Source organism: Phyllobates terribilis, unplaced genomic scaffold, assembly GCF_046119375.1.
Source record: "Phyllobates terribilis strain yellow unplaced genomic scaffold, ASM4611937v1 Scaffold_4__5_contigs__length_816908805, whole genome shotgun sequence".
Taxonomy (NCBI): domain Eukaryota; kingdom Metazoa; phylum Chordata; class Amphibia; order Anura; family Dendrobatidae; genus Phyllobates; species Phyllobates terribilis.
Genome location: NW_027362764.1, coordinates 492102961 through 492175049, shown reverse-complemented (window position 1 = coordinate 492175049; position 72089 = coordinate 492102961).

The following is a 72089-nucleotide window of genomic DNA, read 5'->3' as shown; positions in this document are numbered from 1 at the left end:
AGCCCAAATATTTTTTCAGAGGTAGATGCAGAAAAAAATTATATTCAGTTTGCAACCTGATGGAGGTCTGTATAGATGGATTAATAGAACAAGTCCCACACACAGCTAGAAGCCCAATATTTTTTCAGAGGTAGATGCAGAAAAAAAATATATTCAGTTTGCAACCTGATGGAGGTCAGTATAGATGGACTAATAGAGAAAGTCCCACACACTGCTAGAAGGCCAAATATTTTTTCAGAGCTAGATGCAGACAAAAAATTATTTTTAATTTGCAACCTGATGGAGGTCAGTATAGATGGACTAATAGAGAAAGTCCCACGCACTGCTAGAAGGCCAAATACTTTTTCAGAGCTGGATGCAGATAAAAATTATTTTTAATTTGCAACCTGATGGAGGTCAGTATAGATGGACTAATAGAGAAAGTCCCACACACTGCAAGAAGGCCAAATATTTTTTCAGAGCTGGATGCAGATAAAAATTATTTTTAATTTGCAACCTGATGGAGGTCAGTATAGATGGACTAATAGAGAAAGTCCCACACACTGCTAGAAGGCCAAATATTTTTTCAGAGGTAGATGCAGAAAAAAATTATATTCAGTTTGCAACCTGATGGAGGTCAGTATAGATGGACTAATAGAACAAGTCCCACACACAGCTAGAAGCCCAAATATTTTTTAAGAGGTAGATGCAGATAAAAATTATTTTCAGTTTGCAACCTGATGGAGGTCTGTATAGATGGACTAATAGAGAAAGTCCCACACACTGCTAGAAGGCCAAATATTTTTTCAGAGGTAGATGCAGAAAAAAATTATATTCAGTTTGCAACCTGATGGAGGTCAGTATAGATGGACTAATAGAACAAGTCCCACACACAGCTAGAAGCCCAAATATTTTTTCAGAGGTAGATGCAGATAAAAATTATTTTCAGTTTGCAACCTGATGGAGGTCAGTATAGATGGACTAATAGAGAAAGTCCCACACACTGCTAGAAGGCCAAATATTTTTTCAGAGCTGGATGCAGATAAAAATTATTTTTAATTTGCAACCTGATGGAGGTCAGTATAGATGGACTAATAGAGAAAGTCCCACACACTGCTAGAAGGCCAAATATTTTTTCAGAGGTAGATGCAGAAAAAAATTATATTCAGTTTGCAACCTGATGGAGGTCTGTATAGATGGATTAATAGAACAAGTCCCACACACAGCTAGAAGCCCAATATTTTTTCAGAGGTAGATGCAGAAAAAAAATATATTCAGTTTGCAACCTGATGGAGGTCAGTATAGATGGACAAATAGAACAAGTCCCACACACTGCTAGAAGCCCAAATATTTTTTCAGAGGTAGATGCAGAAAAAAATTATATTCAGTTTGCAACCTGATGGAGGTCTGTATAGATGGATTAATAGAACAAGTCCCACACACAGCTAGAAGCCCAATATTTTTTCAGAGGTAGATGCAGAAAAAAAATATATTCAGTTTGCAACCTGATGGAGGTCAGTATAGATGGACTAATAGAGAAAGTCCCACACACTGCTAGAAGGCCAAATATTTTTTCAGAGCTAGATGCAGAAAAAAATTATATTCAGTTTGCAACCTGATGGAGGTCAGTATAGATGGACTAATAGAACAAGTCCCACACACTGCTAGAAGCCCAAATATTTTTTCAGAGCTAGATGCAGAAAAAAATTATATTCAATTTGCAACCTGATGGAGGTCAGTATAGATGGACTAATAGAATGATGCTATGCCCAAAAGATTTTACTTCACTAGGTGCAGTAAAAAAATTGGTATTCTATACACAGGTGGTATATCTTGCAACACAGATAGGCTACTCCACTTACTAACACACTCTGCAATAGGCCAAAAAGGATTAGCTTTGCTAGATTCAGCCAAATGCTGTGAAAAAAACTTGCACAGCACTGGCACAGACCTGCCTGGCAAAAACTGATAGGAACTGATGTAACCTAGTCCTGAAAAGGACTGCAATTACAATTAGTCTTTACTCCCACAATCTATCTATTTAAGAGCACAGACCTGCCTGATAAAAGTCGTAGGAAATGCTGTAACCTAGTCCTTAAAAGGACTGCAATCACAACTATTCCCTACTCCCAAGCTATCTGTAGATTTGTGCGAAAATTGGCTTGAAATTAACAAGGTATAGCGCACACAGCAACAGCGGTGCCGTCTAACACGCAGCTGCAGCAGTGAGAAAATGGTGGCGACGGGGAAAATGGCTTGGTCTTATAGGGCAAGAACATGTGACATACACTGCCAATGACACATGCCCTTGCTTGTGTGAAAAAAGCACTTCGCTCCGTGTGTGCGCTGCTGATAGGCTGACAGATTGCACCTCCCCACTGTAAATGCGGGAAAGAGAAAAAAAATGGAGATCTTCATTATTTCTGCAGAGATCCATCCCCTGCCCCTCCCCCCACCCCGCTGTACACTCAAACTGCGTATTAACATTAATTTTCATCATTACTGAGAAAAAATCCAGTTATGATTTTGGTGCACGAACAGTTATCGAACATAACCTCGAACAGCCGAATTTTTCTCAAATCGTTCGTGTTCGCCGAACGGCTCGAACACCGCCCAAAACAGCTCGAATTTGAGATTGGCGAACAGTTCGAGTAGAACAACGCTCATCTCTATAGTAGACCCTCTCCTTTCTAATAGGAACATGTCATACTTGTTACTGTGGCCCTGCTCTATGTGTCTTTAAGTTGTTTGTGGGGTTTTTCCCAAATTTTGGCAGCCCTTGTATTCACCAAATGGGCATTACCACTGTAGGAGACCCGCTCCTTTATAATGGGTACATTTTTTTTACTGAGACCCTCCTCTATGTCTCTTCAAATGAGTATTGGGTTGCGTCCAAATTTTTGGCAGCCCTTGCAGTCACTGCATATGCAATAACAGTATAGGAGACCCAGGGCCGGCGTCAGCACCCGGCGTACCCGGGCAAGTGCCGGGGCCCTGGAAAATCAGAGGGGCCCAGCCGCCCACTCACTGTCGGGGCCCAGCCGCCCACTCACTGTCGGGGCCCGGCCCAAACACCCGCCCGCCTGCCCACTCACTGTCGGGGCCGGGCCCACACACCCACCCGCCCACTCACTGTCGGGGCCGGGCCCACACACCCACCCGCCCACTCACTGTCGGGGCCAGGCTCACACACCCGCCCGCCCACTCACTGTCGGGGCCGGGCCCACACACCCGCCCGCCCACTCACTGTCGGGGACGGGCTCACACACCCGCCCGCCCACTCACTGTCGGGGCTGGGCCCACACACCCGCCCACTCACTCACTGTCGGGGCTGGGCCCACACACCCACCCGCCCACTCACTGTCGGGGCCGGGCCCACACACCCACCCGCCCACTCACTGTCGGGGCCATGGCCGCATCTTCGGCACCTGTTCAGTGACGCAGGCGCTGCTTGATTGCCGGCACTCCCCCAGTCCCAGAAATGGCCGCGCGCTGTCAGGCTGTGTCTGCTAGTAATGACACGGCAGGGTCGGCACTGCAACTTTAATTTTGCTTGTGTGTCGCCCCTGCCGCGTCATTACTAGCAGACACAGTCGCACAGCGCGCAGCCATGTCTGGGGGAGTGCCATCAAACACCGTCGGAGCGGAGGTCCTGCACAGATGGGGGGGGGGAGCGGCCCGGACCCGACCGCAAGTGGGCCCCTCTGATGGTCCAGGGCCATGAAGTCTGTGACACGCCGGGGGCCCTGCACTGCCCCATACCTGAGGAGCTTCTGGACAGGACACTGGACCGGGGACAGGTGAGTGGGGCTTCCCCAATCCCCATATTAAAAATACTTGTAATGGGTCTGTGTGAGTGCATGTATGTGAATGTCAGTGTGTATGACTGTGTATATATATTTGTCTGTTTTATATATGTCTTTAAGAATTTGTGTAAAAATATGTGTTTGTCTGTATGTGTACATATCTGTGTACCGTGTGTGTCTGCGTACCGTGTGTGCATGTCTGCGTATCGTGTGTGCATGTCTGCGTACCGTGTGTGCATGTCTGCGTACCGTGTGTGCATGTCTGCGTACCGTGTGTGTGCATGTCTGCGTACCGTGTGTGCGTGCGCATGTCTGCATATGTGAAGGATGAGGTGGCAGGCTGGGCCCTGTGTACTATATATATATATTTCTCCGCCATATCTGTGCATCATGAATCGTGTATGTGTTAAAGGGGTCCACTGAGACTCTTTCGCCCGGGGCCCAGAAAAACCTGGAGCCGGCCCTGAGGAGACCCACTTGTTAATAATGGGAACAACAAAGCATAGCCGGCTGATGGCTCTCTAACAATAGAGAGGACCGACTGCTGGCCTTTTAAGAATAGTAAGGGCCACCTGATGGCCCTATAAAAATAGGCTTTGTAACTTTCAGAGTCCCTCCATCATAAATGAAACAGGATGTGTCTCATGATGTGTCACACACCACATTGCCAGATAAGGTTGTAAAATATTAAAATGATATTTCCCGGTGAATGCATTTGTCTTAAAAAATAACGTAAAAAAAAAACAGTAGGATCTTTCTTTACTATAAAAAACAGAGTTCTTTCTTTAGTATAAAAAACAGAGTCGCCAATGTAACCTCATTGTAATCACATTGTTCAGCTCCTGCACCCCCTCCTCCATCTCCGAAATGACCACATCAGTCACAAGCTGAAAGCACTGCAGCACTGCCTTGGCCAAGCGGCAACAAGCTGTGCTGAAGATAACATACTTAATGCTTAGGTGACAAACCACCCAGCGCTGCAGAGTTGTTGAAAGCTGTAACACAGCAGCCTGATCTGTGGCTCTCATCGCTGAACATACAGCCAGTCATGGTCATGTGTGACAGTGGGCGGAACCTGGTGACGGAGAAATGACAGCTGGAGTAGATACGGTTTCCCTCTATGCCAGTCCATTCACCGAGCTAAAGAATATGGCTGTGGTGAAATACAACTCCCACTGAGAAGCTGTTTCAGATTGAAAAACATTGTGCCCACCAGAGGATTTGATTCTGTGGGCTCACCTTTCTCCCCCGCTCAAGAGCCCCATAGCAGCTGCAAAGTTAGCACTATCATGAAATCTCCTGATGTAGAAGCCAGGGCACACCAGAGGATTCTCTGGTGGGATCGTTCAACCCTGCCGAGAAGCACTCTTGGCTAAGAAAAGTGTGTGGAAAGGTACCTGGACACTCTATGGCTGCTTTTTCACTGAGGTGGAAACACACGCAAACACGGGGAGAACATACAAAGTCATTGCAGATGTTGTCCTTGCTGGGATTTGAACCCAGCGCTGCAAGGCTTCAGTGCTAACCACTGATCCAATGTGCTGCCGTTTACCCTCTACTATCTAACAGGCTGGAGAAACTTGCACCTATTGCCACTCTATCTTCAGCTCCTTTGTGAGAAACTAATGTATTTGGGAAGCCACTCAGTCTACCAAAAAAAATTCCTGAGAAGGAAATTGGGGATGGCTTCGCTACTGGTACTGGGGACAGTGCTAATACCATGTCATCGTACCATACTTTGCTGGAAATATTCCAGGCTGGTAAAAGGCAAGCAAATTCCCACAGAAAAGTACCAGCAGTAATGTTCAGGGACCCGCGCTTGTAGAAGGCAGAAGCAACACAGGCTGGGGACCGAGTATGGGTGGGTGGCTGGCTGCATACTTGAGCTTGCATTCCAAGTAACAGAAAACTAAGCAGATGGTGGCCTCTATCATCATCATGGCCTCACCTCGGCACTATGAACTCTCCTGAAGGAGAAGTCAGGGCCCACCGGAGGAGTCTCCAGGTTTTCTGGTGGGTCCGTCCAACCCTGCCGAGAAGCAGCCCTGGCTAAGAAAAGTGTGGGGCAAGGTTCCCGGACACTCTATGGCTGTTTTTTTAATGTGGATTGGACATGCTTATGCATGTTATTTCTCAAACCGCATTGCAGATCAGCCAATTGTCCAACTCTGTAGTCATGAAATTAAATGCGCAAAGAAAGATGTTTGTGTGTCAAAGCACCGACAAGTGCGAGTTGATGTTGGACGGGTTGCCATTGCTTCTGTAACAAGCTGCATTAGAGGACTTCCTGGGAGAAATGACACCCAGAGTAGATATGGTTTCCCTCTATGCCAGTCCTTTCATCGAGCTAAAGAATATGGCTGTGGTGAAATACAACTCTCAGCAAAAAAAAGCTGTGGACTGGCTCCGTACCGTCCCTTGCCACATTCACTTGACCACGTGTTTGTGGTTAGACGGTCCTTCATAGTAAGTGCACTGGGAAGGGCACGGGTAGTGTTGTGGGACCCGTGCTTGGGGAAGGCAGAGACGATACCGGGAGAAATAGTGGCGGCTGGGGACGAGTATGGACACCCGGCTACCACCGGCGTGAGGTTATGAAAAGCTTCCCCCTCCACGAGCCTAAAAGGCCACATTTCAAATGAAAGCAGCTTTAGAGGACTTACTGGGAGAAATGACAGCTGGGTAGATATGGTTTCCCAAGTCCTTTCACCAAGCTAAAGAATATGGCCGTGGTGAAATACAACTCAACAAAAAAAGCTGTGGACTGGCTCCGTACTGTCCCTGGCCACATTCACCTGTACACGTGTTTGTGGTTAGGTGGTCCTTCCCAGTAAGTGCACTGGGGAGGGCACGGGTAATGTTGTGGGACCCGTGATTATGGAAGGCGGAGACGATACCGGGAGAAATAGTGGCGGCTGGGGACTGAGTATGGATACCCGGCTGCCGCCAGCATAAGGTTATGAACAGCTTCCACCTCCACGGGCCTAAAAGGCCACATTTCAAGCATGCATGCGCCAAGGATCACTTATGATGGGCACACTTTTAGGAAGTGACCTGGGAGTCAGAGATGCTTCCAGAGGTCTTCCCCATGCTGTTCCCATGTCTTTTCAGCACTGTATGCATGTGTCTGATGATGTATCACACACCACATGGCCAGATAAGGTTGTAAAATGTTAAAATGACATTTCCCAGTGAATGCATTTGTCTTGGTTGAAAGCAATGCAAAAGTGCAAAAACGCATCAAAAACGCTACGTGTGAACATAGCCCAAGGTGTGAAGGAGTATTTTTTACTTTGGTTATTTATTTTGCCTTATATACAAGTCATTACCCTGGAAAGGATGTTCCTTAACATATTTCCCAGGAAAATCCATTTTGGTTTAGTTTTTGCATGTTTTATTGTGAGTCCATAAAAGTGGCGTAATACCTCTGACAACGTTGTTGACAGCAGTGACCTGGAAGTCATAAATGCTTCCAGGGGTCTTCCCCATGCTGTTCCCATTTGAGCACTGTTCCCATCGATTTGAGCAATTTTTAGGCCCTCTGCAGACCGCCGGCGGGAGCCGCCTGAAAAATGCTCGAGTTTCCCATAGACTTACATTGGGTTGGTTCATTGCTCGGGTCGAGCACCCGAGTATTCCAATTTGCTCGACCCGAGCAAAGCGTACCCGAGCATTTTAGTGCTCGCTCATCACTAATAGTAAGTGCTAAAAAATCACGTCTCCAACACATCTGTTAAAATAAATATAATGTGGCCAACCCCATTACCAAGCGTATAACACGGCCAAGTGCTATCTGATGTTTTATCGGATAGCACTCGGTTCAATGTTAAACTATGGGTCAGTGTCGACTAGTGCTTTTTTACCCATGTCGATTCAGCATGAGAAAAAAAATTGCAGCATACTGTGAGTGCATCCAGTAATCGGATCACACACACTCATACAAGTCTATGGGTATGTATAAAACATCAAACTGCACTTGGATGTCATCCGACTTCAGTCCGATTTACGCAGGCACAGAGAATGGAGAAATTAGGAGAAATTAAGTTCTCTGTATTTTCCACACCTGTGCTCCGATCTCTCCGGTGAGAGAATCGGATCACAATAAGGTGACACTCGGCTCAAGCTCTGACACAGTTTGAGTCAAGTGTCATTAGTATTATTGGCCCGATTCTCTTGCGTGAGAGAATATACAGTGTCTGACTGCAGCCTAATACAGCGGCTATAGGAGGCAAACAGTCTAATATTTTTAATGAAACCCAATTGCAAAAATGATTTTTATCCCCAATTATATGCATTTAGGTAGTAAAAAAATGTATGTAGAGCATACATAAGTGCGAGTGTCTGGTTTGTGAGTGTTTAGTGTTAATGTTTATTCAATTCATGTCTTACCCACATGCTTTACATTGCTGGACGATTCGGTCATAAAACAACAAAAGCAAATATTTAATTATTTGTAATTTAATCACATTCGATGTGCGTTCATTCACTGCTATAAATACACATAGTGCAAGATACAGAGCTGAGCAAACATCAGTGACATCATTCTACTGGAGGTAAGAATACCTGAAACAGAATCCTTCATGTTGCTGCACGTCATGCCAAATGTTCACTAGAAGGTAGGGCAGCTGTTCACTAGCTAATACATCCTCCAACTAATCTAACACATCACCAGATAGGCCTAATGTCCTTATGGACTTTTCCTATCCAACTAACAACACAGTTGCTTAGAAGCCTCGGGCTGGGTTTACTTGCAGTGATTTTCCCTCCATCCGAATGACACCAAGATAATTAATTCCTCAAATTTGCAGTTACAAGCCAAGATATTTCATTAAGGCTCCTTTCACATGTCCGTACCACTGGTACCAGTGCTGATTGGGCACAGGGCTCATTTGACATAACGTCACGTAAGTCCTGGGAATGTGTGTGCCAATGTAGCACCCCGAGGACTCGGCTGCTACAGGGGTATTGCACCTCGAGAGGTGTGGTATTCCACTCCCGGGTAAGGATGGAGTGTGGGACCAAGCTCAGTTAGTTGCATGCACTACACTCATCCCATTTCCGGGGGACAGAACAACGGTACTCCCACCAGATAGATGTGCAGGTACGACAGCGTCTGTCCCTGGCTGGAGTGGGAGGGGGGGAGGAACATCCCAGTAGTGTAGGAGCAGTCAGGGGAGGGACTCTGGGCATAGGAAGGAGCCCATTGGGTGCTAGTCACCTGGGCTCGGGTGTCAGAGGGAGTATAAGAGGTGGGCACCATCTTTAGACAGGGTCCTGTTCAGAGGAGAGCCTGTGCAGAGAGGAGCTCAGCCAGAGAGGGCTGACAGGGAGCTGCGGCTCCGTCTGGGCCCAGCTCCAGAGCCAGGCCTGAAGCACAGAGAGGAGGAACAGAAACACCAAGAAAGGCCCAGAGACGTAAGAATAGAGGGAACCCTGAGATCCCACAAGAGAACAAGTTAACGGGTGAAGGGTTGGCAGAAGAGGGTACCGGATCCCAAACTGGTAGAGGCTAAACATCCTTAGCCAGGAACCGGAGGTCGTGGACAAGTTTTGGCGCGACCCCTCACCATATCCACCAGGAAGGCAAACCACGCATAGGGTCAGGGAAGCCGGGAAAGGTTTCGCCACCAAAAGACCCGAGGGAGCCGGACAAAGGTGGGTCCCTGGTGAGGACGGCCCGTAGGAAGGAATAGAGGGGAGCATGGGACCACGCTCTGGAACTGCCTGGGGGTTGGCCGAGTCCCGCACCTGGTGGACGCAGCACGGCTCGGGTGGTCACTGCTGGCCAAAGTGACCGGAGCAACACCTGTGAGTAAAAGCCTTGAAACTGCACCACACGTCTCTGAGCTTCCTTGCTGCACCATCACTACCACTATCATCCACATCTGCTGCCCTGAGGTCATACCCCTCCCGTTGGGGGTTCTACCAGCTACGCTGCACAACCTTACCACCGGCCTCAGCGGTCTGCCCTGCAGCGGCGGCTTCATAGCCGCATTCAACGGGTGGCGTAGTCGAACATTCTAACATCTACTGCTAAAGACTGCCGCTCAGTTTGACTCTCTGGGCACGGACCGGGTCACCGCCACGAGACTACTACCCCCATCTGATCCGGCTCCGGGTAAGCCCCCGTGCGCGCGATGCCGCACGACACAGCAGGCCCAGGGGCGCGTCAAACTTTGGCGTAGTCGGCAGGATTACGTGCCCGCAACCACCGGGTACTGCGTGCCTGAAGAAAAGTTCATATATACCTCAAAAAGAAGTCTCCCGCCAATTCAAGAGGGTTCCCGCCATCGGACGCCATCTCGGGTCGTTTCCCGCCGTTTGCCCGCCATCTGCAGCCTTTTCCCGCCATCCACGGAGTTTCCCGCCATAAGGAGACGATTCCCGCCATCTGAGACGATTTCCCGCCCTGGCAGAGCGGACTCCATTATGGGCGTGCCAGAGGGTGGCAAGAGGCCACCTCCCATCGTGGGCCAGGTCCAGGAATGGCGCCAAAAGCGGAAACCGCCCCCACCAGCAGAGACTGCAATGATAGAAATGTCCATCAGCGTGAGAGGTCTGCCCCTGGAACTGGCAATCACTAAGTTTCCACGGGACCACCCTCAATGGGGGCGGATACAGAACAAAACAGAGAAGATGGGTGCGGCCTGGAGGAGTCTGGACAGATCGCACCCGGAGATGGAGGAAGAGTCAATCAACACCGACCCTGTGGTCCAGAACCTGTTGCAGGCTGCCACCCCAGAAGGCCTGGTGGAGATCCTGGCACAGCTCCCCAGAAATCGGGAGCGTGCACAGACCGCGCTGGAGGCCTTGGCCCGGAAGATGGCCCGAGTACAGCAAGAAGCACTGGCCGAGTGGAGGAGAGAGATGGTCCAGCAGGCTGGAACCCGCCAGCAGAGGACGCCACCCGCATCGTGGAGCATGTCTGCCCCTGAGGATGGTGCAGGAGGGACGAAGGCCGGAGACGACGCCGCGGTGGGAGCCGCAGAGATGGAAGCAGGTAATGGGGACGTCATCACCCCGAGCCCAGTAGCCGTAAGCCTGCCCCAGCTCCCCGTCGCAGAGCCCGAAGTCACCCTCATTGAGCCCGTTGCCGCACCGCCACTGCTCCCGACTAGGCCTCAAGCGGCCGGAGCCGCGGTCGCGCCCTCTGTTACGCCACGCCCCTTGACCCTGAGCGCGGCAAAAGAGGAAGTGCCCCCGGCCTGGTCGCAGGGCCGAGTACCCCAGGGCACCGCCGTCTCCACAGTACCCTTCACCTTCAGAGTGCCACCGGGGTGGTCGCAAGGCCTGGTGAATCCGGGCGCCGCTGCCCCCACCGCGCCCTCAACTTCCACAGTGCTGCCCCTGGGCGAAGATCTGTTTGCGCAGCATACTAGCCCGGACGGGCTGCCTTTCGTTTGGCCACCGGAGTACGTCAACCCCCGACTCCGGAAGGAATGGCCTCTGTGTGAGCCTCTGATCCCGGCTCCGGCACCCGCCAAAATTGTTCCGGTCCCGCTGGAGGAGGCTCAATTTGCATGGGACCCCACCGGCGAAGACCTCATGGGGTTCACCCAAGAGACCCGGGCGGCCGCAGCCCAACGTGAGGAGTGTTGCCGACAACAACTGGAAGTCTTTCAGAGGGAACGGCGAGAGAGGCGGGTCCGCGAGGAACGGCTGCAGGTCCAAAGCGCGGAGCAGAAAAGCCGGACCCGACGAAGCCGCCGTGCGGCCCACGGTCCCCGCGCCACCGGGACTGTAATAAAGTTTCAAATGGAGCACGGCTGGGGCTTTATCCGGGATCACAGAACCCCCGGCGATGTCTTTGTCACCCGCAGGGATGTCGAGTCTCACCTGCCGGAGGGACACCGAGGACGTGACCTCTACCCGGGTGATGAGGTCACCTTCACCCGGCACCAGTGTGCCAAAGGACCATACGCCCTTCACGTGCACCGGTTGACGGAGGAGGAGTTGCAGTATGGGGAAGATCAAGAGGACGCGGACGGGTCTGAAGACTACCCTCAGGAGGAGCCAAGGAGAGGATACCGCTACTGAAGGGAAGTAGCATAAGCCAGGAACTGTATATAGTTACCCGTAGGGGTACCTAAGTTGTTGCTAATTAGAGTGTGGTCCCCGTTGGGACTAGTGTGGAACTGTTTAAAGGAACTGTTTCCTGTGTGCCCCTATCCCTTACCAGGCTGAGGACTGTGAGCAGCCATTCCCCTATCCCCACTGGCCGAGGACTGAGAGCGGCCATACCCTGTAAATAGTTGCGCTTCCTAGAGCGCCCCCTTCTGGTTTTATAAGGAACTGTTTTTCTACTAGTGACTGTTGCACTTTACCCGGTCACAAGTTGCACCGTGGCCGGAAGAACAAGAACGTTTTATATAAAAGAGTTTTATATTGAAAGTTTATACTGCTAAAATGTTAATATAAGAAATTACCTGTAACGTTATAATTTCTGATAATGTTTTTTTATAATGTTTTATATGTTAGTGTGTACTTTAAAACATTTTTGTATGTTTTGTTTTATTCTTTTACAGCCCGAGGACGTGCTGTGATTTATCAGGGGGGAATGTAGCACCCCGAGGACTCGGCTGCTACAGGGGTATTGCACCTCGAACCAGAGGTGTGGTATTCCACTCCCGGGTAAGGATGGAGTGTGGGACCAAGCTCAGTTAGTTGCATGCACTACACTCATCCCATTTCCGGGGGACAGAACAACGGTACTCCCACCAGATAGATGTGCAGGTACGACAGCGTCTGTCCCTGGCTGGAGTGGGAGGGGGGGAGGAACATCCCAGTAGTGTAGGAGCAGTCAGGGGAGGGACTCTGGGCATAGGAAGGAGCCCATTGGGTGCTAGTCACCTGGGCTCGGGTGTCAGAGGGAGTATAAGAGGTGGGCACCATCTTTAGACAGGGTCCTGTTCAGAAGAGAGCCTGTGCAGAGAGGAGCTCAGCCAGAGAGGGCTGACAGGGAGCTGCGGCTCCGTCTGGGCCCAGCTCCAGAGCCAGGCCTGAAGCACAGAGAGGAGGAACAGAAACACCAAGAAAGGCCCAGAGACGTAAGAATAGAGGGAACCCTGAGATCCCACAAGAGAACAAGTTAACGGGTGAAGGGTTGGCAGAAGAGGGTACCGGATCCCAAACTGGTAGAGGCTAAACATCCTTAGCCAGGAACCGGAGGTCGTGGACAAGTTTTGGCGCGACCCCTCACCATATCCACCAGGAAGGCAAACCACGCATAGGGTCAGGGAAGCCGGGAAAGGTTTCGCCACCAAAAGACCCGAGGGAGCCGGACAAAGGTGGGTCCCTGGTGAGGACGGCCCGTAGGAAGGAATAGAGGGGAGCTTGGGACCACGCTCTGGAACTGCCTGGGGGTTGGCCGAGTCCCGCACCTGGTGGACGCAGCACGGCTCGGGTGGTCACTGCTGGCCAAAGTGACCGGAGCAACACCTGTGAGTAAAAGCCTTGAAACTGCACCACACGTCTCTGAGCTTCCTTGCTGCACCATCACTACCACTATCATCCACATCTGCTGCCCTGAGGTCATACCCCTCCCGTTGGGGGTTCTACCAGCTACGCTGCACAACCTTACCACCGGCCTCAGCGGTCTGCCCTGCAGCGGCGGCTTCATAGCCGCATTCAACGGGTGGCGTAGTCGAACATTCTAACATCTACTGCTAAAGACTGCCGCTCAGTTTGACTCCCTGGGCACGGACCGGGTCACCGCCATGAGACTACTACCCCCATCTGATCCGGCTCCGGGTAAGCCCCCGTGCGCGCGATGCCGCACGACACAGCAGGCCCAGGGGCGCGTCACCAACACCACTGGAACGGCGCCGGCACTGGAGTTGAGTATAGGTGTTTTTATTTTAATGGGGGTAAACATTCAGAGTGAGAAGGGGTTGTCTGAGTATTGGACTACACCTTAACTTCTATAAGGATCCATGAAGTGGAACATAGAAATGGCTAACGATCCTAATCTAAAGTAGATAATTTACAGCTTGAAAAAAAGCTACATATATAAAATATTCTTCCAAATAGGATACAAGGTGACATTTCTAAAAATCTGCTCTGTTTAGATTGTATAGACTCTAATAACTGTACAGCTTTAGAATGTTAATGGGAACTATTGTTAGCCATGATCATTTTCTATAAGGTTAGCACTTGTGCCCTTATTAATAGGGCAGTTTTCACTGGTTTTCTGTCATACAACTGCTTGAAATGTCATAAATAAAATTCCACAGGTGGAGCTTCATCATAGGAGGTGTGGTGGAGCATGTTTGGCAAATTCATCATAATATATGCCACAAAAGTGACAAACTGTATATGACAACAGAAATGTACTCCAGTCTCTGATTATATCTCATTCTTTGGGGTGGCACATGGCAACTGAAGATGCGCCAAATTCATTAAGATAAGCACACCTCTCAAAACTGACATACAAAACACCATCTTAGTTTTTACATTTAATCTTGAGAAAACTGGAACATCTTTACATTAATCTTTAAATTAACATTTTATTGCTTTATAGTCACAATGGTCCAGACAACTGAATGAGATGTTGCAAATAAAGTGACCATAGTGCACTACCTATGGAAAGATCAATGAGAATTGTTATGAATAAACTTCCGTTTTGTTCACCATTACGTGCCATAAAACAAAATTGCCTCTATGTACTGTGTATAGTTCATGAAACCTGATCGTTGTGGGGGAGTCAAATATGTTTTAACAGAGTAGGACTTCTCAGAGAGATGCCATTCAAAATGCACTGGAGTAAATATCACTCTACATTTTTGATTAGTACTTGCTTGGCTATGCTTTGGTCTCAAAAGATAGAACTTTTTCAGGCACGGATGATCATGCTTTAAAAAGCCATTTTTAAGGTCAAAGGATTGATATTACTACAATCTTTACAACTCGTCCCCATGAGGCAAGGTGTGTTTTTGTTGATCAGAAAAAGCCTATAGATGTATGTGTATGCATGTACATTGAAAGATAATTGTGAACAAGTGTTGTTATAAATGTTTCATGATTATCTTGCAGTGTAAACAGGCTTTCGATCATCCTTTTAATGAGCAAAACGCTAGTTCATCGGGTGATATGATCTTCTGTAAACAGCTGTTCCAGGGTTCTTGTCTCTCATCAGTACAAAACAAGGTATTTGGTTGCCCAGGTGAGCACCTTCTCATGTAATTATCCAAAGAAAGATATTGTTACTTCTTGGGGAGGCCACCAGCTCACTAATTTACACCTCTTACCGAGCCAACCAGTAATGCAGTACTGACACGTGGCAAGAGCCCTGAAACAGCTGTGTACAGCAGAGTGTATCTTCGTTTTGAAGGTGACTCTGGCTCAAATTTTTAGGTAGAAAAGGAAACACAGCACTCTAGTCCCAATGCCAAAGGTGCTCAAGTAGGGTCCACCTTATACTGTAGGAAAAATAAATTGTCACTCAGTTGTTCTGTATATTGTTAGTTAATCCATGTGACATTTTGCTTACTTTCTCAAACATCAGATTGCAGGAGCTAATCTGACGGCAAAGGAGTAGTGCATTGATTAGTATTATGACTGCACTGGTGAGAGGCACTTGACGGTATTGGATTGCATAACAATACACTAAAGAACTATACTTTACAATCTGAAAAAGAATGCTGAGTTCTGTTTATTATGGCTAAAATTCTTGGTCGTTTCAAGGCCATGTAATTGAGTATTGACTTACAGGGTAGCTTGCTTTAAGGCCGCTTTAGAGAGACAGTTTTCTTCCTTCTGCTTCTGGGGAACAGCTAATTTATATTTAATTCGTGGAACAAAAATGAACATTTCCAGAAAAGAACAACAGACTAGATGCTTAAATGTATTTACCGAAGAGACCAAATTTCAAAATTAACAATGATAATTTGGATACTGTAGATGAAATTGTATTCATTTTTAAAATTAATTGAAAGAGGGTTGTCTCATGTGGACAGTCACTGTTCAGAGGCCCTATTAAACATGAAAGTCTTAAAGGGAACCTGACACATAAAAAAACTCTATTAATCTGCAGGTTAAAAAGATTCTGTACCAGTCTGGCGCCTGCAATGAGAGCACCGCTGTTGGCAGGAAATGAACTTTATTCTTCCTGCAGCCTTGGGTATTTCAGCAATAGGGGTGGGCCGGTGCCTCTTTACTTACCACTCAGTGCATAGTGACCAGCGGTTTAAATGCTGAGCCGCATGTCAGTCAGTGCTGCTGCTCACAATGTAATGAGCGGTGACTGAAGCCGCACCACCATCCCCATGTCTGAAAGCCAGATGCTGCCGAGAGGAATACAGTTCATTTCCTCCTGACAGTGGAGCTCTGAGTGTGGGTGCTGGGCAGCTTCAGAACGCTATTAACCTGCAAATTAACCCCATATCTGCAGGTTAATAGCATTTTTTTACATGACAGGTTCCCTTTAAAGAGGTTTTCGTGGGCCCTTGGCGAAAGAGTCTCATTGGGCCCCTTTAACACATACCACCATTCATGATGCACAGATACCGCAGAGAAATATAGATATATAGTACAACGCCAAAGATTTCACTTCTTACATTACATGAGCGATATCTATTGTAAATTCTACAATAGCTCAGAAACCGGCGAATCCTCGCAGCGCACAGTGCAGACCGGACAGTATAGTCCTCCATACAAAATTATGGGCCCCATATAATGCTCCATACAGAATAAAGGACCCAATTTAATGCTTCATACAGGATACTGGCCCCCATATAATGCTCCATACAGAATACTGGCCCCCATATAATGCTCCATACAGAATAAAGGACCCAATATAATGCTCCATACAGGATACTGGCCCCCGTATAATGCTCCATACAGAATACTGGCCCCCATATAATGCTCTATGCTGGATGGGCCTTATATAATGCTCCATGCAGACGGGGGCCCATATAATGTTCCATGCTCTATGGGCCCCATATAATGCTCCATGCTGTATTGGCCCCATATAATGTTCCATGCAGGCTGGGCCCCATATAATGCTCCATGCTGTATGGGCCCCATATAATGCTGCATTCTGTATGGGCCCCATATAATGCTCCATGCTGGCTGGGCCCCATATAATGTTACATGCTGTATGGGCCCCATATAATGCTCCATGCAGGCTGGGCCCCATATAGCATTCCATGCTGTATGGGCCCCATATAATGCTGCATGCTATATGGGCCCCATATAATGTTCCATGCTGTATGGGCCCCATATACAGTAATGCCCCATGCTGTATCAGCCCCATATAATGCTCCATGCAGTATGGGCCCCATATAATGCCCCATGCTGTATCGGCCCCATATAATGATCCATGCAGTATGGGCCTCATATAATGCTCCATGCCTTCATACATAAAAAAAAATAAAATAATCAAATACTCACCTCTCTTAGCTGGCCGCTGCTCTGCTCCGGACTCCTCAGCATCACCATCTTCCCGCTCTCTGCACGGTGACTGCTCAGCAGAGAGCGCACTGTAAAGACGTCATCGTGCCCACTGACCTGAGATATCACAGTCAGAAGACGCGGAAGAGACAGGACCTGCGGAGCAACGGGGAGAGGTAAGTATTGTGCCAGGGCCCTGAGCAAGTGGGGGGGCCCACTCGCAGACGCTGGCACCGGACTTCTCCGCTCACGGGTCCCATAGTATGCTGGGGTGCCAGACGGCACAATGCAATTCTACATGTTCCCTTTAGTGCCTGCTGCAGGAAAAATGTATGCCTACCCCTGGCAAAATCAGCTGTTTGTCTCCTAAGCTGGACCCGTGGCAATAAATTGATTAATTATCTAGGAAAAAAACAACCTCTTAAACAATAACTGTAACTGATACTCATTTGTTGAAGAAACCTTTGCAAATTACTTTGGGGTAAGACTTAGGGTTTAGAAATGAAAATTTAGACATGAGTAGAGATTAAGTTAATCTATATGTCTGTCTATCTATATAGCTATTCAATCTCTATGTCTATCCATTCTTTCATATTTATCTATCTTGTTTCACAATCCTTCTATATTGTATTACTGAATATTCAAGTTTCCGGATTTATCTTTTACTTCACAATGGCCACATTCCCATACACAAACAATTATAAAACCTAACATTTCAGAACTGTGTGTGTGGATGACTGGAATTTCCTAGGTCAAGCTCTGGAATCTGTAAAACATGTGGCAGTCTCCAGCCAGGAGAGACAGCAAGATGTGCACAGCTGTTTTCTTTTTCCTGTGACAAGGTTGACTAAAATGACATTCTCAAAACTAAAAATACAACTTTGATAAAGAACAGTTAGGAATTCCCAGGGAAAACATTTCAGTTTTCAGTTTAACTCACGAATCTCCAGCTAAGTACCCGATTCCTGCAGCAATTAATATCTGTTATAGATGATCAAATCAACTTTGAGCATAATTTTATGTAACACACCTTTAAGCTGCCTCCATTGGCAGGGTGTCTGGTAGTTCTCACCTCAATATGGCATGTAACCTCAATCCGAATCTTGCTGGGAGCTGTAGTGGGATGCCAGAGGGTCTTCCTCTTCTGACACTGGTCGATTCAAGAAACCCTTGTCCATACTCCGTATACACTCACAAGAGATGAGGTTGGAACAATTATCAGATTTATTTATAAATCTGATAAATGGTGAATATGGTAAGAGGAATGGCAAGTAACAATAAAACAAATAGCATTACACAATCTACAAGTACAAATACAATATAGGGCTTTGCAGTTAACCTGAATGTTAGGGATGACTCTTCCCCTTTAAATCACAACAAGCACACTCCTAACTAATACTGCTTAAACGGTAAATGGCAGTAGCAATGGAAAAAACAAAGTTCAATTCTAGGGCCCCATTGCTGAGGGTGATGGCGCACTTGCAGAGTCCGTTGGTGCACGTAACACCATAGGAATAAAATCCCCTCCATTGCTTGTACTTTTATAAGTCCTATGTTGAACCACAAGTCACAGAAATTCTCCCTCATAGATAACTCCTATATACTTGTCCCAGTGGAACCATAAGTCCCAACAAACTACTCACTCTTTGATGTGGCAGTTCAGCAATCACACAGGGCTCCAGCCTGGGATGTTAGGATTCAGTTACTTAGGGATGGAAGGCAGAGTTTCTCTTGATGGGAAGCCAGGAAGAGGTGGGCAACCCAAGGCAACCTGGCTGGTCTGTAATTGTGGTGGAGCTCCAAGACTCACTGTCCTTTTACATGGAGCTGCAGAACTATCAGTCTGCACTCTGTGCTCTCCTGTTTCACAGCTGTCTAATTCTGGTTCACTGCTGTCTCCCCTCAGTAATGGCTGACAACACTCATGTCAACTAGTACTGTCTCATCCTCCCCTTTTCCAGCTTGCTCACAAATCAGTCCTGTCCTCTGCTGCTGCTCCTCCTCTTTCCAGTTGCCAAGGCAATGCAGCTAAGCAAGGACTAGTGTCTCTTACTGAGAAACACTGTCTGCTCCTATCAGACTCACTTCCTTTGCAACCGTTTTTCCCAACACGGGTTACACTTATAAAATTTGCAGGCCTCTTCAAAGTCTAACTATTTACTATTTGATTTGTGCAAATAGTAAAAAAAAGCCTGCCAACTTTTTTCACATTGTTGAAGACTGCATCAGTAACAGCAGTGTTGACATGACCTCAACGTATCCTTCCCCATAATGCCTTGCAGCTATCTCATTACATGTTAAAGAACAGCTAATCTGGAGAGACTATCATAGCTTGTATGAAAGCCTAGGCAGGGAATGGAGCAGCCATTTAGGGTGATTTAGAATAGCGAGAGTACATCAGTGCTTACAGCTAAGTAAGCAAAAGCAATAAGAAAACAACATCCTAAAACATTGGACAAATACTTCAGAAATTAACATACAGTACAACTTCAGCAGTGAAGAAAATGAGTCTTGAACCTTGTGAATAATACAGAAATGTAATTGCAAAGAAGTAGAGAGAGATAGGGGAGGTGGCAGCAGCAGCTCCAGGCTCAGTGTGATTAATCAATTCACAAGACCCAGTCTATTGGCCACATCAGTAGTCTGTGGCTGCTGGACTGGAGCTCTGCGAATCACCTCCTACCACTCTTCTTTTGACTCACCAGCATTCATAATTAGTGATGAGCGAGCACTAAAATGCTCGGGTACTCGTTGCTCGGGTCAAGCAAATTGGAATACTCGGGTGCTCGACCCGAGCAACGAGCCCAATGTAAGTCTATGGGAAACTCGAGCATTTTTCAGGCGGCTCCCCCCGGCGGTCTGCAGAGGGCCTAAAAATTGCCCAAATCGATGGGAACAGTGCTCAAATTGCATGGGAAAAGCATGGGGAAGACCCCTGGAAGCATCTCTGACTCCCAGATCACTGCTGTCAGCAACGTGGTCAGAGTATTACGTTACTTTTATGGACTCACAATAAAACATACAAAAACTAAATCAAAGTGGATTTTCCTGGGAAATATGTTAAGGAATATCCTTTCCAGGGTAATGACTTGTATATAAGGCAAAATAAATAACCAAAAACAAAAATACTCCTCCACACCTTGGATTATGTTTACACATAGCGTTTTTGATGCGTTTTTGCACTTTTGAATTGCTTTCAACCAAATGCATTCACCGGGAAATGTCATTGTAACATTTTACAACCTTATCTGGCCATGTGGTGTGTGACACATCATCAGACACATGCATACAGTGCTGAAAAGACATGGGAACAGCATGGGGAAGACCTCTGGAAGCATCTCTGACTTCCAGGTCACTGCCTAATAGTGTGCCCATCATAAGTGATCCTTGGCGCATGCGAAGATGCCTCCCGCCATGTACCTGTCGTTGCAGACTTGCAACAATCACCGTCCACGTCCTTGTCCCAGTCCAGCGTTCAGTTGTCCCTACCCCATTCCTTGGAATGCTAGCGCAAGTATGCAAGCAGCCACCCACCCACCCACAGGCTGCAATACTATACTGCCAAATTTTTGACAGCTGCTTGCACTTGAAATGTGGCCTTTTAAGCTCATGGAGGCGGAAACTTTTCACAACCTCATGCCGGTGGCCGGGTGTCCCCAGCCGCCACTATATTTCCCGGTATCGCCTCCGCCTTCCAAAGGGACGGGTCCCACAACATTACCCGTGCCCTCCCCAGTGCACTTACTGGGAAGGACCGCCTAACCACAAACACGTGGACAGGGACGGTACGGAGCCAGTCCACAACTTTTTTTGCTGAGACTTGCAACAATCACCGTCCACGTCCTTGTCCCAGTCCAGCGTTCAGTTGTCCCTACCCCATTCCTTGGAATGCTAGCGCAAGTATGCAAGCAGCCACCCACCCACCCACAGGCTGCAATACTATACTGCCAAATTTTTGACAGCTGCTTGCACTTGAAATGTGGCCTTTTAAGCTCATGGAGGCGGAAACTTTTCACAACCTCATGCCGGTGGCCGGGTGTCCCCAGCCGCCACTATATTTCCCGGTATCGCCTCCGCCTTCCACAAGCACGGGTCCCACAACATTACCCGTGCCCTCCCCAGTGCACTTACTGGGAAGGACCGCCTAACCACAAACACGTGGACAGGGATGGTACGGAGCCAGTCCACAACTTTTTTTGCTGAGAGTTGTATTTAGCTCGGTGAAAGGACTGGCATAGAGGGAAACCGTATCTACCCTGCGTGTCATTTCTCCCAGGAAGTCCTGTAATTGAGCTTGTTGCAGAAGCAATGGCAGCCCATCCAATATCAACTCGCACTTGTCGGTGGTGCTTTGACACACACACATCTTTCTTTGCGCATTTAATTTCTTGAATACAGAGTTGGACAATGGCCTGATCTGCAATGCGGTTTGAGAAATAACATGCATAAGCATGGCTGATCCACATTAAAAAAGCAGCCATAGAGTGTCCGGGAACCTTCCCCCACACTTTTCTTAGCCAGGGCTGCTTTTCGGCAGGGCTGGACGGGCCCACCAGAGAACCGGAGACTCCTCTGGCGGGCCCTGGCTTCTCCTTCAGGAGAGTTCAAAGTGCCGAGGTGAGACCATGATGATGATAGAGGACATCATCTGCTTAGTTTTCTGTTACTTGGAATGCAAGTGCAAGTATACAGCTAGCCACCCACCCACAGGTCGCAGCACTAAACTGCCAGATTTCTGGGCAGCTCTTTGCACTTGAAATATGGCCTTTTAAGCTCGTGGAGGCAGAAGCTTTTCACAACCTCATGTCGGCGGCAGCCGGGTGTCCATACTCGGTCCCCAGCCGCCACTATATTTCCCGGTATCGCCTCCTCCTTCCACAAGCACGGGTCCCACAGTATTACACGTGCCCTCTCCAGAGCACTTACTGGGAAGGACTGCCTAACCACAAACATGTGGACAGGTGAATGTGGCCAGGGACGGTATGGAGCCTGTCCACAACTTTTTTTTGCTGAGAGTTGTATTTAGCTTGGTGAAAGGACTGGCATAGAGGGAAACCGTATCAACCCTGCGTGTCATTTCTCCCAGGAAGTCCTCTAAAGCTGCTTGCACTTGAAATGTGGCCTGAACATTACTGCTTGTACTTTTCTGTGGGAATTTGCTTGCCTCCTACCAGCCTGGAATATTTCCAGCAAACTATGGTACGACGCCATGGTGTTAGCACTGCTCCCAGTACCAGTAGTAAATGTGGCGCCCCTGAGGGTTCGACCGCCACAGGAATGCTGCACTTCTTTAATGGAGTGTGGACTTCCTCCTCTGAGGTAAGGCCAGTGTGATGGTAGTGACCTAGCCTTTTGCATCCAACACCACATTTCCACCAGAGGGAGCTAGTATGCACTAGTGCTGCTCCCCTGGTTACAGGGAGACTGGGGAACACAAAGTAGTAGGAACCAGTTAGTGGGTGTGGGTGGAGGAACAGTTAGTTTGGTACACTTCTAATTTCATATTTTTAATAGAATGCCATCTTTGATCTTGGTTCTTGTCGGTTCTTCTTCGGCTGTTCTAGTGGTCGTACTGTGCTGTCAAACTACTGTGTGTTAATGTGACTTCCCTCCGGGAGCGCAGATCCTGTGTGGGCCTGCACCGGCAAGGGACACAGCCCTCGTACCCTGGTCTTGGGACGAGAGGTAGGTTGTAGACAAGGAATGTCTCAACCCGGCCAAGGACCAGGATCAAGAAGGCCCCGGGAGCTTTAGAGCGTGGCTCCCTAGCAAATGGGTCCCGGGGAGGATGCAGACGGAGCGGAGCACGCCACCTGTCCTCGCCTACCTGATCTATTCAGAGGGATTCCGGCTGCAAGAGAGGTACCGGCCCCCGACACCCGACCTTGTACTCTACGTCCAGGACGGGAAAGCCCGGTTAGGCCCTGAGGATCCCGCCGGGCTTCGGATGGAGAGGAATTGCCACCCGAGCCCTACACCTGAGAGGAGCTCAGATTGAGACCCGGCCTATTTACACACGCACAGACGGGAAAGGGTAAAGTCTGTAGTGCAGGAACACTCTGGTGTAGGGATGCTACCTCACACTGGACTTCCTCGGAGGTAGTCGGACCCCCGTCCCTGGTGGCCGCAGGACTCCGCGAGGAGCAGGGAGAAGCCTTGCGCTGCTTAAGAGAACTGTGAGTAAAGCCTTGGAAATTCATCCCTATGGCCTCCGGACTGTTCATTACGCGCCATACCACGCCACGCGGTTTCCGTACTCCCACACTACTACTCCCACTCCATCCTGCTTTGCCTGCCCTGAGGCCACGCTCCGCCTGTGGGGAGCAGCGAGAACTTTAGCCGCCATGACACCGGGCCTCAGCGGACTGTAGCGGCACTGGTGGCCCTTCACCAGACACCACAGGTGGCGTAGTCGACAATTACCACTCAACCCGGAAAGCCCTAACATCATTTTTAATGTGACGGCCCTGGGCACGGAACGGGTCCAGGCCACGGCTGCATCCCCCTCAACATCTGACTCAGCTCCGAGTATCCCCCATCTTTTCCCAGGACAAAGCCATCCCCAATTTCCTTCTCAGGAATTTTATTTGGTAGACTGAGTGGCTTCCCAAATACATTTTCTCTCAAAGGAGCTGAAGATAGAGTGGCAGTAGGTGCAAGTTTCTCCAGCCTGTTAGATATTAGAGGGTGAACGGCAGCACATTGGATCAGTGGTTAGCACTGAAGCCTTGCAGTGCTGGGATCCTGGGTTCAAATCCCAGCAAGGACAACATCTGCAAGGACTTTGTATGTTCTCCCCGTGTTTGCGTGTGTTTCCTCCTCAGTAAGAAAGCAGCCATAGAGTGTCTGGGAACCTTCCCACGCACTTTTCTTAGCCAGGACTGCTTCTCGGCAGGGTTGGACAGTCCCACCAGAGAATCCTCTGGTGTGCCTTGGCTTCTACCTCAGGAGAATTCATGATAGCGCTAACTTTGCAGCTGCTATGGGGCTCTTCAGCGGGGGAGAAAGGTTAGCCCTCAGAATCAAATCCTCTGGTGGGCACAATGTTTTTCAATCTGAAACAGCTTCTCAGTGGGAGTTGTATTTCACCACAGCCATATTCTTTAGTTCAGTGAAAGGACTGGCATAGAGGGAAACCGTATCTACCCCGGCTGTCATTTCTCCGTCACCAGGTTCCGCCCATTGTCACACACGACCATGCCTGGCTGTATGTTCAGCAATGAGAGCCACAGATCAGGCTGCTGAGTTACAGCTTTCAACAACTCTGCAGCGCTGGGTGGTTTGTCAATTAAGCATTAAGCATGTTATCTTCAGCACAGCCTGTCACCGCTTGGCCAAGGCAGTGCTACAGTGCTGTCAGCTTGTGACTGATGTGGTCATTTCGGAGATGGAGGAGGAGGTGCATGAGCTGAACAATGTGATTACATTGAGATTAAATTGGTGATGCTGTTTTTTATGCTAAAGAAAGATCCTATTGTTTTGGGGTTTTTTTACGTTATTTTTTAAGACAAATGCATTCACCGGGAAATGTAATTTTAACATTTTACAACCTTATCTGGCAATGTGGTATGTGACACATCATCAGACACATCCTTTTTTATTTATGATGGAGGGACTCTGAAAGTCATAAAGCCTATTTTTATAGGGACATCAGACGGCACTTATTATTCTTAAAAGGCCAGCAGTCGGCCGTAGCTATTGTTAGAGAGCCATCAGCCAGCTATGCTTTGTTGTTCCCATTATTAACAAGTGGGTCTCCTATACTGTTATTGTGTATCCAGTGACTGCAAGGGCTGCCAACAATTTGGACGCAACCCAATACCCCTTTGAAGAGACATAGAGGAGGGTCTCAGTAAAAAAAATGTTCCCATTATAATGGAGCGGGTCTCCTATAGTGGTAATGCCCATGCTGTGACTGCAAGGGCTGCCAAAATTTGGGAAAAATCCCACTAAGAATTTAAAGACACATAGAGCAGGGCCACAGTAACAAGGTAAGACATGTTCCCATTAGAAAGGAGAGGGTCTGCTATAGAGTTATAGGGTATGCAGTGAGCCCAACGGCTGACCAATTTTAGGAAAAACCCCACTAAGAATTTAAAGACACACAGAGCAGGGCCACAGTAACAAGTACGACATGTTCCCATTAGAAAGGAGAGGGTCTGCTATAGAGTTATAGGGTATGCAGTGAGTCCAACGGCTGACCAATTTTAGGAAAAACCCCATTAAGAATTTAAAGACACACAGAGCAGGGCCACAATAACGACAAATTCCCATTAGAAAGGAGAGAGTCTCCCATAGTGTTGGCCTATGCAGCGAATGCAAGGGCTGCCAAAAATTTGGAGGCACTTCAATGCCCCTTGGAAGAGACGTGGAGGAGGGCCTCATAAAAAAATGTTCCCATTAGAAAGGAGCGGGTCTCCTATACTTGTAATGCCCATGCACTAAGTATATAGGCTGACAAACATTTACCCCTGGGGGGTATACATGAACATACTGTATAAAAATTTTTTTACGGGCATCATAAACACCCTTTAAAAAAATTACGTGGGTGTTGCATCACAGCCACGGTCACCCTGGTGATATGGTGGTGGAGGATGAGGAGAAGGAGGAGGACAAGAGCAAATAGACAAAATCAGGAAGCGTATACCCATGTGTGGGTGTGAAAAGGTGCATGGGAATACACTTCCCAAGAAAAGACACTGGATTTGAGTTTATGTTACGCTGCTATCATTCGGCGGTGTTGAGAAGTCGGGCTCAATCCAGCCCTTGTTCATTTTTATAAGAGTCAGCCTGTGAGCATTTTCAGTTGACAGGCGGATGCGCTTATCAGTTATAATTCCACCAGCGGCAATAAAAACCCGCTCTGATAAAACGCTGGCGGCAGGGCAGGCCAGGACCTCCAAGGCATAGAGAGTCAGTTCATTCCACATATCCAGCTTAGATACCCAATAATTATAAGGCACAGAGGAATCACGGAGGACATTGGTACGGTCGGCAAGGTACTCCCTCAGCATCTTTCCAAACTTTGCACTCCTTGAGAGAGTACCCCACGCCTCAGGGCCTGTGCGATGGGAGGGTCTGAGAAAACTCTCTCAGAACTTTGACAGTGTTCCCCTGCCTCTGCTGTATTGAAGTTGTGTCTCTCTCGCCTGTACTCCTTTGTTGTCCAATGAAGTGTGCCCTCTGCCGCCAGCGTTTTCAGATGGGAATTTTGTTTAATAGTTCCGCAACAAGGGCCTTCTGGTACTGCCCCATTTTTGTAGACCTGTCCGCCTCAGGACTAAGAGATATAAAGTTCTCCTTGTAGCGTGGGTCTAGAAGTGTCACCAACCAGTAATGACTGTCACCCAAAATTTTGGGAACGCGAGGGTCAATGGAAAGGAAGTGTAACATAAACTCAGCCATGCGTGCCAGACTACTAACAGGCAAGACTTCCGTGTCCTCACCAAGAGGATGACTGACTATGCTTTCCTCCTCCTCCTCCTCCTCTCGGTCCTCTGGCCATCCACGCAGAACAGACGGTATGACAGCTGTGCAGGTAGTACCGTCTATAGTGCATGAAACTCGCTCCTGTCCTTCCTCCTCCTCCTCTTCCTCATTGTCACCCAATCCACGTTGGGATGAGATGAGGCTTGGCTGTGTGTAATCACCATGTGTGGTTCCTTGCTCCATCTCATCGTGCTCCGCCTGCAATGCATCCTCTTTGATTGTGAGCAGAGAGCATTTCAGAAGACAGAGAAGTGGGATGGTGACGCTAATTATGGCGTCATCGCCACTCACCATCTTGGTGGAGTCCTCAAAGTTTTGGAGGATGGATTTGGGGCTAATGGGATCGAGTTCAGCAATACATTGCAAAAAGGATCCTGTATCCAATAAGAAACATTGGGTGTTCTTGTTGAGAATGTTAATGATTTTTTCAAGAAAAATAGATAGTGGAGAGAGTAGTGAGTTTGTGAAGGCAACTATCAGGCGACCAGGTGGATTTTGTAATTGCTTATGAATTTTAGGCAGAATGTATAGTACCGGTATTATAGGACTTTTGCTATATAAATACTTATAGGTCTTTTGATCAATAGCCCCTGTAGATAGGTGTCGCATGAGGGTATAATGAATTTTCTGGGCTAGTGTAAATGTGGGATTTCGTGTGAGTTTCTTATATACAGTGGTGTCACCTAACTGTCTGTATACCTCCGCCAGATAGTTTTGTCTATCACCACGATGGCACCCCCCTTATTGGATGGTTTTATTATAATATCCTTTTCTTCAAGCCAAGATCTTAACGCCTGCCTGTCCAATGATGAAAGATTATTTTGAAAGCGTAAATGACCCTGTTCATAGTCTGCCCTTAAGGATTGATAATCTTTGTTCACAAAATCAATGAAGGCTTCCAGAGCAGCATCGCCCCGAGTAGGGTGAAAGCTACTTGCAGACCTCAGACCCAACTTCCTGGCAGTTATACATGGTGACACTGTTACAGTAGTAGGTAAAGTTGGGGGGGACCCTGCAAAGAAAGTTTTAAGATGAAGAGACCTAAAAAAACGCTGTAGGTTCATTTCAAGTCCAAAAAGACTATATGGGATAGAGGGGCAGAAAGATAGTGTTCTTTCCTATCTGAATGATTGACAAATAATTGACATTGGATTGATGCTAGTCTTGAAACTTCCTCCCTTAAATTTTTCTTTGTGCAGCTAGTACTATGTAAATTTATCCGTAATATTTTTTTGATCTTGTATTCAATGACATATTTGATTAATGGTGTTCTTTCTTGATTTTCTTTTATTGTACATTTGTTTGTATTCCTTTTTAACAGACTGATAAAGGTCTTGTATTGACCGAAACGTCTCTGATTTTTTGTTTCTGGATTTACTACGATTAATACATTTTCTTGTTGAACACACCAAATCGAGTGTCAAGTGTTTTTACATTTCTGATAAAAAGGAGTCATGCTGAAAACTCATTGTGTAAGGACAAAAAAAATGTAACCAGTGTGAAAATTGCAAGATTTCTAATTTTGTTTTCTTAAAACAGATCATGATATGGAAAAAAAAATTGGCACATAAAAAAAAACAGAAGACAAAAACCTGATTTAAATGGTAGGTCATTTTCTGATAATAGCTTCCATGGGCATAAACTGCAATACCAAATACAACCTACATCCAATAGCTGGGTTTTATTCTGGAAAAGAAAAACAGGTATATCAGCCTTACTGTATTATACTTTGGCTTGGCCACTTTTTATATGGGAATATTTGCTAGGTTACTTGTATTTATTAATAGCACCAAAATTCAGCTACGTCTAGCAAACAGGAATAAATAAACATTTACATTCATATATGAGTAATATAATGTTTACTTGTAGGGGCAAATGACTAAAGTGGTCATGTTTTCAAATATATTTTCGAAAAATGTATTTATTAGTAGTAGTTCCTATATAAGTGTATACAGGAAAGCCATAGAAATTGCATAATTTACATTCTTCATCTTAGAGCTGTAGCAAAAATAAACCACAGACCATTTTGTTAAATAATTTGTCAGCTAAGGAATGAAATTCTCTGAATGTTACCAAAATTAGAACTGTGTGTTCTTTTTCTGGAACATTGCTTGGTTTTGGTTGTGTCTGCAGTGGTTTTAGCCTAGGAACATTTTCACAGCAGTCAGGAAGTAAACTCATAATTGGCAGTAATGTAATACATCTATGTGCATGCAACCCAGGCCAAGCAACAAGTTAAAGGACAATACAGAACATTTAAGAACTCATTTTTTTTCTATTTTTTATAACTCTTACTGGCAGAAGAGACCAGAAAAGAAAATTGAATGCGAACTGTCTTACCTTTTTTCAATTATGAGAGACCTGTCTGCCCTGAAAATGTTTTTATGGTTTACTTTCATCTCCCTCCAAAGGAAATACTACCATGATACAAAGTACTGTTATTCCATGTCTGGACTTTTTCACAACAATTTAATGTACAGTCAAAGTCTCATGCCCAAATAGTACACTTTCCTGGTATTATATTTTCAAGGCCACGTTAAACTGTAAGATTCCATCGTTGGCCAGTTCCTACAATGTATGTTTTGTTGGAGCATAGGAAAAAATATATATATATTTTTGGATGGCTGGACAGACTTCATTTCGTATTCTACTAACTGTCATGTCATTCACATGATGCAGTTCGGCCAAGAGCCCGCAATCGATGAGCTGGATAATGATGTTTCTCTTTTCTTGGGAAATCTTCTTCATGGATGCTCCTCAATTTGAACCAGTGACCTTTCGCTTGGGAATCATCCTAATAACACAATGAGCTATTAGGGAATGTGAGAACAGGTTTTATTTTGTAGTATACAGGAACAAAAAGATTTTTCCACTACCAGGAGCAAAACAGTAACAATGCAGTGATATGACAAGAATCTGCATAACTAATCATATGCTAAATAGTTACAAGTCAAATTTATGAATGAGATGCAACACCAGTGTCGTACTGAGGTGCCAAGGGCCCACCAGTATCATTGATTATGGGACCCACTATTCATGTAAATATTACATTACCCTGGTTTACAATTCTACCTAGATTTTTATATATTATTAAACTGGATAGTTTGTTAAATAATGAAATACTGTCTTTGTACATACTGAAATAAGTGTATTGTGCCAACTCCTACTCATGTCGGGGGCCAACTCCTGCACAGGGGTCATTTGGGGGATTTATCTGTTCTTCTGTTGGCTAGTCAGAATCTGTGTACCACTTACATGTATTTAGGCAGTACTTTCGCTGTCCTGCACTTAATCTGCCTATTTGTACACTTTTGCTTGAAGGTATTATTTGAGCCTTCTCAACTCTTCGGACTGGCTGCCACAAAGTGACATTGTGTATTTACATGTAGGATATGGGTGACAATGTACCTAGCATAGTATCCTGAGGATGTTTCTGTTAAATTAATCTTTATTATAAGATTTCAACAGAATTAGTAACATGAAAATTGCAAAAGAGCATTAACAAAACTGCCAATTTCGCTTCCTTCCTTCTCTTAGGTGTTAAAAGAAACCATTGCACATCATTGAAAAAAAATTACCGTCCCTTGTCCCTCTACCTGAACTGAACGCCATGATACACACATGAGTTTCACCTGACTGTATCTGTTAGCTATCAGCTGTGGCTTGGTGTACGCGGTGGCATTGGTCGTGTGCAACCAAGATCGTAAGGCAACATTATAAGAAATGTTAGTAACAGGGGCCATATTACTACATGTTACCGTGAAATAATAGAAAATTCAAACCTGTAAAAGTTTTGGTCGCAAATGACAAGTGATTTTTTTCAGCATAGAGAATTAGTTTGTAATAAGTGTTGTAAATCAATGGAGTGGAATTAAATCATACAATTGTCAGTGGCCAGAACATGTCTATGTAACCTATAATTCTCATGATTATTCACTAAATGCAATATCAATCTATTTTCTACTTAATACATGAATTTCAGACCCATTGCTTGCTTTTGGCGTTTCTATCAGCCAGTCCCTCTACCTTTTTTGGAACTGAAACTTACAATAGTGTTAGAAACAATACAAGTAACTATCTATTATACTACCTATATATAACATGCAATGCAGCAAACATCTGTTCAGGGCTATTAACCATCGGAAATGAGAAGAACCAAAGATCCTTCCGACTCTTCGTAAGTTAATTGGGACAAAGTTAATAGATTCCATCATCTATTTACCATTGATTACTGCAATATGATAGTAATGATGAAACATCCCCCGGAGTGTAGTGCTTAGGATTACAGATCAGGATGCTCATTTGGCGCGTTACCTTTCTTCATCGTAACTGCAAATACTTGATTTTTTATTTCATTTCGCTTTTTGTAACTGAAATAGAAACATGTAAAAAGAATAGTGAAATAACGATGAGAGAAATCTGTGGCAGGAAATTCTTGGTTTTTCCTTGCGAAAGAGAAAAGTGCCCAGATTTTGTTCTTTATTTTATCCATGCTGCTCCCCTGAATATTCCTCTTTTTATTTTTTTTAAATCCCCCTTATGGTTCCATAGACATGGACCTTTTTATTTAGTGTTAAGTTTTACAGTGTTTTCCAAGGGGGCGTTGCTCACAGATTTTGTGGGGGCAAGTTTTTGGCAACTCTGCATTATTACCATGTGACCCTCTTTACCCTTGGTAAAGACTTTAAAAATTAGCACTAAATAAAAAGGTCCATAACTGTAGAATCTTATGATGTATTTAACCCTTTAATGACCAGCTATTTTCCTTCCTTTTTTTTCCCCTCCCCTTGTTGATTGCAGGACAAGTTGCACTTTTGAATGACACCATTTAATTTATCATGTGATGCACTGGAAAGTTGGAAAAAAATTCCAAGTGAGTTGAAATTGCAAAAAAGTGCTATTTCACAATTGTTTTTTGGACTTTTTATTTACCATGTTCACTATATGGTAAAACTGACCTGGCAGTATGATTTTACAGGTCAATACGATTATGCAGATATCAAACATGTATAGCTTTTTATTTAAGTGGTGAAAAAAATTCAGAAATTTGTAAAAAAAAAAAATTTTTGCACCCTAAGGTGATGTTTTTGCCGATGATATTTTGGGGTAGATACAATGTTTTGATCTTCTCTTTTTTTCCTTGTTACACCATTTACTGATCGGATTAATTTATTTTATATTTTGTTAAATCGTACTTTTACAAACACAGTGATACCAAATATGTTTATTTTTTTATTTGTTTTAATTGTTTGTTTTTTAATGGGGTAAAAGGGGGATAATTTGAACTTGTGTATTTTTTTCATGTTTTTGAAAAAAACAAAAATCTCATTTTTTACTGAACTTGTTAGTTCCCTTAGGGGACTTGAAGCTGCGATCATCTGATTGCTTGTGCTATACATAATAGTGCATGTGCATCAGCTGTTAGAGGCACATGATGGCTGATGAAGTCAGCCATCACCTGCCGAGAAATATGCGGCCTCTCTTGCAAGCCCTCATCCAAGGCAGGGACACGACATATGACGTAACTGTATGTCATATGTCGTGAAAGTGTTTAAATAAAAGAAAAATCAACCGAATAATTTGGGGATCAGTGGGAATAGCATAAGAGCAAAATCTGGCCACTTTTGACCTGGTGACTGGTCCTCTTTAAGACTACATTATCATTAAAAACACATTCATACTGGGCAGATACACTGAATTTTCTGTCTGGATTTGCTGCTGGAAAATCTGCAATGTATTTCACTTGCAGCAAAGTGGTTCAGATATTAACGAATCTCATCCACACACTGCAGAAAAAAATGTGCAGTAATTGTTATGCAGAACAGATTTTTTTTTATCCATTATTTCTTTATTACATTTTAAAGGTATACATTTAAATCAGTAGCGCATAAATTTACTGCAGATCCATTCATTGTGAACATGCCTAATAGTTTGCTTCACAATATTTATATCAGAAAGGAGAAAGAAAGAGAAATACAGTGGCGACCAAAAGTTTTGCATTTTGTTTAAAAGTGTGATTACCTCAGTCTGGTTGTTGTGATGCCATTTTCCTGAATGATGAATTGAAAGTGCATGAAGTTGTCATCATGCATGACCTTAATTTTAACCACAATGCTTTTGAATATAGGTATGGTCATTTAATTAAAGAAAACTGACTGCCAAAAGTTTTGCATATACTATTTATTGATCACAACATAGAGAGTAATTCATTGTTTACAATGCCATAACTTAGTATTTTGTAGCATAACCTCTTGCTTTAATTACTGGGCATTGAAGCCATTAGGGTACTCAAGACATCTTGAGGAATCTTGCTCCATTCCATTTACAAATCTGTAAACAATTAATCTTTATTGCTATGGGTACGGGCCCCAACTCGTCACCCTAACTCATCCCAAAGGTGCTCTACAGGGTATAAATCAGGTGATTGGCTTGGCCATTGCAACAGGTGAACATTTTTCTTTGATAACCAATTTTTGACTAAATTGGACGTGTGCTTAGGATCATTGTCCTGCTGGAATTTCCATCCCCTGCCTACTTTGATTTTACCACGTGGCAGCATTACATTCTCCAGTATATCCTTGTACATGGTAGCCTTCATATTTCCATCAATTCTATGCAGAAGGCCAATGGCAGATGCAGAAAAGCAGCCCTAAACCATGACATTGCCACCACCATGTTTCACTGTAGGTGTTTGATACCTTACATTATTACGTTTTCAAATTGGACGGTATATATAGTGCTTGCCATCACTACCAAACAGATTGAACTTGGATTCATCCGACCACAACACCTTAGACCAGTCTGTCTCTTTCCATTGGCTGTGTTCTTTGGCAAACTCAAGTCGGACCTTCCGGTTCTTTGCAGAGCTGAAAGGCTTCTTTACTGGAAATCGTGAATTCAACCCTACTGCTCTTAGCCATCACACCACAGTTTGGCGACTCACTTTGACCCCATATTCTTCATTCATTTCATGCGAAATCTGTACAGCACTTTTATGGACATCAGATACTGACTTTTTCTTAATAATGTGATCAACTCTGGAGGAACTTTTCTGTGGTCGTCCACTTCTAGATTTGTCAGCTGTTCCATAACCTTCTTTCTCTTTCTTTAATATAAGTGCCACGACTCTGAGAACAGTGAATTCCATAGCTACCTCTTTTTGGCTTTTGCTTGACTTCACTCTCAGAATAATAAGCTTCCTGACATCTGGTGACAAAATTTGGCTTTATCTTTGCCATGTTTTACCCTCAAAACACACATTAAAAAATTTTTAGGCAAAATTCAACTACCCATGACAAAATATGAAAAATATTTGGCCCAGCAAATGCTGAAAGCTAACACATAAAGGGATAAAACAATGTCGAACACTATTTCCTTTGGTATAGCTGACAGCCATTTGCTTCTGGTTTACTAAAATCACCAGGAAAATGGCATCACAACAACCAGACAGAAGTAATCACACTTTTAAAAAAAAAAAATGCAAAAATTTGGGTAGTCACTGTACAGTAGGAACTAAGCTGAGGGAGAGCCTTGTCCTGTTCTGAATTACTACCACTTTCATTAACACACAGATGTTTTTTGTCTTCCCAAACTTCATCTGGAGCCAGAAAAAGTGTGTATGCTTATTAGTGTTGAGTGAGTATGTTCTGCCCGAGTATGCTCGGGCCGAGCTCCGAGTATTTATAGCTGCTCGGTGACAAGGTTAAATCGCTCCCATGTGCATGATTTACAACTGTTTGACAGCTTTATTACATGGGAGAAATGTCTATTTCTTGCACATTCCTCACATGTAATAAAGCTGTCAAACAGTCGCAAATCATGCACACGGGAGCGATTCAAACATATCACCGAGCAGCTATAAATACTCGGAGCTCGGCCCGAGCATACTCGGACAGAACATACTTGCTCAACCCTAATGCTTATCCTTCCCTGCATTTGCATCATTTAATCGATTGGCAGGTGCCATGGTTGATTTGTATACTCCTGCATGTTTGGACTTTTGATTATATTGTTATACTGGTTGATTATGTGGTTATATAGTTGATTATCACTGTGCACCAACATGAGCTTCGAAAGCAACATATCCTAGTGAGTACTTTGCTGCAGTAGTGTGAGACTTGTAGTGCTAATACAAAAAGGTATAAGTGCAAGTACTTTTCTTCTGAGTTGAAGTGGTGTTAATAAAGTGACACAAAGATAAATGTAGGCATTTTTACTATGCTGCATCTATGTAGTACTAGTATACGCACACAAAAAGTACAGCTATACTATACACATAACTCCTGTGTCATGTTTAGTGGTGGTCGGGTTTCAGCCTCCCTTACCTTGGCCAGGTCTCTGAGCACTGAACACCTTGTATTTCTGGGCCTCCAGGGAGGTTGCTGTTCTGGAATATGACAGCACTGGAGGATAATGAGTTCCTGGCCTCTTTATGTTTGATTCTTCTCAAATCTTTGGCAGTAAATGTGCTTCTTTTTTTCTCAACACATTTTTCTTGACCCTGCTACCAATTTGAAAAACAAAGCCATTGATGGTTCTGTGATCACGCCCCAATATCTTGGCAATTTTAAGAGTGCTAAATCCCTCTGTAAGAATTTTAACAATTTTGACTGTTCAGAGCCAGTTAAATCTCTTTCATTGGGCTGGCTAATATTTCTGTACACCTTGCTAAAGGGTGTTATAGTCTGTTGTGCTTTTTAAATGGTTTTAATTATCTATGTTTTGGCTTGTCTATTTTCTAAATAAAAATTTATTATTGGTTGGTGATCCCTGCATTCGCAAACTCTTTTCTCTCTTTTTGTATTACAGTGTATATAATATTGCTATATGATATGCATACATTGTTTACCTGTGCATATGTAAGAAGATGGATGTTTTGTCCTGTAATGTATTTAAATGTGTAATGTGTATTGTGACATGTGCCCGACAGTAGGGAGTGTTAGGGTTAATGATTGGAACTAGCCCAGAGTGAGAGAAGCTAAAGTGGAGGGACAGAGACAGTTTTCTGTCAGGAGTCAGATAGGGCTCAGCCTGAAGTAGAAGCAGACCTACAGTCTAATCAGTGAGCAGAGTCACATGACATGGGTGTCCCTGATTTGAGAGGAGACCGCGGCAGTAGATAGCATGATCTTGAACATAGAAAGGACAAGCAATAGAAGGACAGAGTGATGAACTGCAGACGGGTCCTGGGACAGGACGCCTAGCAGTACTGCACAGAGTTCATAAGATAGAGAGATAATGGATGTTACAGGCAATGTGAGATGAAGAGAATGCCCCGGGCGGTAGTGTTAAGGCGTCAGCAAGCTGAGAAGCTAAGTAACGGCCATAGTGGCAAAAGTAAATCTACTAAGGGGAAAAGAACACGAAACTGTGCGTTGAAGTTCAGGACTCTCACTTACTGGACTGTAGTACTGTTATTGGGGACCAGGGAAGCTTCCAAATTACTGTACTGGGTTGTGGTGAAGACAGAGGAACTATCTGAGGCAGAAACCGACGTGCCTAGAGAATGGAAGAGAAAATGTGTGTGAAGATGCTCCATATTCTAAAGGAAACGTACTTGAAGTTATGCACCCGATATCTATTGTAGATAATACCCACCTGGTTGATGTTTAGTTGAAGACTGTTTATGTTTGATCGGTGGTCTCCCTCACTGAACCTTCCAACATCTGGTCCTGATCAACCAAATTCATTGGCATCATGTGGCCTGCAAGGGCATAGCATCCATAGACTAAGCCCACACACCCAGCCAGGACCCCAATCTTGATGTAGCTTGCCGGAGCACAGGAGTTGAGTACCTCGCCCACAGCTACCGAACCGCACCACGTTACACATATACACTGATGTACTGTAGAGCTGGCTATCAGTTAGTGCTGGGGCATGTTTACAGCTCTCAGGGCTGTGAGAAGTGACTGTAATTGCTCCTGGCACGCCCACATGACTGAAAGTCGGTGGCTCTTGGGAGAAATAAAGTTAATTTTCTCCCTCATGCTGCACTTTCAGAATTGTGACCGGGCACCTGACGCGCCCAAGGGACTCGGCGCCCGGGTCTTTCTGTTTGGTTTTGGGGGATGCCGCAGTGGCCGGCTCCCGGGGCCGTACCCTGGGGTCACTCTTAAAAGCAAGAAATAATGGGGGAAAAAGTGTATGAGAAAGGGGAAAGTTCGTGACGCCACCCGTGGTGTCTGGTGAGGATCACCAGCACTGCTACAGTCCTCTGAGGCTGGTGGTCAGGCAGCTTAGTTGGTGCAGCTCCCCACAGGTGGAGCAGGGCCTCAGGGCAGCGTAGGAGAGGGGATGCCGGACAAAGGGGACCCAGCCAGGTCAGGAGAAGAATAGGCACACTCACAAAAGTTCACTTCAGTACCTTTACTCGTGGTGTTTCGGGCAAGATCCAGGGCACTGTAGGGTGAAGGGTGCATATCGGGACTCTCCCCAGTGAGCGGGTGTGGGGCCTCCTGTTTCTTGCCTTTTCCTGATAAGTTTATGACCTGCCTGGAGCTAGGCCTAACTTAGTTTCTGTCTTGCACCGGCTGACCTGGTGGTAGGGCCTTCTGTTGGAGATCACACTCCCTGGTCTCTTGGGCCTCAGTGACTCCTGACCCTGGTATATCAGTCAGCTTTTGGTGTTCCTGGGACATGTAGTTCACCAGGGGTTCCGGTTGTTTCTGCTGGTCCTAGAGATCCTTGCAGACACGGACCCGGTGTCTGGTAAATGGTTGTGGGGTGAGCTGGTTAAGCTCCTCTGCCCCCTGTGTGGCTCGCTTACTCCACTTGCCTTCGGCCACGCTCGGGGCCCTCACTAGGCTTCACACTCGCAGTAGGCCTCGCTACTCTTCACCGCTCTTATGGCGTCGGCACGCCTTAGGCTCACTAACCTGAGCTCCCTGAGTCTGGGCTGGACTGACAACCTCTCTGGCTGCAGCAGACTGACCTCCTCACAGACTAGACTGAACTGCCTAGCTCCACCTTTCCTTTTTATATCCCTATTCGGGCTCCCTCTGCTGGTCTGAGGTGGAAGGTGGAGGTGTGTGTATGCCATGAGGGCCTCTTGTGGAGGAATCCATCCATGCACCCCTCTAGGATCTGTGGCACCAATGCGCAGCAGGGCGCCACACACCTTCATAGCACTATTAACCTACAGATTGACCCAATATCTGCGGAGTAATAGTGTTATTAGACCTGACAGGTTTCCTTTAAAGGGAGGCAGCCCAAACTGACAGTATAAACATAGAAATGTTGGGTAAATAGCCTCTATAAAATTAGCACCTCTAAGTGTTCTAATCGCTTCCTCTTTCCTTCAGAAACTGTTAAAGGGGTTGTCCAGTCCAAATCGATAAGTCTGCAGTCACTCTGTGTGACTTCAGACTTATGAATCCCCTTAGTGCATGCACTGTGCTCACTATTCAGGCTCAGGCCTGTCTTGTCCTGGCTCAGAAATCAGCAAATCCTTGCAGCGCACAATGCGTGCGCTGGGGGGATTCATAGGTCTGCAGTCACACAGAGTGACTGCAGACTTATCATTTTGAATCGGACAACCCCTTTAATTATGGCGCTTGGTGCACAACTGATGTGACAAAGATGCTCAGTGCATTGTTCTGCCCACTGATTTTCCATGCCCTCCACTGGTGATTGACATTGTTGGCTTGCTTGACCTTTCTCTGCAGTCAGTGCTAACTCCAAGGAAGCTAGCACTGTCAATCACCAGTGAGAGAGGAGGGTGCAAACAAAAGGGCGAATGCACTGGCCACACCAAGAGTGCACCAAGCACAATAATAATACATGTGATGTTTATTCAGTTTCTGAAGTGCAGAGGCAGCAATTAAAACAAAAAAAGTGCAACTTTTCTAGGTGCCATATTTCCTACAAGGCTATGTGCTTAGTTAGTACTGTCAACTTGGGCTGACAGACTCCCTTTAGCCATGACAGATTGGAAGCGTTACTTATTTTTATTAAATGAAGCATTGTATAGACAGCCAGGAATATCAACATGATGAATCACCTTCACTTTTTCACTGGAAAAATACATGTAGAATGAGCTAATGTTTTACTGGCAGGAATGAAACGTAAAGAAATGAATTAATTGCTGGAGGTTATTAAAAAAACAACTTGTTAAAAACAGCAGAAAAGTTTATTTTTATTAGCAACTTTTGTCACAGAGCCTGTACAGCCACGGGCTTTTTACATTTCTCTAAAGATAAATGCTTCTTTACGACAGCATAAAGATGGGGTGCTCCATGCCGTCTCACCATTGCCGTCAGACATCTTTCCCCTGAAATTATAGTTAAAAGTACCATACATAGTCAACTACATATTACACAACGACAACATTTTCTTACATACATTTTGATTACAACTGATTATATTTCTGTGGCAGAACCTTGGAAGATATAAAATTTAGGACATTCTCGAAGAGTAATAACTGTGTGTATGTATAATTATAAAGAAATTGGGTATTAAACCCCTCACCTCATGTGGTTTATCAATGGTGGGCACAACACAAGGAAGAGCTTTAGTGTCCGAACATCCGGACAAGGTATCACATTGAGATGGGCCTCAGGCTTGCTCTGCTGGTCAATGGTCACCTGGTAGTCCGCCTCCTGGATCTTTGGAAAGTATATTACAGGTATTCATCAGGTATACAAAAGCTCAAAACCTGAGCTGAAATGCGCTCTATTTCTTGCAAAACTGTATGCACAGCATGTTTTTATGCTACAAGTTTTAGATTGATTTAACATCTGATGGCATCAATATATTTTGACACTACCCCGAGGGTATTGCTTGGTGATCTGTTGTTTTATCTTCTAGAATATACATTATGTCATGGAGATGTCAAACATGTAATACCTGTTTATTTCTCCTTCTTTGAATTTTCATATAAGCAGGACTTAGTCTTTAAACATGGTGCAGTCAAGTTTAACAAGTATTAGAGTATCAGAGTAAGCAGAATTCAAAAAAGCTTTCTTCTAGAGAAATGCCAAGTTCTTAAAGGAAATCTGTTAGTAGGATCAATCCACCTAAGCTGTCTATATGGGCTCGCAGGTCATAAAGAGTTGAATGAAATGATGCCTTGATTGTTGTGATTCAATGTTTTGTTCCAGAGAAATCATGGTTTTTCTTTTTTGCAAATGAGCTGTTAAGATATGTGGGCCGGACACTGATCTGCATGAAAATCTGCCTCAAGAGCTTATTTTAAATGAAAGCGGGTGTTAGCAGTGTGAACCAAGTATTGAATGACACTTTACTTTTATAATCACACACAGCAGTGAGATCAGAACTAACACAGTACAGCAGAGCTAACACAGTACAGCAGAAGTGAAGTTTGTGTCATTACAAAAATATTTGCAGTTTTCCTCTCACAGTGATTCAGCTTCCATCTCACAGGAAGCCAGTGTTGGGGAAGAGCAGTATAGCAGAGCCGACAGCTCTATGAGAATACAACTATAAATATGCTTTTTAAGCTTGTAATAAGACAAGACTAAACTCTGTTGTACTGTGTTAGTTATACTTAGGCACAGCTCTGCAGCAAAACTGGGAAAATAATCTTTCACTCCAATGTACTACAGTGGAAAAAATGGATACATCATATAATTATGGAAAAATTCCCCTAATGTGGTGTACTGAATGTTGTTACATATCAAAATATGACCCAAAAGGCTCCTATCTAATGATGGAATATGCTAGATTTATTAAATTAAATTTATAAATTTCATCCAGTGAACAATTTGTGAATGGCAACCTCCTCAGTGGCAGGGGCGTGCTGGGCTGTCAGTATTGTGAGTGATATTCCAGTCATCCAATCAGTGGTAGAGGCGTGCTGTGTTGTCAGTATTGTGAATGACAGCCCAGTTGCCCATTCGTCCAGGGGTCTCAGGTTCTGAATGATTGCCTGGCTATTTACTTAGCTGACAATGGATAGATCATTGCGAGTTATAGCTTTAGCTCGGTGGTATGTGTGCCATGCTCTCTAGTGCTCTGTTATTTTGATCTTTTTCTGCCCAACCTTGGACCTTGCCTTTTTACCATTCGTTTGCCTAGCCCCTATGTCTCAATCCTCTACCTCCCCGGAATTCTGACTTCGGACTGTGACCTATTTACTTCTTTGTATTTCCCCACTGTTTATGACAAATTCTCTTGGTATTTGACCACAGACCTCTTGACTCCCCTGCCTCACTGCTTGTCCGCAAGGAGTGACTTTTACAATCATCACAGAAGGCACCTTCTGCTAAATACCTAACGTTAGCATAGTGGGCCAGGTAACTATGTATTGTTTCTTTATAGACGGTTGTTTAAATCTACTTCATGCAGCCACTGAACTTTAGTATCTGTGTTGGGGTACCCATGCAGGTTTATTTGAATGCACAAGTCACCCATTCTGTATGGCCAAAGCTTTATGCTGCACAAGCCATACTCTAACCCCTTCACGACCTATGACATATAGGTACATCATAGGTCATGTCCCGGGATTTGATGCAGGCTCCAGGACAGAGCCCGCATGTTTTCAGGCACATGACAGCTGATTTGATCAGCTGTCATTTGCACATAACAGCCGCAGGTGGAATCACTATCCACCCACGGCTGTTGACATGTTAAATGCTGCTGTCAATCTCTGACAGCAGCATTTACCATGAGCACACTGGAAGCGCATCACAAACCCCGCTCATCAGTGCCCTTTTCACATGATCACGGTTGACATGCTTGTTATTGCAGATCTGCCATGCAGATCATACCAGATGATCATTCTGCTACACGTAGATGGACTGAAACCCTGCTATGTGTAGGACAAGCGATTAGATGATCGTAACTTTAAGTCTCCTAAGAAGACTATTGAAGCTAGTAAAAAAAAATATTTTTAAAAATGTTGAAAAAATTAAAAAAATATATAGTTCAAATCACCCCCCTTTTGCCCCATTCAAAATAAAACAATAAAAAAAATACACATATTTGGTATCGCTGCATTCAGAATCGCCCGATCTATCAAAATATAAAAATAATTAATCCGATCGGTAAATGGTGTAACGAAAAAAAATCAAAATGCCAGAATTAAATTTTTTTTCTCGCTGCAACATTGCAATAAAATGCAATAACAGGCGATCAAAACATTATATCTACCCCAAAATGGTATCAATAAAAATGTCAGCTCGGCACACAAAAAAATAAGCCCTCACCTGGCCCCAGATCCTGGAAAATGGAGACGCTACAGGTGTCGGAAAATGGCGTAATTTTTTTCTTTTTACAAGCTTTGGATTCTTTTTTCGTCACTTAAATAAAAAAGAACCTAAACATGTTTGGTATCTGTGAACTTGTAATAACATGGAGAATCATAATGGCAGGTGAATTTTAGCATTTAGTTAACAAAGTAAAAAAACAAACAATTGTGGAATTGCTTTTTTTTGCAATTTCACTGCACTTGGAGTTTTTTCCCTTTTTTCAGTACACTATATGGTAAAATCAATGGTGTCGTTCAGAGGTACAACTCGTCCCTCACACGGTAATATTGACAGAAAAATAAAAAAGTTATGGCTTTGGGAAGAAGGGGAGCAAAAAACGAAAATGCAAAAATGGAAAAAACCAAGGTCGTGAAAGGATTAAAGCCAAATTCAAATATCAGTGTAACACTAAATACAAATCATGATGCACGTACTGGAGGCAAGTCTTCTTGTCACGCATTGTGTGGGAAAGACTGAGTGCAACATGAAGGGAAGAGGGGAAGAGAGCCCAGACACTAGGGAAAGGGGTAGTGGAGACCTCATAGGCTGATCTGATATCACCCTGACTCCGCTGTCATCCCTATATTGGTTCCTCACCAATCGTCGCACAGGAACCTGTATTTCCCTAGAGCTTGGACCTGGATAGGGAAGGGGGGGTGAGCACTAGTCAGTCCCCACTAATAGCTAAAGACAACAAGGGAGACAAACACGGGGGAAAGTAACTTAGCTTGAGCTGACTTCAGAGAGATTACACCACACATCCTCCTAGCACCTGAGATGAAGTAAGCAGACTGCAATAGCTCTAAGCCTTCACAAGGGAAAATGTGAATATCACCGGCACCTCCCTGTAGCAAACAGAAAGTATTTAAAAACCCAGGCCTGGGTGTCAATTATCAGGAGGGAGGTAGCCGCTAGGTCCTAGAGTGAGACAGAGCTAAGAAGGTGTCTGTAATGCCAAACGAAGATATCTTCTGCAGCCAACTGCAGGGCGACTGTCTGTCACATCTGACACACCCGTGACACTTCTGTAAAGAACTTTACAGTGCTAATTTTTATGGTCTTTACTTTACTCACAGCTCATCTGGAGAATGTCTTTAGGCTGCTTTGCAATATTAAACTGTAAGTCGCTGAAACCATAATAGATTTAAAAAAATGGAATACTCACATGAGGAGTAGGAATGATATAAGAACTGAAAACGGGGACACTTTTGACCTGGTCACAGGTCCTCTTTAAGGTTGATAAGGAGTATCAAATGTTCACTGCTGATGGTAGTTAGGTAAAGTGTTCATCTTAGCACAGTTAGCCAAAAAGCTAGAACAAAAAGAGACCAAGACACATTCTTTGGACTGCAAACAAACTGAGACTGCCTGGAGTGAGAGAGTTGGAGTGTGAAGGAAGTTGTGAAAATAGAGAGTGGTTGCTAACTGCTTCCTGATAATTACTTGTGGATGACCTCAGTCAATTAGAGCAACGACTTGATCCTCGGTTAACACAAGTAAAAATGACATCAGGTAGTTGACTATATCAACCTACCTGTCCTGGGGCCTCCTGTGGTTAGAGTGTGGCTTGAGATTATTAACGCTATAGACTATGTGTGAAATGACGATGTTACCTGAGGTAGAGAGGGACTTTGGCCTCAACGTTGAATGATGCTGTGGCCTGAGACAATTTTGACAAGCTCTGCTTTGCCCTAAGATCATGAGTTCTGGTCTGATTTGTGAACCTCCCCTGGCCTGAGAGGATTAGGAGAGACGATGCCCCACATCATGAGAACAAAGTTGTAAGTTGTAACTAAGTTGTAAGAGAGTTTCAGAACATATTGTCCTCTGCAATGGTGAAACAGTGCTAGGGGTGCCGTAACAGTGGCCAGAAGTCCAGAGTAACTGGACTTTGCTTTTGTTGAATACTGCCTTTTGTACCATGCGGTTATGGCTAGTCTTCAACCATCAAGCCTTGTGCTTTTAGTAGAGTAATCGCCATGCCCTAAAGCTCCATGTAGCATAAGTGCTTCAATTGTAACATGAAACCAATACAAATTGGGCCTACATACTAATGTGTAAGTATTAAGCTTCTGCCCTCATAGGGTAACACTACTCATGCTTGCTTGAGACTGTAAAAATGTTCAAGTTATCCCTGCCATGTCATGCTTGTCACAACACCATTCTCTAACTGAGAGCCATGTTTAGAGTCAAATGCCACACCCAACTTCTGACCATATTACAAACTATTGTCGTTGCAGTCATAATAATGAGTAAATTGGAGGTAGACATTGTATTGATGCCAAAATGGTTGTCTCATGAGCTACTGACCTGTCATAAATAAACTATAAAACAGCCTCAATTTCCTATTAGGCTGCTAAAAGTTCAGTTCTTACTAAGGTTATCTGGAGCAGGATTTAACTGTCTATTATTTTGCACAAGCAGTGTGGTAGTCCTCTGGAGTGCAAATGATTCTCTTTGAAACCATCTTTTAGACTATGTGCCCACGATGCAGAAATGCTCAGGATTTTTTCCTGGCAGAAAAAACGCATGCGGATTGTACATGCGGATTGTACATGCGTTTTTCCTGCCAGGGACAAGCAGATGTGAAGCGTTCTTCACATGCATTTCCGCATGCGGGTTGACAAGCGCTTTCCAAGCGATTTTAGCATCACTTGGAAAGTGCTTGTCAACTTGGTCATGTGACGCTTACAGCCCTACCCTGGGAGATGGGGAACTCGGAGCCGGGTCAGATGTTGGGGGAAGCAGTCGTGGCCTGGACCCGTTCCGTGCCCAGGGCCGTCACATTAAAAATAAAAGGATGTAATGGGCTATCAGGGTTGAGTGGTTGCTATCGACTACACCACCTGAAGTACCTGGTGAAGGCCACCAGCGCTGCTGCAGTCCTCTGAGGCGTGATGTTGTGGCAGCCATAGTTGACACTACTCCCCACAGGCGGAGCAGGGCCTCAGGGCAGAGACGAGGAATGGCGGAGGGTCGTAATGTAGGAGGTCTGGTGCTGCGTAGTGCGGTGCGGTGCAGAAATAAAGAGTCCGGAGGCCATAGGGGTTGACTTCCAGGGTTTTTACTCACGGTGGAGAGTACAGCTGCAAGACTTCTCCCTGCTCCTCACGGAGTTCTGCGGTCACCAGGGACGGGGGTCCGACAACCTCCAAGTAATTCAAGTGTTCAATCAGGACCCCGCACCAGAGTGTTCCTAAACTTCAGACCGAGTCCTTTCCTGTCTGTGTGTGTGTAGATAGGCCGGGTCTCCCTCTGGACTACGCTCAGAAAAAGGGTACGGGTGGCGGCTCCGCTCCTTCCGTTACCCAATGGGATCCTCTGGACCTTCCAGGCTTTCCTGACTAGGACGTGGAGTAGCAAAGTCAGGTGTCGGGGGCAGGTACCCCTCTTGCAGCCGGAATCCCTCTGACAAGGCCAGAATAGCGAGGAGAGGTGGCGCATACTGCTCCGTCTGCATCCCCCTGGGATCCTTTTGCGTTGGAGCTACACTCCTAAGCTCCAGGCCTTCTTGGTCATGGTCCTTGACCGGGTTGAGACATACGTTAACTCCAACCTGCCCCTCGACCCAAGGCCAGGGTACAAGGGCCGTGTCTCCATCCTCTGCAGGTTCACCCAGAAGCCACGTTCAGGGATGGAGATCACAATCAAAGAAGACATGAGCCCAAGATGGCTGTTTATTAAATAAGAAACATTAAGTGCAACTAGATGTGCGTCCTCCACCCTCACCCACTACATGGTTCCCCCTATCTCTTGGTTCCCCAGTCTCCCAATTTCCAGTAGGGGCAGCACACTAGTGCCTATTAGCCCCCTCTGGTGGGAGAAGTGTGGTGTTGGATGTGGAGGTGGAGTCCTGACCATTGCACCGTTCTTATCTCGAAGGAGGAACATCACACTCCATTGAAGAGATGCAGCATCCCTGTGGCGGTCGAACCCTCAGGGGCGCCACATTCACACTATATAAATCCATGCAACCGGCATGGATTTATATAGTGTGACCAAAAGAATGGTAAAAAATAAATCTATACTTACCTTCCGATAGCCCCCAGAGTCTTGCTTCGCTCCGTCCTCGCTTGCTGGCAGTTCGCGGTACACTGAAGGACGTGCCGTCACATGACTATGATGTCATCGCAGGTCCTTCAGTCCACCGCGAGCTGCCGGCAAGTGAAGACAAGGAGACTGGGGGTCATCAGAAGGTAAATATGATATTTATTTTTTATTTTATTCTTTTTTTTTGCGGGTTCTATGGTACCCGCGTCCGGAGGAGAGTCTCCTGTCCTCCACACCCGGGTACTATCCGCACATTGAAATGCATGGATTCCGCATGTACAGATGCAGTGATGTGGATTCCATGCGTTCCAATGCAAGTCAATGGCGGCGAAAACGCAGCGCTTCCGCAAAATAATTGGCAGTGCTGCGTTTTTTTCCGCAATGATAACCTGCAGCGGAAATTTCCGCAGCATGTGCACAGCACATGCGGATTATCATTGGGGAACATGGCAGGCCTTCTACCATGCGTTTTTTAAGCGTTTCTGCAGCGTTTTTGACGCTGTGGAAACGCTTAAAAAACGCATCGTGGGTACACAGCCTTATGGTCACACTCTAAACCTCCAAAAATGTGGATACCATTAATGATTTCTCATAATGTTAATACTACTGTATGCTAGTTATTACTGAGACATGCCACATGCTGTGTGAAATTGACTGTGATAAGTGTAATTACCCGATGTTTTCATGACACTTGTAACAGAATACTGAACTTAATGGTACCTCTGGATGCCCCTCAGGGCTAACAGATTGTTCCTGGAAAGGGAGCTGGTCAAAATGAAACGGCAGAGAGTGTGGTGACATCAACCTTTTCCTCCCCGGTGCTTTTCTATACGTCACTGCACTCTCCATTTGTCAGGTTTTTATATGAATAGTAAGGTGACTTTGACAGTGTGACTCATATGAATCCTAAATTTAGATCTACTTACCTCACTAACGTAATCAATTCCAGGTTTTGTCGTATGATTAGCTTGCTTTAAATACATGTCACAAGGGATATCATGACCCAGATTTAAAGGAGTGAAGAACAAACTTGTACAGTGCTAGTGAGTTGTGAATAGAGTAGAACTGTCTCGGGCTTGCATTCATTTATCCTCATATCTGGTCAGTGGTCACTGTTGGAACCCTATTGAAATCTACACAAAAAAAGGTTTAATAATATGCCACCTTTATGTTTTGATGACAGAACAACTATAATGATATTTATGCAATTTTATTTATATTAAAATATCATTAGAAACATATGCTTTTTCTTCCCATTTTCATCGAAGCAGATCTTGGAGACCATTATGTACAAGGAGTATTGGTTTAACCATATACACTTAAGCGTGCGCTTACATGATAAACCAATATAGAATTATTAAATTAGAACTACTTAAATGCATTGGTTTAGTTTATCCTACTTGGATCCATCACTTTACTGTTTGTCAGCGTTATTTTATTGCATCAGGCTATAGTTCAGCACAATGGCTTCTTCTAGACATAAATGTATTGTATAGGATTACATATTGTTTTCCAGACCCACCAAAAGCTAAATTACTCTACCATATGTCCTTAACCCAAGAATGTTTGACCTGACTAACCAGAGGTCCAAGGTCTGACACAACTAAACCAAACCACAACTCAGTTTATAAAATTTCAGTAGAGTATGACGTGGTCAATGACATCAGAGGTTACGATATATTTAATGCTTTCACTGGCATGGGTTTGAAAACAGTTTTTACATTATTGACATACACAAAACCTGAAATATTAAATTAAATTATACTGTCATATTAAAATGTTTTCTAAAATAGCAAAGTGTGAAAAATATATAATATTTAGGGCAGGTGTGGAAAAAATGCTGTGTGGTGGCCATAGGGGATTTGCCCTACGGCATGGGTGCTGCGTAGCCACTGGGTTGTTCTCACTGCTGGTGCGGTATCGCTGCTGCAGTCATTGCCACATGGCGCTATGCCTGACAAGTTAGGGATCCACTAAATAATTCACCATGACGTGGCAATCGGCTTCATACAGTGGCTTGCGAAAGTATTCAACTCCCTTGGGAGTTACATTACAAGGGGCTACATTACAACCTGTGTTTAATTATTTTTGTAATCTGATTTGTGTGTGATGCATCAGCACTAAATAGTCTAAGTTGGTGAAGTGACAAAAATATAGGCATAAATTAAATTCATGGGATCAAATGATTAAAAATTGTCATGTGCATATGTATTCACCCCTTTTGCTATGAAGTCCCTAAAAAATTCTGGTGCAAGCAATTACCTTCATAAGTCATATGCTTAGTGAAAGGAAGTCCACCTGTGTACAATCTAAGTGTCACATGATCTGTCAGTATATATAGTGGGTACGGAAAGTATTCAGACCCCTTTAATTTTTCACTCTTTGTTTCATTGCAGCCATTTGGTAAATTCTAAAAAGTTCATTTTTTTTCTCATTAAAGTACACTCTGCACCCCATCTTGACTGAAAAAAAACAGACATGTATGAATTTTTGCAAATTTATTTAAAAAGAAAAACTGAAGTATCACATGGTCATAAGTATTCAGACCCTCAAAAAAACAGTGAAATTCTAGGTTGTAAGGTAGTAAAACATGAAAAATTCCAAGGGGTTGAATACTTTCACAAGCCACTTAACATTCTGATCATAATGTCAACTAAGAACCTCATGTTCAATTTTGTTAATTTTGCTTAGCTAAAATAGATCAATATATAAAATTTGTCTTTCATCTGCTATACTAAGTTTCCTTAGCCAAACACTGTGTCTACATTTCTCACTGTTGCCCATTTCTTTGTGCTTCTTCAAGGAGTTTGAACATCAAATCTTTAAACTCTAGCCTGCTGTGAAATTTTTCCCTAAGACAGACCCTGCTGATGAAGCATAACTACCTTGTGTGTTTTTGCTTTGTTTCAGTTTTGTCATGGTGAATGACCTGTAACATGAAACTGTCTTTCACAAACTTTGTAGCAGAGTTTGACTGACCCTTACCCAGTTTACTCCTACACAGCTGTTTCTATTTCAGTTAATGACTGTGCTTCAACCTACATATTAAAATGATGAAGCGCCTCTTGAGAAAGATCGGCGAAACGCGCGTCGGGGCGCGTCTTCACCCATCGCACAAGCTGGGGACTCCCTGTTGGGGTCGTGGGCTTTCCAGATTCCGTCTCTCCGTGGTGAGTTATCAGGCTTACGCGCCATATGGACTAGTGATTTCATTAACATCCTCTCCTTCCCTCTAACATGGGGGAATCTGTGTATATACAATGATCAATTTGAGTCTCCCTGTATGCAATTTACACTGTTTGTGACTTCCACATTATGTTACCCGTATAGTGCGGGATGGTTACTATGATATAGGGGGCCATCTTTTTCTTGGTGTTACAAATATCTTCACTATCCACATATCTACATTGGCTCACCAGTGTTTATACTGACTGTATATATACACTTACAGTCTTATATTGCCCGTTTCCCCTCGGTACTCCCCAGTTTCTGGCACTTTGCACTTTATCCCCCTGCTATTGTAAATTTTACATGTATTTAATATGTTGGAATTTTGTACCTAAATAAAATTATATCTACAGTATCCTTTGCCACATTACTCAAGTGTCCTACTATCTTATATGTATTTATCTGAGTAGGCAATACGGACTTGGTGCCTGACACGAGGTCTAGGTACTATGGTCCATCCAGTGTTGTATATTTGGCCATTTCTTCTTTCACAAACTTTGTAGCAGAGTTTGACTGACCCTTACCCAATTTATTCCTACACAGCTGTTTCTGTTTCAGTTAATGTCTGTGCTTCAACCTACATATAAAAATGATGATTTATCATTATCATCTGTTTGGCATAACTTATTACTTATCTATCTATCTATCTATCTATCTATCTATCTATCTATCTATCTATCTATCTATCTATCTATCTATATATACAGTACAGACCAAAAGTTTGGACACACCTTCTCATTTAAAGATTTTTCTGTATTTTCATGACTATGAAAATTGTACATTCACACTGAAGGCATCAAAACTATGAATTAACACATGTGGAATTATATACTTAACAAAAAAGTGTGAAACAACAGAAAATATGTCTTATATTCTAGGTTCTTCAAAGTAGCCACCTTTTGCTTTGATGACTGCTTTGCACACTCTTGGCATTCTCTTGATGAGCTTCAAGAGGTAGTCACCGGAAATGGTTTTCACTTAATAAGTGGGATTTCTTGCCTTATAAATGGGGTTGGGACCATCAGTTATGTTGGGCAGAAGTCTGGTGGATACACAGATAACAGTCCTACTGAATAGACTGTTAGAATTTGTATTATGGCAAGAAAAAAGCAGCTAAGTAAAGAAAAACGAGTGGCCATCATTACTTTAAGAAATGAAGGTCAGTCAGTCCGAAAAATTGGGAAACTTTGAAAGTGTCCCCAAGTGCAGTTGCAAAAACCATCAAGCTCTACAAAGAAACTGGCTCACATGAGACCGCCCCAGGAAAGGAAGACCAAGAGTCACCTCTGCTTCTGAGGATAAGTTTATCCGAGTCAACAGCCTCAGAAATCGCAGGTTAACAGCAGCTCAGATTAGAGACCGGGTCAATGCCACACAGAGTTCTAGTAGCAGACACATCTCTACAACAACTGTTAAGAGGAGACTTTGTGCAGCAGGACTTCATGGTAAAATAGCTGCTAGGAAACCACTGCTAACGACAGGCAACAAGCAGAAGAGACTTGTTTGGGCTAAAGAACACAAGGAATGGACATTAGACCAGTGGAAATCTGTGCTTTGGTCTGATGAGTCCAAATTGGAGATCTTTGGTTCCAACCACCGTGTCTTTGTGAGATGCAGAAAAGGTGAACAGATGGACTCTACATGCCTGGTTCCCACCATGAAGCATGGAGGAGGAGGTGTGATGGTGTGGGGGTGCTTTGCTGGTGACTCTGTTGGGGATTTATTTAAAATTGAAGGCATACTGAACCAGCATGGCTACCAGAGCATCTTGCAACGGCATGCTATTCCATCCAGTTTGTGTTTAGTTGGACCATCATTTATTTTTCAATAGGACAATGACCTCAAACACACCTCCAGGCTGTGTAAGGGCTATTTGACCAAGAAGGAGAGTGATGGGGTGCTACGCCAGATGACCTGGCCTCCACAGTCACCAGACCTGAACCCAATCGAGATGGTTTGGGGTGAGCTGGACCGCAGAGTGGAGGCAAAAGGGCCAACAAGTGCTAAGCATCTCTGGGAACTCCTTCAAGATGGTTGGAAGACCATTTCCGGTGACTACCTCTTGAAGCTCATCAAGAGAATGCCAAGAGTGTGCAAAGCAGTCATCAAAGCAAAAGGTGGCTACTTTGAAGAACCTAGAATATAAGACATATTTTCTGTTGTTTCACACTTTTTTGTTAAGTATATAATTCCACATGTGTTAATTCATAGTTTTGATGCCTTCAGCCTGAATGTACAATTTTCATAGTCATGAAAATACAGAAAAATCTTTAAATGAGAAGGTGTGTCCAAACTTTTGGTCTGTACTGTATATATATATATATGTATATATATATATTTATTATGATTAAGACGCACTGCTTTGTATCGAAACGCATATGTTTTTAATGTCTGGACTGTGACTTAATGGATTTTATACCATTTGAAGTTATGAAATAAATGAAGAATGGATTTCTAATGGACTTATAGCGCTGGACTTATTCCTTTCTAAAATATGTGAAAGCTGTTATGATATTATAGCAACTCACTCGAGAAAATGGGTAACACACTAAAACTGCAACTGGCTCTGCCAGTTTCTGTACAGACTAGAGATCCTGACCCCACAGTCCCTAGTGGTTCCTGTGTGAGCTGAGATAGCCCTAACCACAGACTAGGCGATGGCAACTTGAACCTATCCTGCCTAAGATGCCATCGAGCGCTTCACGTTCCTCCTAAAGAACAGGAGGGCAGAGCAGAGTGCAAATTACCTACAGAAGGGAAAGTGTGCTGACAAAGATAGAAATCTCAGAGTGAGTAAAACAAATCATGGAACACAAAATAAAGGATTAAGTACACACTGTTAGAGAATAAGCCGCCTATTTCCTAAAAGCAAACAAAAGGTAGGTGCAGTGTAAAGATCAGAAACAGTAGAGACAAACCCTAGCTGGTCTTTCACTGACTGGCTTAAACTACAGTAGTATAGCTGGACATCCAAATGAGACTATCACCAGCAAGAAATACCAGCATGAGGAAAGTATATAAAGCCACACTCAACAGGTGATAGGGCAGACAAATGAGTAAATGAAAACACCTGTTACCCTAAAAAGACTGAAGCAAGGATAACAGAAACTAAACACCTGGAGAAAAGGTGAATCTGCTGTGGCTCGGCAGGAAAAGAAGCCAAGCACAGGCTCAAGGGTTCAAACCCAGAACAACGGCAAAAGCACTTCATGATGCAGAGTCAAGGTTTGTAGGCACAGGAGTCAAATTGTTACAAAAATGGCATTAGGAAAGACAATATATCAGACACGACACCTATTCTAGGGACTGCATTTTTCTCTGTGGCTGGCACTTCACTTGGAAAGTACTGCCCTGGCACAATTCTGGGGATATCAGTTGAGGCAGACCTTCCTTTTCCCTGGTATATCTCATGTGTACTTACAGATGACATAGGAATTGTAAAGCACCAGTTACTTAAAATTTATCACCAACTTTTTAGTAGCGTGTAAAGCTAAAATTGTAAATAGAATATGTATATACACATATAAACATATGTACACAAATAAACTTATATAACAAACTATATATGTAGTATACATAGACAGAACATTAAAACATGTTAAAGATGGAATTATACTAAGTTACACTGTCATGTCAGTAACACGCACGCTTTCTTAGTGCAGTCCTACTCACTGCGTTTACCGCTCTGTATCTCCTAGTGTCAGGCCATCGCGCTGAACTGTCTCTTGCAGCACTCCCAGCACTGCTTCATTGCCCTGTTGCTGTTGTGTCTCCATCTGGCTATAGGGAGGTATGGCCAAACTCTGCAGGAATTTAACCTGCTGTGTCCTGCAAAGTTTTGCTTACCTCACCTAATCCCTGCCTGCAGGAGATATAGTAGGCAGCTCCTCCCGCCACACCTTGCCTGAACTTAGGTTCCTAGTTTGAGTCCATCTTTAGTAATCTGTCAAGGTGCATGGTTTTTTTTTTGGTTCCCCAGTAACTGACCCATCTTGTTCACTTGTTTTGTCTGACGTCTCTGCTCCTGACCCCAGCTTCATAAAATCCTACTAAACCAGTTAGCTTTATTTAGGGGTAATCAGAATTACTTTAAATAATAACAGCTGTGTACTGACTACTATTTAACATGACATTAAATGTCATTGGTTAATTCTAAACACAATAACATCCTCAATTATAAGAGGGTGTTCACACTTATGTAACCATGTTATTTTAATTTTGTTATTTTTATTTCCCCCCTCAAAATGCTTAAAGTTTGTTTCTCAAAGGATTTGTTTAGTTTATGGATGATACTAAAGGTGGAAAAAATCTGTAATTATTCTTCTTTGTTTGATCCTTTTGCAGAAAAAAAAACCCTGGCATTTTAACAGGGGTGTGTAGAATTTTTATATATTAACTGTATATTTTGAACTAACACTAAATATGACCTAAGTTAAATCTTTTTTAAGTGCTTTGTGAAAAAAACAACAACAAAAAAAACCCACCCTTCACACAACAAGTATTGGTTCAATGTTAAGAGGAGAGGGTGATGAAAGGTGGAAAGGGCGTATTGAAGGGGTTAAAGGGAATCTGTCAGCAGGTTTTAGCTACTTAATCTGAGAGTAGCATAATATAAGGCACGAGACCCTGATTCCAGGGATGTGTAACTAATTAGACTGTGTGCTGCAGCGTCAATACAATCAGAGTTTTATCAGCAGGAGATTATTCACTAATTGGCAGCTCGCTGACAAGGTACTGTGTACATAGGAAGCTGCCTGTCAGGGGTGTAGGCGGTGTTATACACAACACAGAAGTCTTAGCTCTGCTACATCTACATCAGACAAAACAGGCATTCTATGAGAACTACAGCATACAGTCCAGTAAGTGATACATCCCTGGAATCAGGCTTTTTTGCCCTATGTTATACTACTCTCATATTATATAGCAAAAACTTGCTGACAGATTCTCTTTAATCAGGGTTGAGGGTACACTGAAGTACATGCTCCAATCTCTTCAATTCACAGACACTAAATGAAAGGAATAAAACTTGTAACTGCCTTCACAGATTCACCATTTACAGCTCTACAGACTATCCAATCAGAGGAATCGCCAACAAGGGATCATTCCAATTGTTCCCTTCCCGGGTACCAGGGCACATCAGCTATTGTAAAAGGCGGTGTGATGTCAACTGAGACATCGCGGATTTAAGTGAGTGGTGTACATGTACAATGAGGTGCACAAAATCACTACACACATTGCACTTATATGATGAGGTTCGCAAAGAGCTTATAGGGGTTGTACCCATTAAGAAAATTCTGGTCCCTGGGCGCACTTTATTATAAGTCTCCCACTGAGTCTCCATGCTGCTCCCAGTGTCTGATATGGGATGCAGTGCTGATGTCATATCAACAGCTTGGCAGCCAATCACTGACCCCGCCTCTAAGATCACAGATTGACTTCCGTCATATCGGCATAAAGTCAGTACTTCAGCCATCATCAGACATCAGAAACAGCACCTAGACTCTGTTTACTACAATCTGCGCCCCAGGACCGGATTTTTCTGAAAGTGTATAACCAATTTAATTTATGATTCTATTAATGTGCAATGACAATTTAAAAACAATAACATAAGTGCACACCGCTAGTGTGATACTCCGAAAAGTATACTAGGACAAGATAAAAAGGAAAAGCATGATCCAAGCAGTAATTTGGCGCCATTCACTTTTGCATTGGGTGGTGAGCAGGACTGGTGATGTCACATCCACATATAGAGTGACATGTAAAAGTTTTGACACCCCTAGTCAAAATTACTGTTATTGTTAACAGTTAAGGAAGTTGAAGATGAAATCATCTCTAAAAGGCCTAAAGTTAAACATGACACATTTCCTTTGTATTTTAGTCAAAAAAATATATATATTGTCATCTTTTACATGTTAAAAATACAAAAAGGAAAATGGGCTGATGTAAAAGTTTGGGCACCCTTGGAGATTTGTGTGCTCAGATAACTATGACCAAGGTTTCAGACCTTAATTAACCTATTAGGGTTATGGCTTGTTCACTATCGTTAGTAAAGGCTAGGTGATGCAAATTTCCCAGCTTTATAAAAACCCAGCCTCCTCGAACCTTGTGTGAAAAACAGCAGCCATGGGTTTTTCTAAGCAGCTGCCAAGCACTCTGAAAATTAAAATGGTGGAGGCCCACAAAGCAAGAGAAGGCTAGAAGATGATAGCAAAGCGTTTTCAAGTTGCCATTTTCCTCAGTTCAAAATGTAATTAAGAAATGGCAGTTAATTGGAACAGTGGAGGTCAAGATAAGGTCTGGAAGACCAAGCACAATTTCAGTGAGAGCTGCTTGTAGGATTGCTAGAGGGGCAAACCAGAACCCCCACTTAGCGGCAAAAGACCATCAGAAAGATTTAGCAGACTCTGGAATTGTGGTACATTGTTCTACTCTTCAGAGACACCTGCACAAGTATGGCCTTCATGGAAGAGTCATCAGAAGAAAACTTATTTTGCGTCCTCACCAAAAGAACATCTAAACAAGCCGTGTGCATTTTGGAAACAAGTCCTGTGGACTGATGAGGTTAAAATAGATCTCTTTGGCCACAATGATCAAAGGCATGTGTGGAGAAAAAAAGGGCACAGAATTTCAGGAAAAGAACATCTTGCCAACCATTAAGCATGGAGGTTGATCAATTTTGCTTTGGGGTTGTTTTGAAGCCATTCGCACTGGGGAACATTTCTCGGGTAGAGGGAAGAATGGATTCAATGAAATTTCAACAAATTCTTGATGCAAACATAACACTATCTGTAAAAAACATGAAGTTGAAAAGAGGATGGCTTCTACAAATGGATAATGATTAAGAAATGGCAGTTAACAGGAACAGTGGAGGTCAAGATAGGGTCTGAAAGACCAAGCACAATTTCAGTGAGAGCTGATAGTAGGATTGCTAGAGAGGCAAATCAGAACCCCCACTTGACTGCAAAAGACCTTCAGAAACATTTAGCAGACTCTGGAAAAATCCACATCAAAATCCACAATAGACTACCTCAAAAGGCGAAAGCTGAAGGTTTTACAATGGCCCTCACAGTTCCCTGATCTGAACATCATTGAAAATTTGTGGCTAGACCTCAAAATAGCAATGCATGCAAGATAACCCGGGAATCTCACAGAACTGAAAGAGCTGTCCAAGGAAGAATGAATGAAAATCCCTCAAACAAGAATTGAAAGACTTTTGTCTGGCTACAAAAAGCTGTGATACTTTCAAAAGGGGGTGCTACTAAGTACTAACCATGCACGGTGCCCAAACTTTTGCATCAGCCCATTTTCCTTTTTGTAATTTTAACATGTAAAAGATGACTATATATATTTGTTTTGCCTAAAATACAAAGGAAATGTGTAATCTTTAACTTTAGGCCTTTTAGAGATCATTTCATCTTCAGCTAGCTTAACTGTTCATGACGCGCCCCTGGGCCTGAGTCGCGCAGCGTTGCGCACGCGGGAGCCTACCCGGAGCCGGATCTGATAGGGGTAGTAGTCTCGTGGCGGTGACCCGGTCCGTGCCCAGGGAGTCAAGCTGAGTGGCAGAGTTTAGCAGAAGATGGTACGGTGTTCGACTACGCCACCCGTTGAATGCGGCTATGAGGCCGCCGCTGCAGGGCAGACCGCTGAGGCCGGTGGTACGATTGTGCAGCGTAGATGGTATAACCCCCAACGGGAGGGGTATGGCCTCAGGGCAGCCGACGTGTTTGAAGGGGGTAGCAGAATAGCATGCAGGTAGCAGGAACCACTCAGAGACGGTGCGGTGTAGTTCAGGGTCTTTACTGATGACAAAGGTAGACCCTCCCGGAGTACTGGCTAGCGATCGGGGCCTGGTCAGTCCGTGAGCAGATGGGATCTCCCCTGGCCAGGCGGAGTTGTAGGCCTCCCCAACTAATTGTACTCTTCTGGCTACCTTGCTAGAGGCGGGTAAAAGTAGCCCACGTCCCTGAGTGTACCGTGTGGTGCTCACCCGTATGGCCGGTGACTTGGGGCCTTCTGGTAGCTTCCGCTCCACGACGGCGGTGCTGGTCCCTTGCGTGTGACCGTGCCTTCGGGTTTCTTGGCCAGAGGACCTGAAATCCCCTGCCAGTCGGTTTCTGCTGCTGGGTAAGGATTAGTCCCCACAGCCTCGGACTCCGGGTCCGGTGAGATCTCTTCAGTCAGGATGAGCTCTACAGCTTCCAGCCCCTGACTCCTTTTAGCACTGCTCCCACTGAGCTCCTGATCTTTCTTTCCTATAGCTGCTCCTCTCCAGACCAGACTATGTCTCTGTCTGGGACTCCTCTTCTCCTTTTTTCTAACCCTGCCTCAGCCCCAGTTTTATATAGGGGAAGTTCTTCCCCTCCCAGGACTGGGCAGGAGGTGTGGCATGCATAGGATTCCTGGCCAGGAGACCTCCCACCTGCTCTCAGACGTAATATTGCTATTACTGTGGAAACCAGACCCCTGGGGTGCCACATTCCCCCCTAGTGAAATTTAGTACTCCGGGACTAAACATACTTTTGTAAACATAACAAGTTATAAACAGAAACAGTACAATAAAGAAAAACACATTAGGATGGTCACGGCGTGTCCGCAACCGGGTGCAATTTTTGAAGAAAACAAGGGTGTCCATTCCACCAAAGAACAGGGAGCCGTAACCAGGTAGGGGTCTGTCCTGCCCCGAGTCTTTAACAGTCTTTAGTCCGTTCCTGGGTTACGCTCCAAACTTATGTACAAAGGATTCCGGATAATCCATAAACGATACCTATAAAATAACTAGAAATACACAATTATTCACAAGCAACAATAAACAGGTAAATACAAATAAAACAGTTTGAGCACTTTAAATCCTCCAACGTACGGGCAACTGGCCTCTAGTGACCCTAGTAGACCTACGGAGCTGACTGACTGGTCCTGAGTTACAGGGTGTAGGGGCTGTCAAAGGTAAACTGGGCAGCTGTCTACGAGCTCTTTGGCTCACTAGGGGCACGGCAGGCTCACTATAAGCAGAGGGTTGATCCTCCTGGTCTGCTTGTGTGGGGTCTTCTGCCTCCTGGACCGGCTGCTCTTCCAGCTCTACCTGTTTCTCCGTAGGTACTTGAGATGCTGGTTGGAGGAAGGTGAGGACGGGTACCACAACAGCGCCATTGACTTGAGTCCAAGACCGAGGGAAGTCTCCGAGCACAGTACTGACCATATCTTCCCTTTCCTCTGCGGGTCGAGGGTCTTCCTGTTCTTCTTCAGGGTTCCGTAGCTGTTCGGGACACTTCTTCAGGTGATCTCGGGATACAATGGCTGTGGTTTCTCCTCCATCCTTACTGATTGTGCAGACTTTCGGGTTCTCATGGCTTGAGGGCAGTACGGTGTACGGGTCCTTCTCCCACTGGTCGTCCAACTTGTGGAGCCGTCTCTTCCTCTTCAAGACCTGCTCTCCAGGTACCAGGGGAACAGCGGGAGCATACTGGTTGTAAGTCTTCTCCTGTCTTTCTCTAGCTTGACAGAGACTTCGCTCCACGCTCTCCTGTACTTTCCGGTACTGCTGCTGCCTCTCTGTGTCCCAGTCTGCTTCTGGTGAAGTGTCCTCGGGTGTCAGGACTCCCATATCCAGGTCAACAGGCAGCTTACCAGGTCTTGCTCTCATTAGGTAAGCCGGGGTACAGTTGGTAGAACCTACAGGGATGTGGTTGTATAGGTCCACCAGATCAGGCAGTTTCTCAGGCCACAGACTGCGTTCTTCCAGGGGCAATGTTTTCAAAAGGTCTATCACCACCTGGTTCATTTTCTCGCAGAGTCCATTGGTTTGTGGATGATAGGGTGTTGTTCTTATCTTCCGGCAGCCATACAGAGTGCAGAACTCCTGGAAGACCTCCGCTTCAAAGGCAGGTCCCTGGTCCGTCAGCACCTGCTCTGGGTATCCGTGTGGACGGCAGAAGTGCTGCTGGAAGGCTCTAGCTGCTGTTTGAGCCGTTAAGTCCTTGACGGGGACGACAACCAAGAACCGGGAGTAGTGATCCACGATGGTTAACGCATAGACGTAGCCACTTCTGCTGGGGGTCAGTTTTACATGATCCAAGGCTACCAGTTCCAACGGCTGCTTGGTGACGATGGACTGCAGGGGAGTCTTCTGGCTAGCACGGTCCTTCCTTCTTAGGTTGCATGGGCCACAGTCTCTGCACCACCTCTCGATGGTTCCTCTCATGCCTACCCAATGGAACCGCCCGCGCAGCAGGAACTCCAGCTTCTTCCATCCGAAGTGCCCAGCTCCGTTGTGGTATGCCTCCAGTACCATAGCCGCGTCTCTTCTTGGCACCACTACTTGCCAGATCAGTTCATGCGTCCGGGAGTTAACCATTCTGCGGCACAACTTCCCCTTGTAAAGGAACAGTCGACTCTTCTCAACCCACAGTTGCTTGGCCTCCTCCGGAGCGTCTGGGTCAAGGCGGGCATCTGGCTGAGTCAGCATCTCCTTCACCAGTCGGACGGCGGGGTCACTGTCTTGCGTTTCCGCCCAGTTGTAATGAGGTAAGGGGTTGAACGTAGCAGATTGCTTACCCCTTACACGGTGGGAATACTGGATAGTCCCATGACGGTGGAACGCGGGGAGTTCAACTTCTTCCAGTTCCTCTGGATCTTCCCCTACGTCCGGTAGGTTTGGCATTCTGGACAAGGCATCCGCGTTGGTATTGGAGCGTCCTGCCCGGTATTTGATCGTGAACTCATAGTTGGACAGGCGGGCCATCCATCTCTGCTCCAGGGCACCGAGTCTTGCCGTATCCAGGTGTGTCAACGGGTTGTTATCCGTGTACACGGTGAACCGGGAAGAGGCAAGGTAGTGCCTAAAGCGTTCGGTGACTGCCCACACCACTGCCAGGAACTCTAGCTTGAATGAGCTGTAATTCTCAGGGTTTCTTTCGGTGGGTCGCAGTTTTCGGCTGGCGTAAGCAATTACCCGTTCTTTCCTCTGCTGGATCTGGGATAGTACGGTTCCTAGCCCGATGTTACTTGCGTCGGTGTAGAGGATAAAGGGCTGGCTGTAATCAGGGTACGCCAGGATTTCATCCCCCGTGAGGGCCATCTTCAGCTGGCGGAAGGACTCTTCTTTCAGCTTCTCCCATTTGAAGGGTGGCTTCTGGTTCTTGGCCTTCCTGGACTGGCCTATCAGGAGGTCCTGCATAGGAGCTGCCTTTTTGGTGAAACCGGGAATGAATCTTCGGTAGTAGCCTACCAACCCGAGGAACTGCCGCACTTCCTTTACGCTGGAGGTGCTTGGCCATTCCTTAATTGCGGTGATCTTATCAGGGTCGGGAGCCACTCCGTCAGCACTCACCACGTGTCCCAGGTACTGCACCTTTGGTTTCAGGAGGTGACACTTGGAGGGTTTCACCTTTAGGCCGTAGTTTGCCAGGGCTTCGAACACTTCTGCCAGGTGTTTCAGGTGGTCCTCGTAGGTCTTGGAGTAGACGATGACATCGTCCAGGTATAACAGGACCGTCTCGAAGTTTCGGTGTCCCAGACAGCATTCCATCAATCGTTGGAAGGTTCCTGGTGCGTTGCAGAGTCCGAACGGCATGCAGGTAAACTCGCTAAGTCCCATCGGGGTGGTGAATGCGGTCTTCTCCCGGTCCGCCTCTGCTACAGGAACCTGCCAGTACCCGCTAGTGAGATCCAAAGTGGAGAAGAAGTTAGCAGATTTTAAAGCAGCCAAAGACTCCTCTATCCTTGGTAAGGGGTACGCATCTTTGTGTGTGATACGGTTGATTTTCCGGTAATCTACACACATTCTCATGGTGTTGTCCTTCTTTTTAACCAAGACTAGTGGAGCTGCCCAGGGGCTACAGCTATCCCTGATTACTCCAGCCTCCTTCATGTCTCTAAGCATCCCCTTGGCGTGTTGGTAGTGTGCAGGGGGTACGGGTCGGTATCTCTCCTTTATGGGAGGATGGTCTCCCGTGGGGATGTGGTGTTCTACCCCCTTTACTCGCCCGAATTCTAACGGGTGTTTACTAAACACTCTCTCGTACTCTTGAACCACCCGATAGACTCCCTGTTTCTGGTGTGAGGGAGTGGAGTCAGTTCCCAAATGTAGTTGCTGACACCAGTCCTCCATTGGTTTCTTAGAGCCGTTACCTTCCTCTGGGTGAGATGGAGGCAAGGGTTCCACTGACTGTACAGAATTTTGGTCGATGGTATACAATTTGGCTAGCGTGGCATACCGGGGCAGGTATACTTCCCTCTTCCCGATATTTATTATGCGAACGGGCACCCTCCCATGGCGTACATCAACCACCCCCCGTGCTGTCAAAATGGTGGGCCTACTGTCTGAGTAGACTGGTTCTACCATTGCCTGGTAATCTCTACCTCTCAGACCAATAGCTGCCCGGCACCAAATCATCATTTCACTTTTCGGGGGCATGGCAATAGGGAAAGGGTCACACATTCTCACGCTTCCTATCTCACCACCGGAGAGTTCCACCTGTTGCCGCCGCATCAGTGCCCGGATCTCTTTTTGGAGCACTCGCTGCTGGCCGGAGCTGGCGTTCTTGGCAACCTGCTGTAAAATGAAAATCACCTCTGCAAGACAATTTTCAATCACATTAGTTCCTAGAGTTATCTTTGGGTGACTCTCGCGCTTGTCAATGTCTACAATGATCAGTCCCTGTGCTGCCAGTTCGACTCTACCGATTTTAATGGTCATCTCTTTAAATCCGATCTGTGGCACAGGCTGACCATTGCTGGCAATGATACTCAAGTCGTCGTCAGGGTAGCGGGTTATATCCGAGTCATTCCAGTACTGTTTGAAGAGCACATACCGGATGGTGGTGACCTGTGACCCGGTGTCAAGTAGGGCACTCATAGGAATGCCATCCAGTACCACAGGCAAGACTGGACGTCCTCCCACGTATTTGTCACGCCAGTTCGATGGGCCTGGTGATCTTATTCCTGGGGGTTGGCCCTCTACCCCAGGTTGTGCCAGTTTAAAGGACAGTACCTTGCCATATGTCCGGGTTGATTGCAGCGGCGGCAGATGGGTTGTCCGTCCTCGTTGTATCGGTCGCTGGGTCTTCCTCTGGCCGGTGGGGTCCTCCTTGGTCGACGCCACGGGATGTCCTCCGGTCCGGATGCCAGCTGGATCTTCCCTGGAGCAGAAACCTGTAAAGACTGCACAGTTCGGGTTAGCGCAGCAACGCTTTTAGCTAGCTCTTGGACCTGATGGTGCAGGTCTGGAGCCGGGTCATTGTTCAAAGCCTGCGCGTCAGCTCCCACAGGCCCTGCCGACAAGGGCGCCGCCTCCTGGTGGTAAGCGGTAGTAGGGCGCCTGTGGGTCACCACGCCACCCGGTGCCGGTTCTCGGAGCACCCGGATGGCTCTGTCCTTGAACTGTGCAAAGTCCAGATGAGGATCCTGTAAGGCCATTGCCCGCAACTGGGTTCGGTGGGCATTGCAATATAGTCCCTCTATAAATTGTTCGGTCAACAGCCTGTCCTCGTTTCCCACGCCGTCAGGGTCGGTCTGCTTAATGGCTCTCAGGGCCTCTTGTAGGTTTAGTGCATAGTCCCTTATATTCTCATGTGCTCGCTGTTTGCACCCGTAGAATTTAAGCTTAATCTCGACTGAGGTGCGGGTATCAAAGGTGTCCTTCAGCCGGGTTAATATCCCTGCGACAGTCCTCCTCCCAGGTGGCCAGGACTTTACCTCCCTTTGGGCTGCCCCGGTTAGTTGGGCCACCAGGATGCTCACTTTTTGCTCTTCTGTGAGGGGGTACACCTGGAAGAGGCTATCCAGCTTTTCTCTAAAGTCATTCAGGGTATGTGACTCCCCTGAGTACTGGGGTAGCCAGGCTGCCCCCGGGATATAGGGCATGGTGAAAAGCATGACCGCAGCAGCGGCGGCGCTGGCGGTAGCTGTGGCAGTGAAGCTCTCCTCCGTATCCGACATCCTCCTCCCCCCTAGTGGACCGTGGCCTACCTTGCGATGATCCTCTTCCGTAGGCCGCGGTTCTGCAGTGGATCGTCAGGGTTGAGGACCTTCCGTCGCGCTCCTGTGACGTCGGCGTCTGCTAGGCTCCTTCCAGGACCTTACGCAACGTCCTGACGTGAGGCGGGGCTTCAGTTCTCGCGCGCTTTCAGAGTCCACGCCCCTCTTCTTCCCGCGCGGCGTCTTCAAGATGGCGTCCAACGGCGGGAAAACTCCACGGATGGCGGGAAGAAGGCAGAAGATGGCGCCGGATGGCGGGAAAACTTCACGGATGGCGGGAAGAAGGCAGAAGATGGCGCCGGATGGCGGGAATCTTCACCACAGGTAAGTTTAACAGTCTTCTTTCAGGCACGCAGTACCCGGTGGTTGCGGGCACGGAATCCTGCCGACTACGCCAAAGTTGACGCGCCCCTGGGCCTGAGTCGCGCAGCGTTGCGCACGCGGGAGCCTACCCGGAGCCAGATCTGATAGGGGTAGTAGTCTCGTGGCGGTGACCCGGTCCGTGCCCAGGGAGTCAAGCTGAGTGGCAGAGTTTAGCAGAAGATGGTACGGTGTTCGACTACGCCACCCGTTGAATGCGGCTATGAGGCCGCCGCTGCAGGGCAGACCGCTGAGGCCGGTGGTACGATTGTGCAGCGTAGATGGTATAACCCCCAACGGGAGGGGTATGGCCTCAGGGCAGCCGACGTGTTTGAAGGGGGTAGCAGAATAGCATGCAGGTAGCAGGAACCACTCAGAGACGGTGCGGTGTAGTTCAGGGTCTTTACTGATGACAAAGGTAGACCCTCCCGGAGTACTGGCTAGCGATCGGGGCCTGGTCAGTCCGTGAGCAGATGGGATCTCCCCTGGCCAGGCGGAGTTGTAGGCCTCCCCAACTAATTGTACTCTTCTGGCTACCTTGCTAGAGGCGGGTAAAAGTAGCCCACGTCCCTGAGTGTACCGTGTGGTGCTCACCCGTATGGCCGGTGACTCGGGGCCTTCTGGTAGCTTCCGCTCCACGACGGCGGTGCTGGTCCCTTGCGTGTGACCGTGCCTTCGGGTTTCTTGGCCAGAGGACCTGAAATCTCCTGCCGGTCGGTTTCTGCTGCTGGGTAAGGATTAGTCCCCAGAGCCTCGGACTCCGGGTCCGGTGAGATCTCTTCAGTCAGGATGAGCTCTACAGCTTCCAGCCCCTGACTCCTTTTAGCACTGCTCCCACTGAGCTCCTGATCTTTCTTTCCTATAGCTGCTCCTCTCCAGACCAGACTATGTCTCTGTCTGGGACTCCTCTTCTCCTTTTTTCTAACCCTGCCTCAGCCCCAGTTTTATATAGAGGAAGTTCTTCCCCTCCCAGGACTGGGCAGGAGGTGTGGCATGCATAGGATTCCTGGCCAGGAGACCTCCCACCTGCTCTCAGACGTAATATTGCTATTACTGTGGAAACCAGACCCCTGGGGTGCCACATTCACAATGACAGTAATTTTGACCATACGTGCACAAACTTTTACATGCCGCTATATCTGTTGGTTCACATGCACCAAAGGAAGGTATCACGCATCTGTCATGCATCTACCCTGACTTTATTAGAATGAGGCGGGTGCATGATAGTGGCAGAGATCTGTAGACATAACGTCACCAGTACTGATCAACACCCTTCGTGGAAGTAAGCGAGGCCAGATTACCCCTTTAATAAGATTTGCAAAATTCATACATGCTGTTGTATATAATCATCAGGTGTAAAGAGATGCAGTAATCATTGAGAGTGAGACACTCAATAAATGACCTAATTAGATGCCGGAAGCCTGCTTCTTCTCATAAGTGCTGAACTTCTCACCCCATTAGCAGGTAAAGCAGAGTGACAAAATGTTCTTTGGGCACTGTCAAACATAATTTGTCATTTAAGGAGGCAAAATGACAAGGTTACAGTAATCTGTTAAAAATCTGTTAGTAAGTTAGGTCAGAATATTTAGAACATTGGGCACTAATTGTTAAACCAAAGCGTTATGAGAAATTTCCATACAATAATGCTCAAGTATACACTGTGATCAGCCATAACTTTAACCACTTAAGGGGAAGCAATCATCAGAAAATAGTGAGTGGGTGGATATTCAGCTCACCTGTCAGTTGTAAAGTCAAGTGCTCAACAACAATAGAAGTCCAAAGGGAAGCCAGCACTTGCTTCTTCCGTAAAAACTACTTTATTTAATCCAAGATATAACAAGGTTGGTTTGCACACAGTGGTACAAAGCATATGGCAGAGAAGGAACACACACAAGCCCCAGGCAACGCATTTCTGACCTACATGGTTCTTAGTCTGAGCCCGAATAACCGTAAAAGACAGCAAGTGGATATGCAATCCAGAATTCATTAATTAACAAACACATGCATGCAAATGGAGAATATAAAAAAATATTGGCTAAAATATACGTATGAATACATAATAATATGAACTATACCTACATAATGAAATAATTAATACATAATTAATAATGAAAAATCAGATCTGATCTTTTAATAATACCCATCAGGTAGGAGGTGTTTAGCATAAGAATCCCATATGCGTGTCTGTTCAATACAGCTCTCATCCAATCTCCACCACAAGCTGGTTTATTAACCCTCTCGATGGCACAAAAGGAAAACTAGTTTAAATCACCTGAATGAATCCAGAAAAAATGCCGGTTGCATGGATTTACGTATATACTGTAGTGTGACCAAGTTGTCAAGCACTTTTCCAAGTGATGCTAAAATTGCTTGGAAAAGAACTTTACAACCCGCGTGCGGAAATGCATGTGAAGAACGCTTCACTTACGCTTGTCCCTGGCAGGAAAAACGCATGTACAATCCGCATGCATTTTTCCTGCCAGGGAGATGCAGAAAAAATCTGCGTGCCTACTATGCGTTTTTCAAGCATTTTTTGCCACAGAATTTCCGCAGCGAAAACGCTTAAAAAACGCTTGGTAATATGTGCCCCATGGTGCGCAATGATAATCTGCAATTTTGCCGACACATGGCATAATTGCCACCATTGACTTGCATTGAATCGCTTAATATCCGCATGAGTACATGTGCACATGCGGATATTAAATGATTCAATGTGCGGATGATACCCGGGTCTGGAGAAGAGGAGACTCTCCTCCAGACCCGTGTAGCATGGTGTTATGAACATGCCAGGGCTGACAGGCGTGTGCGTGATTTAGTGATTCCACTGTGCCATGAACCGGAGAGTGCCTGGAGGGGCGTAACTAAGTATCAACCCGATCCGACCAAGGTCGCACGACGGCTAACGACGCCGTGCACCAGGGAGGAACTGAGCAGAGGGACCAGGTGCTACTCCAGGCCAGACCCCGGACACGGCTGTTGACCCACACCGGGGAATACAGGAACAGGCAGGTTAGGCTGGCACACAGACAGGTGGGTATTGGCAGGCACGGCTGGCATGCAGACAGGTGGGCACTGGCAGGCACGGCTGGAGTGCAGACAGGAGGATACTGGCAGGCACGGCTGGCATGCAGACAGGTGGGCACTGGCAGGCACGGCTGGAGTGCAGACAGGAGGATACTGGCAGGCACGGCTGGTATGCAGACAGGAGGGTACTGACGAGTACGGCTGGCGTGCAGTCGGAGAGGTACTAGCAGGTTGGAGCACAGGCTGGATAGGGTCCAGTACAGACTGGGATTCAGGAACAGAACCGCAGATGTGGTAGACAAGCAGAGCAGAGAGAAACCGCCAGAGCGGTGGGCAAGGCGGAGCAGAGAGGTACCACCAGAGCGGTGAGCAAGCAGAGCAGGGAGAAACCGCTGGAGCGGTGAGCAAGGTAGAGCAGGCAGGAACCGCTGGAGCAGTGAGCAAGGCAGAGCAGGCAGGAACCGCCGGAGCGGTGAGCAAGGCAGAGCAGGCAGGAACCGCCGGAGCGGTGAGCAAGGCAGAGCAGGCAGGAACCGCCGGAGCGGTGAGCAAGGCAGAGCAGGCAGGAACCGCCGGAGCGGTGAGCAAGGCAGAGCAGGCAGGAATCGCCGGAGCGGTGAGCAAGACAGAGCAGGCAGGAACCGCCGGAGCGGTGAGAAAGACAGAGCTAGCAGGAACCGCCGGAGCTGTGAGCAAGGCAGAGCGGGCAGGAACCGCCGGAGCGGTGAGCAAGGCAGAGCAGGCAGGAACCGCTGGAGCGGTGAGCAAGGCAGAGCAGGCAGGAACCGCCGGAACGGTGAGCAAGGTAGAGCAGGCAGGATTCGCCGGAGCGGTGAGCAAGGCAGAGCAGGCAGGAACCGCCAGAGCGGTGAGCAAGGCAGAGCAAGCAGGAACCGCCGGAGCGGTGAGCAAGGCAGAGCAGGCAGGAACCGCCGGAGCGGTGAGCAAGGCAGAGCGGGCAGGAACCGCCGGAGCGGTGAGCAAGGCAGAGCAGACAGGAACCGCCGGAGCGGTGAGCAAGGCAGAGCAGGCAGGAACCGCCGGAGCAGTGAGCAAGGCAGAGCAGGCAGGATCCGCCGGAGCGGTGAGCAAGGCAGAGCAGGCAGGAACCGCCGGAGCAGTGAGCAAGGCAGAGCAGGCAGGAACCGCCGGAGCGGTGAGCAAGGCAGAGCAGGCAGGAACCGCCGGAGCGGTGAGCAAGGCAGAGCAGGCAGGAACCGCCGGAGCGGTGAGCAAGGCAGAGCATGCAGGAACCGCCGGAGCGGTGAGCAAGGCAGAGCAGAGAGAAACCGCCAGAGCGGTGAGCAAGGCAGAGCGGGCAGAAACCGCCGGAGCGGTGAGCAAGGCAGAGCGGGCAGGAACCGCCGGAGCGGTGAGTAAGGCAGAGCAGAGATAAACCGCCGGAGCGGTGAGCAAAGGCAGAGCAGAGGGGACAGGGCTCTGTTCACACGGAACAGACTGGAAGGGAAAGGCAGAACCAGATACACACAAGATACCTGCAATGAAGTAGCGAGTGGACGCTAAACTCACAAACAGAAGTACAGCAACAACGAGTAGGAGTTAGGTACAGGTTCAGACTCTGCAGAAAAAGGGAAGGTACGGACATAGAGAAAAACAGGTAACAGACTAGGAGAGTGTTCAGACAGGAACTGAGTGTTCAGACAGGAACTGACACTGCAGCGAGATACAGGAGCGGGTCTGGGTATGCGGCCCCCAGAAGGCGGGACGAACAGGCTAGGAGCGTGTTCAGACTGGCCTGGAAATACAGCCTCCAGGATGGCGGACAGACAACAGGCTAGGAGATAGTTCAGACAGGCCTGGGAATACAGCCCCCAGGTTGGCGGACAGGCAAGAACAGAACAGGACCTGGCACATTCAGAGTAAAGGAGCACACTGAATGTTAGAGTTGCTCAGGTACCAGCTTCCAGGTGGAGCTGGTTTAAATATCCAGTGACAGACAGCAATAGGCTGAGGACGCATTAGGGGTGTTCCCACAGCAGCTACAAGAAACAAGAAGTAACCGGGCCGCCGCCCTAAGCAGTCAGAACAGAGACAAACAGACAGCATGAAAAGAAGCCAGGCTAGCAGACTGGACTGAAGATCAAGTTTGCGATCTTGCATAGTGAGAGATGGTGCACCATGCAAGCCCGCCACCAGGTATGTTACAGTACCCCCCATCCTTACGCCCCCTCTTCTTCAAGCCTGCAAGAGTGTTCCGCAGAGAATTGGGAGGCCAATCCTTTTCTTCAAGAGGATTACCTCTTCTGTCCACTAGAGGAAACAAAACTGGTCTCATCATCTTGGTAACTAGGATGCTTCCTCCCATCAAGCCATCCTCAGCAACGGATGAAGTGGGTGAAGTACCAGGTACAGGGTGTAAGAAAGTCTCTGTCCATTTGTTATCAGGTAGCACCCCGGAGGGTTCAGGAGACAACTGGAGGTCCTCCGCCTGGTTGGAGGGGTGCAGAGACTCGGGGGTAACCACTGCTTCGGGGTCCACTTGGTCAAGCTCACTGGATGAAGCGGGCGAGGTATCAGGTACACGGTGTAGGAAAGTCTCTCTCCATTTGTTATCAGGTAGCACCCCGGAGGATTCAGGAGGCAACTGGAGGTCCTCCGCCTGGTTGGAGGGGTGCAGAGACTTGGGGGTATCCACTGCCTCGATGGACGCAAGGTCAGATTTATTAAAGATGGAGAGTCCTTGCTTTGGGACCATCCTAAAACTGGTTTCAGAGATGACATGTCTGTGAGGCGGGACGGTACCTGAAGCCAGATCATTGGTACAATTGTCGAGACTGTGTGGGGACATTGCCTCCGCTTCTCTTCCTTCGGAGACTTCAGCGCACAGCGAGTCAGTGACTAGCAGATCTGGTGAAGAAGAAGAAGACATTGCTGACTGTCCTGAAGATATGGGGACTGGACACCCCTTGTACCTTAACAGTCCCCCAAGATACACCATGCATGGTCTCCAGACCTGAGCGGGCACTAGATCTCTCGGCTCTGGAAGACTTGTGGGTAAACCAGTCAGCACCTGAAAGGAAAGCTTCTTCAAGTGTAATGCTCCAATCTGGAGCTTAATTTGTACAGACATCTTTTGACTGTTTCTGAGTAGGGCTCGTCCTTCTGCAGACAATGCCCAAACCGGCTTCTGGAGTTTTTAGACGGGAATCAGACACTGACTCTTCAAGGCTTTAAGCCCGAAACTTCCTATTAATCCGAGGCTTTTACTTGCCACGGAGACAGGCATGGTCATCTATGGAGAGGAAACACTAACGCCCAGGGCAGCCTCTCCTACAGGCCTAATGTCTTGGGATTCTCCAACCTTCACTGGACAAAGACCGTCAGGGGGTCCCAAAGAAATCGCAGCGGGACTGCAATCCGATTTCGTGACTGAGTTCCGGCCTCTGCTTTGCCTGCCGAACATGGTCAACTTTCATGGATTCCGTGCGGGTAGCTGCTTCTACAGGCTGGGGAACAGGAGGTCTTTGGGAGGACAGAACCTGGTGTGATGGCTTGCCTCTACGCCTAGCACGTCTGGACTGCCTCTTGAGGTTGGGAAGAGAAGTATTCTGTGGAGCGTAGTCATCCTGTGTGGATTCTGGGTGGGCAGCAGTCTCTTCAGGCTGGAGAACTGGTGAGTTACCCACACACATTACCCATCGGGGCTGCTCCGGGATATTGGGAAGGGAAGCTTTAGCAGAGGCTTCAGGATTGGGGTCATCGAAGACCATTAGAAAGGCCACCAGGAAGGCCTGCAGGTCAAGGACGATAGGATCCCATGCTTCCCATAGGGGGGTGATCCATTTCAAGGCATCACCCGCTAGGTAGGATATCATAAATGCCACGTTAGCCCAATCAGTAGGAAAATAGAGAGGGTAGAACTTGAAATGCAGCATGCATTGCTCCACAAATGCACGGCTTTGTTTATGATCCCCATAGTACTGTGGCGGATCCGCAGGAAAAAGTGCTGATAGATCCATTTGGGCTGGTGCATAAATCGCCTGGGCTATAGCTAGAGAAAAAAAATGTTATCTATTTTTTATTATTTTTATTTTTTTATTTTTAATGCACGTATTCGCTGGACACGGATTCAAAATGTCTCTGAGAGCGAAGGGACGTGGGTCTCAACGGGAACCATGGCCTGAGCAAACTATTATGCACACGCCCGGGCTGACAGGCGTGTGCGTGATTTAGTGATTCCACTGTGCCATGAACCGGAGAGTGCCTGGAGGGGCGTAACTAAGTATCAACCCGATCCGACCAAGGTCGCACGACGGCTAACGACGCCGTGCACCAGGGAGGAACCGAGAAGAGGGACCAGGTGCTACTCCAGGCCAGACCCTGGACACGGCTGTTGACCCACACCGGGGAACACAGGAACAGGCAGGTTAGGCTGGCACACAGACAGGTGGGTATTGGCAGGCACGGCTGGCATGCAGACAGGTGGGCACTGGCAGGCACGGCTGGAGTGCAGACAGGAGGATACTGGCAGGCACGGCTGGCATGCAGACAGGTGGGCACTGGCAGGCACGGCTGGAGTGCAGACAGGAGGATACTGGCAGGCACGGCTGGTATGCAGACAGGAGGGTACTGACAAGTATGATTGGCGTGCAGACGGAGAGGTACTAGCAGGTTGGAGCACAGGCTGGATAGAGTCCAGTACAGACTGGGATTCAGGAACAGAACCGCAGATGCGGTAGACAAGCAGAGCAGAGAGGAACCGCCGGAGCGGTGGGCAAGGCGGAGCAGAGAGGTACCGCCGGAGCGGTGAGCAAGCAGAGCAGGGAGAAACCGCCGGAGCGGTGAGCAAGGCAGAGCAGGCAGGAACCGCCGGAGCGGTGAGCAAGGCAGAGCAGGCAGGAACCGCCGAAGCGGTGAGCAAGGCAGAGCGGGCAGGAACCGCCAGAGCGGTGAGTAAGGCAAAGCAGAGATAAACCGCTGGAGCGGTGAGCAAAGGCAGAGCAGAGGGGACAGGGCTCTGTTCACACGGAACAGACTGGAAGGGAAAGGCAGAACCAGATACACACAAGATACCTGCAATGAAGTAGCGAGTGGACTCTAAACTCACAAACAGAAGTACAGCGACAACGAGTAGGAGTTAGGTAAAGGTTCAGACTCTGCAGAAAAAGGGAAGGTACGGACATAGAGAAAAACAGGTAACAGACTAGGAGAGTGTTCAGACAGGAACTGAGTGTTCAGACAGGAACTGACACTGCAGCGAGATACAGGAGCGGGTCTGGGTATGCGGCCCCCAGAAGGCGGGACAAACAGGCTAGGAGCGTGTTCAGACTGGCCTGGAAATACAGCCTCCAGGAAGGCAGACAGACAACAGGCTAGGAGATAGTTCAAACAGGCCTGGGAATACAGCCCCCAGGTTGGCGGACAGGCAAGAACAGAACAGGACCCGGCACATTCAGAGTAAAGGAGCACACTGAATGTTAGAGTTGCTCAGGCACCAGCTTCCAGGTGGAGCTGGTTTAAATATCCAGTGAGACAGCCGCCGCTGATAAACCCTATCACAGTGATCAAAATAAAAAATAATAATAAATCAAACCCCCTTTTGTCCCCCCTTAGGTAAATA